We start from the raw sequence: 62,125 nt of genomic DNA, 5'->3' as shown, positions 1-62,125 counted from the left end.
CCAAAAAGGCCTTCGTTTTCGAGATACCCCAACCGGAGGTAGAACAAAACCCAATAATGTTTTTCCTCATCTCTAAGGTGTCCCATACATGAAAAGGATTCTTGGCCAAAGTGATTTTAATGCTAAGCCTAAAAATTTACACATTTCCATATGCACCTCCAAACAAAAAAAGCACCCAAAATGTGACTTCTCCGTATGGGAGTAGATATCCAAAAAATCATGCAGAAAATTACCAGAAGCTCTGAGAGCTTTGAGAATTGGTATGCTTGTGCCCAGGGGCTACCTGCACCAGATAGAAGTGGTTGAATTTGACCATCTTGATGTATGAAGGAGATATAGGCATTTAATCACACACCTAAAACAGGCGGAAAATGAAAAATAGTGATATTTATACCGAATGTCATCATTTACATTGTAATTGCTTTGTCAGGGAATGTCATATGCACACATATGATATCTTGATGGAAAGGTGAGATTGTTCTGAATCCAGCAATACCTCATATTTATATATTTTCTGAATATTAAAGATGGCATATCGTTCAATGTATGAGGTGCCCAGAATGAAAAAAATCGAAAAGGAGTTACAGGACCTATTTCAATACACTTTAGTGGTGACAGGAATGCTCACAATTGTATTACAGTATATTACTTCAAATAAACGTATTATTAGTGTGTGGTGCTATAGATTATGCTTGAATGAAGAATCAGATTAGGGTGAAAATATATTTATCACTAGTGTATATATCAGTGTTAATTTCGTCAACCAGGACGATGACGAAAATATTTCGTCAACGTCCCTTTTTCCCGTGACGATGACAAGACGATGACGCACAAAAATTGCCTCCAGAACATAAAAATATGACGAAAATAAAAATTGATTTTCGTTAAGGAGACTAAGACGAGATGACATTTACAAGCCATGGACGAATGGACATTAAAAATGTAATTGTTTAAAAAATAATTTGTAATTGTTATGAAGTGTTTCTTGAGCTTCATAGAAGATTGCGCTGTTGCCCTGTTCGTCTCTTCAAGCAGTGCCTGGCGCAGGCGCTGCTCAATCAGTAGTAGAATTCAGCGAGTAGGCTACTGTTCAGTTGAGTTTAGGCCCTAAAATGTTTCCCAGAAAGAGAAAAGATAGCCGACGTTGAGGCAAGTGTTAATTTTGAAACATGTTCAACAATCCTCCTTTTGTCCATAACGAAGACGTGTGTGTTTGTGCTGTCTTGATAGTGGTACCGTCACACCAACCTTCCTCTGATGCTGTTGTAAGATCCCCCCATATGGGCCCTGACAAAGGGGCACTGAATTCACAGCGCCGGTGGCTCACGGGCATGGTATTAACATTTGTTTGCGTTTCTTTTCCTTATTTCAACGCCTTTGTTTACAACCTTTCGCCTTTGTTTTACTGCTCTGAGTTTTCTGTTGACTTCAAAGATAAACATTGCATATCTAACATCTGGATCTCAAAAGCACTGTGTGACAGAGGGCCCCCTTCGGGGGGACCGCCCCAAAACCTCCGGTCACCTGTATGCATTGCGCACCTCCCGGCGTGAAAAGCGCGCACCCCCCGGTGTGCGTTCCCAGCGCATCTCGGCCAGCGGCCATTTGTCCCTGCATGCGCGCACCTCCCGTGCCCACGCAGAGACTGAAATTCCCGCCAGATCTAATATGCGTGGTTTAAATGCTTACTATGATGTGTTTGAAATTCTATGCATGTGTTTAGTATCAATCTGATGGAAATACTTCGGGTGGTGAACAGGTCTTGGTTTTGAAACTGCAATTAGTGAATTTATTAAAGATTTAGAATCATAGGATTTGGATAAGGTGTTGGTTACAACCCAACCTCGCGCCACTGTGCTAAGCCCAGCCCAGGTAAATTCCGGCACGTCATTGGTCCCTGGCTGGGGTCGTCCCACGAGATACCTAGGTATTAAACTTTGGTGTAATGATCAAATCTTTGAGTTTAAACCCCGCTAAAGGGCTCCCGTGGACCTAGTGTCCATGTAACCATTTCCTCTTAATTAGGTAGCATTGACTTTTTCAACATTGTACTTTGTCGTAGAATTAGATTTGTCTTGTAATAAAACTTTCATTGATCTATATTTTGTTGTAGATCCCGTTTATTCCTTCATAAGGTTATTGTACTGTCGAAACGTAGCAGCTCCAAGGACATTTCTCCATGTGGAGTGGGACGCTATACTTCGGGTCAGCCCGAGTGTCAATGGTGTCTACTTAGAATAAAAATATGTTATCGTAAACTGGAACTTAAGCGGGGTGATCAGATCTTTTTGGGTGTAGCTCTCGACATACACCTCTCGCCTCCTATTGCAGTCGAATAGGGGTAAAGTGTATGGGGCTTAGGATCTCATAAGTATGGTACCTTCCAGCAACTTTAACCTCTGATTTATTCTAGACGTCTCTCATATGGGATGGACATGCATAAAGAAACTAGTCGGCCGCATGCAAATCAGTTCTACAAGTAAATGGATATAAAACCCTTGACAGCTGGACTCAGACTTAACCGATATTGTTGGAATATTCATAATAAGAACAGTTTATATTAATTGAGTGCAATCACACAATTATCCTGGGACTAGGGAGGTCTACGACTGAGATCCCATCATAATACGGAAACTTGGTAAATTAGGATGCAAAATGAAATGTTTTCTACAGTCCGGAGCTTAAGGAGCAGAGCACGAGACTAGGATTCCGGTGTTGGGCCTATCTCTGGGTTTTCAGTGGTGACCGGCGTCGTGATTCCCTGGATGCGTAAAATATGGAGTCAGATAAAGCATGAGGTTTGGACTGCTTCTTATCTACGCCTGGATTTGGTAAGAAAAACTTTTCATTTTTCCACAACTCAAGATAAGGGACAAATCTAGCACACTACACATATATGACATCCTTTTGTTGTTTTCGAGTCGACATACTCGTGTAGATCAGCACCGTAGAACGCTGATAAGGGTTGAGAAAGTAGTGGGGAAACATCAGGGATACGACAGAGTTGATGTACAATTCATGGCTTCGGCCATGGATTATTTGAAAAATGTCTTTTGCCGCCTGAGCTAGGAGGCATCACTTCCAAGACAGTTACCCCATGGTCTTGGGATGGTTAAAGTGACGGCAGTAACGTGGCTCAATGTGAACAAAGGGTGGTGTTCCCACCGCTTTATTTCTACAAATCGTATTTGGCACTAACCGGAGAGGTCAGTGAAAGCCTTAAGCACCCTCTCAAAGTAAATGCAATGGTCCCTGGACTCGTAAACAGAGTCCAAACACACGGTCCACAAAGTTAGCTTCCGTAGCTAGCCCCACTACCAACTCCATAAGCATTCCATTGTAGAGCTAGCCATAACAGTGTTTTGGAGGCGAGTTTTCCGGTGACCATGCTAACGTTGTAAGCGCAAACGCTACTCCAGGATGGTCTCCCGAAATCCCACCAGAGTCCATACACAGTTTGTGCTATGCAGCGCCTACAACATGGAATGGTTATGCAGTAATGGTAGTAAAATCCTGAACGAATTCGAGATAACAAACGCATGCTGCAGCCGTAGTCGGCTCAGCTGTTGTGATAACCCGGATGTATAGTAGATTTCCATGGCAACGAGTCCCTCGCGAGAACGCGCACGCGCCACTTGCCCTGGCAAGATCAGCTGGCGAGATAAACAGGCATGAGAGATGAGAGAGAACCCACGTCGTAAGCGACATAGGGATTAAATTCGGATTCCCTCTCATGCATTTGATAGTCCAACTTTTGGATACTTTTATAGCACGTTTGCACTCGTCGCGTAAAACACATGGAAGTCACATACACTGAGCCTCCCACATTGAGCATAGTCTCTGCCGTCTCTCGACCCCCTAATTTGAAGCAATGCCAGAAACTTTTGTAGATGACTTGCACCGTACAGAAGGTTGAGGGTTAAATAATATGTTTTAGCTGTTGTGTGTGCTTATAAAGCCATAGACAGGCTGTTTGCAGGTTGGAACCATTTAGGCTCGCATACAAAGGCTGTCTTTCTCTGCATAGACTTACTAGAGCAGTAGACAAATGTTGTGCTTGCTCGTTGGTTGTGTGCACCGGACAGCTGTTTTGAGGCTAGAGCTGTTTATGTGTGAAACCGCAAAGGCTTTGCTATTAGTGTTATTTACCTGCAACTAAATCTGGTGGAGAGGAATATTTCCTCCGCAGCTACGATCCAACTCATTTAACGCCTTTTCTGGTGGCCTAAGGGCCTCTGACGTCATGAGCTGGGGCGGCGATTGCCTGGTCCGCCGCTAGGAACCAAAGCAACTCCAGCCGCGCCAAATTTAATACGCAGTTCCTGATCCGGAACTGTCTTGTGATAGTCAATTAATTATTGAAATGTGTCGAAGCCATTCCAATACGAAACAATACCTCGCATAGTGCGAGTATTGGTTAGACAAATTGTTCCAGCACATGGGGTATCGATTCAAAGTGAATCGGATCATGGGACATTTCACAGAATAAGTCATGGAAAAACATTTTTGTGTTACATTCGCCAAAGGTTCTCGAAACACATCACGCAGCACAAACACTAATGCCACGGGCTTCCGCCCATTTGAAGTAATGACAGGGCGAGTCATAAGACTCTCCATTGACCTGCATCTCTCCAAATGACTTGAGACCACTGACGGTGGCCACCTCAGCCCACAGCGCTGACAAATTGCCCAAAGCACTGTATGCACAGGCTAAGCTAAGGCAACAGCAATCTAATGTGAGAAGTGACACACACTTAATCCTACTGCTGAAAATTAATTTGTTGCGGGAGATATGAACAATGATGCGCGTGTTTGTGAGAGAAAATACCTTGTCCCACACTGGCACGGCCCATAAAGCTGTGAACAACAGTTGTCTGGCCGTGACCAGGGGAAACTGCGATGTTTTCACTTAAGTGCAATGCAAAAGGTTTAGGTGCTCATCTGATGAATAATCATATTATGTTTCTGTTACAGAAGCTGCGGCCATTCCATGGACGCCGGACAAAAAGAAGACTGTCGGGCCGACACACGTTAGGCCTGACCAAGGGGTGCAGCTCACCCATAACTACGGATGTTGGAGATGGGTTTGGAAATCCTTCAAGGGGCCAGTACACACTGATCTCATTTCATTACATACTAAACAAGATATAGCCTGGCCCTCCGGAGTAGCTCCGGGTCAAAATTGCCACACACAAACGTTGTAATGAAGGCTCCACCCATCCTCCCTTTAAACTCACCGTAGGCTGCACTCCATAGCCCACTAAAGAATTACAAAATGGCATCATGTGGTATCAGTTTAAAACTGCCCACCCGCTAACATTGGTGTTATGCACATACTCTATCACATAAAACATGATGAAAAGGATCCGGAAAAGTGCTACCGCACGTAGGACCTTGTACATAACCTCACACATATAGTCTACAACGACATTGCTTAACCTGTCTTTTCCCCTCACAGATGAGAACCGACGAAAGAAGTGTACTGTGGTGTCAATTGACTCCATAGTAACAATTTGTACACCACACCTCTGATTGCACATGTGAACCAAGAAATGTTTTAATTGACTACCTGTGTTATACATGACCAGCACAATGTCCCACACTTCATCCACACCCACACACAACTGATTAAGGGTAGCATGAACAAAACCTTGTGGCACAATGTCAATTTAGTTATGGCACACATTTCATACATCTCCAACATACTGACTGCATACACTACACACCATGACACGAATGGAGACACATACACATGGCTGCAGTCACGCATCGAAGACCCGATTACTGACTATGGATTTGGACTCGCGGCTCAAGTAAATTCTATGCGCAGCAAAAGAGATTTACTCTCACAAATATCTGGCCTCTTTGGTACAGTCAATTCGGCAGTGAACTCGTACAGAATCAGCGGACAGTCGCAGTACACAAGTTAGCTGGCAAGCCATGTGGCCACTGGATTCCAGCACCTCACTAACTCCAATAAACGAATCATTAAGGCTGTGCGGTCAGAGGCGCAGGCGCTACTGACCACTAGTCTAGCATTATTCAACCAAACCTACAAGCTCGAGCGTGACGCAGCCTATAGACATAGACATTTGCACAAGATTTGTTTACTGCTGCCCCCCAACAAGTTTTAGATGTGCGCGGCACAGAGTGCCTAAGCGTGAGCTGCAAGATCTTATAGTGATCTTGGATTTACATAGGTGGTTTGAATCTGACAAAATGAAAAATGTACAGTATTCTGAGCTATTGACCACTCTGATGTATTCAGGTATTAACGTGGGACCACCTTACAGGGTATATGACTATAGGTACAACTGAGACATTGTTCACCACTCGAATTGTTGCCATGACCAAATATGTCCTCTGTACTTGTAATACTCCTGATTCCAAGTTAATAACCTTTAGGTCACTCCATGGATACTTCAGCTCCGTCCAGGTGTCCAACACACAGGACTGAAGAGCTCCTCACCAGTCCCACCACTCATGCCGCAGAGGCGGCGTACTCACGGTGGGAGTGGATCTTCAGGGGCTGTGTACTCGCCAGCGACCTCATCCTCCTCTTCACGCTGGTCCAGTGCTGCTACTTCAAACACCTCATCCGCTCCTAGAAAAGGGAGTCTGAAGCAGCACTGACGGCCAGCAAATACCTCACGCCCGTTCTTCGTCAGTGACAGCCGGTGGGGGCATTCCTACCGGCCACGAAAGACACTGGACTTTTACCTTCGTGTTCCGAGGGGCCACTGTAAGATCCCCCCATATGGGCCCTGACAAAGGGGCACTGAATTCACAGCGCCGGTGGCTCACGGGCATGGTATTAACATTTGTTTGCGTTTCTTTTCCTTATTTCAACGCCTTTGTTTACAACCTTTCGCCTTTGTTTTACTGCTCTGAGTTTTCTGTTGACTTCAAAGATAAACATTGCATATCTAACATCTGGATCTCAAAAGCACTGTGTGACAGAGGGCCCCCTTCGGGGGGACCGCCCCAAAACCTCCGGTCACCTGTATGCATTGCGCACCTCCCGGCGTGAAAAGCGCGCACCCCCCGGTGTGCGTTCCCAGCGCATCTCGGCCAGCGGCCATTTGTCCCTGCATGCGCGCACCTCCCGTGCCCACGCAGAGACTGAAATTCCCGCCAGATCTAATATGCGTGGTTTAAATGCTTACTATGATGTGTTTGAAATTCTATGCATGTGTTTAGTATCAATCTGATGGAAATACTTCGGGTGGTGAACAGGTCTTGGTTTTGAAACTGCAATTAGTGAATTTATTAAAGATTTAGAATCATAGGATTTGGATAAGGTGTTGGTTACAACCCAACCCCGCGCCACTGTGCTAAGCCCAGCCCAGGTAAATTCCGGCACGTCATTGGTCCCTGGCTGGGGTCGTCCCACGAGGTACCTAGGTATTAAACTTTGGTGTAATGATCAAATCTTTGAGTTTAAACCCCGCTAAAGGGCTCCCGTGGACCTAGTGTCCATGTAACCATTTCCTCTTAATTAGGTAGCATTGACTTTTTCAACATTGTACTTTGTCGTAGAATTAGATTTGTCTTGTAATAAAACTTTCATTGATCTATATTTTGTTGTAGATCCCGTTTATTCCTTCATAAGGTTATTGTACTGTCGAAACGTAGCAGCTCCAAGGACATTTCTCCATGTGGAGTGGGACGCTATACTTCGGGTCAGCCCGAGTGTCAATGGTGTCTACTTAGAATAAAAATATGTTATCGTAAACTGGAACTTAAGCGGGGTGATCAGATCTTTTTGGGTGTAGCTCTCGACATACACCTCTCGCCTCCTATTGCAGTCGAATAGGGGTAAAGTGTATGGGGCTTAGGATCTCATAAGTATGGTACCTTCCAGCAACTTTAACCTCTGATTTATTCTAGACGTCTCTCATATGGGATGGACATGCATAAAGAAACTAGTCGGCCGCATGCAAATCAGTTCTACAAGTAAATGGATATAAAACCCTTGACAGCTGGACTCAGACTTAACCGATATTGTTGGAATATTCATAATAAGAACAGTTTATATTAATTGAGTGCAATCACACAATTATCCTGGGACTAGGGAGGTCTACGACTGAGATCCCATCATAATACGGAAACTTGGTAAATTAGGATGCAAAATGAAATGTTTTCTACAGTCCGGAGCTTAAGGAGCAGAGCACGAGACTAGGATTCCGGTGTTGGGCCTATCTCTGGGTTTTCACCTGTCATTTTAAACCTCCTCGCGCTTCCACTGTCTTCCTTTCCACTTACGCCTACCCCGACGTCCGTTGTCTGTTCTTTTGTAATGTTTGCTACATTGGTTGTTTAACCGTATGAAATGGGAGCTTGCGTAAATTCTACCAGGGAGACTCGAATTTCTCGGCTGTCAAACTTACTAGGCTAACCATCCAATCTCCCTTTTGACAGATCATACATGCGTCATCATTGCCCAGGATCGTCAACCAATCACAACGCGAGATTGGGGATTTCCCCGTTACGCATCACTCAGGCATCGTTCCCTCTCAGCCAATGGATCGCATTCACGTTTGTTTAAAAATCAGTCACTCATTCTGATCTCTGCTTTCCAGTTAAGCCGACTTTGAAGTGGCTGTCCGGCGTTTTCGTTATCAAACATTCTGTTTATTTTCTACCTGGTTATCCTCACCTTACCGCTGCTGGGATGGAATTTCCAACCGCTCAAACGCGTGGCACGCAATCGGTGCTTTCTTATAGCCTAATATTTTCCTCGCAAGGCTTCAATCAATTTGCTTGGCACGCCGCTCCCTGATTTCCCCTACGCTCGTGGATTTGCTTTTGAACTAGCCTGCCTGTGGATGGATTTCCCCGAACTGGTGTAATTCGTGAGTAACCTGGCGGCTTTCCCTTCACTTATCCTGCGGACCAAGGAACGTTTATCTCAGCGAATGACTATTTTTGCAGGGGAGTTGTCCAGGCAAGTCGCCTCTCATGCCTCATACTCGGCTTGTTGCAATGTCTCGGATATCAGTCTCGTCTGGCGCTGGTTGACTGATGGCCTACGTTTCGTTTGCTGTCATTTGGGATAATTCCATGAACTGATTGGAGTGACTTTTGGATCATTCGCTGGGGAAGGGCGGAATCGAAGTAACTGGGCCCGCGGTGCTCTCTCGTTGCGCCTCGCTCACTTAGCCCGGCATATCTGCTCAGCACATTGGTTTTTACGGAGGCGTTATGGGTACTGCGAGTCACCATTTAGCCTACTTGGTCGTCGTCGGCCTCTCTGCTGCGGATGGACTGGTGATTCGCTTGCCAACATTATAGAGCATTTCATGAACCGGTTGGTGTGGCTTTTTTGGAACGTCACTGGGGGTAGGCCTTCAGATTTAAATGGGCTCGCCCTCGCCCGCACGCATAACCCGACGTTAACCTTCTGTGTTTCATGCTGCCTGTCGCGACACCGGACGGAGGACATTGCAGAGCCATGTACTCGTAATCGTCAAACGTATTGTTACAAACGTACTTCCTATGTTCCGGAGCGATGTTGCAAGGACCTCAGCCTACGGGCCGTAGCACCGCCTACAGTTTTTCATTCATGTGGATTCCGGTCGTGCGTTCATCAGTTTGCACTCGCCTATTTTCAATGTTCCGCTCAGTAGCCTATGCCCACAACACAAGCTATTTTACGTTTTCGTTTGCATGGACTGGCCCATGTGGCGCAGGAGTGGCGGTCTCGTTGACTTTTTAGAGTTATGGCTTCGGTTCGTAGGCCTAGACTGCTGGCTCGCACATTAAGCTATGCGCGCTTGCCAATCATCACCTCATGTCATCGCACTGCCTGCAGTTTGTATTGATAGAAGTGTACCTTGCTTCCTCACTCCCGCTTCAAGCCATTCAGGGCTGGATTTAGTTAAAGGGACACTGTGATTTTAGTTGTTTATTTCCAGAATTCATGCTGCAACTTCACTAATGTTACTTTTTTCATGAATACTTGCCCCCACCATCAAATTCTAAGTATTTCTTATGACTGGAAAATTGCACTTTTCTTACATGAAAGGGGGGATCTTCTCCATGGCCCGCCATTTTTGAATTTCCCAAAATAGCATTTTTTATTTATTTATTTATTTATTTTTTTAGCTAAAAAAAAAAAAAAAACTTTACTTGGACCGTACTAGAAAATTGTTTATTACATGGTAAACTTTCATGTGAGACCAAATTTGGCAATAGGCAGCTCAGTTTCAATGAGCAGCGTATTTGCAGTCCCTTTTTTGACCATTTCCTGCACAGTGTACCTTTTAAAGCTCACGCGGGGCTTTCGGCCCGCGCCCGGTCGCCGAGCATCAAGGGACATAGTAGCCTGTCGCAATGCCTTGTCTATTTCGAGTTATTTTGATCACAATGGGCTACATGTACACCGTCCAAATATAAGTAAATAAATGAGTGATATCCGTGGAAATGTAAATCGATGATGACAGTTAATAATCATAATTAAATTATACATGAAACTCGGCCCATGGAGTCCTGTCAGGGTTCTGATCACACCCCATTGATAGCCGTCCATGGGCTAACCCTCTCACTCTGTACACCACTCGTGCCCTTAGGCTTCATTGGAATCGTCAGGTCGCTCGGACTGTGTGTCGGATTGTGTTTGTTTTCTCATATCTGGTGATGGTGGTCTCTGCTGCTTTCCCGTACACTTTCACATACACGTGCATCTGCTGCTCCACGTAGGGCATACGCTACGTAATGCACTGGGCATCGGCCCCAACGTCGGACTGGGCATCGGCCCCGACGATGGACTGGGCATCGGCCCCGACGATGGAGTGGGCTCTGGCCCCGACGAAGGACTAGGCTCTGGCCCCGACGAAGGACTGGGCTCTGGCCCCGACGAAGGACTGGGCTCTGGCCCCGACGAAGGACTGGGCTCTGGCCCCGACGACGGACTGGGCATCGGCCCCGACGTCACCCTGGGCCGGCGACTCCGCATCACCCTGGGCCGGCGACTCCGCATCACCCTGGGCCGGCGACTCCGCATCACCCTGGGCCGGCGACTCCGCATCACCCTGGGCCGGCGACTCTGCATCACCCTGGGCCGGCGACTCAACATCACCCTGGGCCGGCGACTCAACATCACCCTGGGCCGGCGCCTCAGGGCTCGTGCTTTAACGGCGCACCTCAGCATTGCCCTGGGCTGTCTCACCTCAACACCACGGCTCAAAATCACAACTCGGCATCACAATGGGCCATCGCCTCAGCATCGCACTGGGCTGTCGCCCCAACTTTAGCGCCAGTCACCTGCTTGTATCGGTATCCTCATCCATCCTGCATGACAAACTTATCACAGCTACCCACTGGTAGCGAGTAGGAGTTTATGTCTATTTTGATATGCCATTTTTGTTCCGGTGCCGTTATTCAGTGATGTTTCAGCTTTCTGCTCTGTCCCTCTCAGGTCTCGATAACCGGCTCTCCAACTCTCCTCTGTCGTAAGCTCGCACTTTCTGCATTCTCCTGATTAAGGTGCCCCCCTTTTTTATTGCTAGTCTAATCATGCAGTTACCGCAAGTTGTCTCTCTCAACCAACCAGGGCATCCGCCCCACTGCCTGTGTCAATGCCTGCTTTGCACAAGCATTCACCGCGCCACACCGCGTAGGTGTTTATCATAATTGACATGGGGTTATTATTTCCTTGGTCGAGATGTTTTCTTGGTGTTTTATTCATTGTTTGTTTCAGCTACAAGCTCTGCTATCTCCCTCTCTTAGGTCGTGATTACCAGTTGTCTGCCGATTCTCCTCTGTTTTAACCTGACCTTCCTGCTTATCCTGGCCGAGGTGCTTGTCTTTAATGTTAGCTACTCATGCTTTGTCTCAAGCTGTCTCTCTCATCACTCTGGGCAGACGCCCGCATAGTGCGGGCTTTCAAGGCAATGGGCTGCCGGTTGTCCGACGCATGTGCGTGTTGCATTCGGCTCATTCCTCGCTTTGTCATCTTGCTCAGTGTGCTGTTTCTGTTCTGTTAACTCTGTTTCCTTCTTCTCATTCCTCGCCCAAGAGGTATACAGCACGCTCGTTCAGAATCGGCGTGGCCACCACGGCCACTAAGCGGGGTCTGTCCCCTACTGCGATCAAGGCGCTGGGTCGTTGGTCGTCTGGCGCATGCGCTTCCTGCATTTGCCTCACTCCTCATCACGTAATTGAAGCATGCTATATCTGGTCTGTATCTTTATGTTTTCTATTCTCATTTCTGGTGACGGTGGTATTTTGCTGCACCGGCGGCATTCACTCTATCTCTTGGGGGGCTATCGCTCCGGTCACCCGGTCATGTCTGTATTCTATCCTTCTCTCATCTATCAGATTGATTTTATAGTGGTCCGTAAGCCTGTTATCTCCATATTTTGTAACATCGAACCAGCCTGGCTAGTTGCAGTGGTTGTTTATCCGTGATGTCAACTATCATACCATATTACATTATATTATAGCCTACATTCATTCATTCATCCATTCATTCATTTACTCATTCATCACCATGTTCTACTCTCTCCCTTAGGTCACGAATCCGGCTCCCTACCTACTGTACCTAAGTTTTCAGCGCTCTCCTGACCAAGGTGCATCTATCAATCAAATCATAACGCTCTACTGCCTCTCTGCTCTCAGAGCATCTGCACCATCGCCCCTTAACATAGCATCATCATCATCATCATCATCATCATCACAGGGCTCCAGCCTCTGCCGGGCCGCCGCCCATAGCTTAAGCCTCCACTTCTCCTGACCAAGGTCACGGTTCTGGCTCTCCACCTACTCCCGTCACAATCTAAGTTCACAGCGCTCTCCTGCCCAAGGTGCATCTCTCAAGCATAACCTACCGCCGTGCTGTCTCTGTTCTCAACGCATCCGCGCTGTGTCTTCTTGCATAGCCAAAGATACCGACATTATCATCATCACCATCATCACAGGCTTCATGCCTCGGCTAGACTGCCGCCCATAGCTTAAGCCTCAGAACATCCCTATCATTTATAATCTCATTTAATCTATCATCATTCGTCTTCCAACCTATCACCTATCACCTATCATTGTCATCATTATCATCATCATCATCATCATCATCATCATCATCATCATCATCATCATCACCTATCGTCCTTCATTTTCCGTCTATCAATCAATCATCTAACTAACTTTTCATGTCTTTCAGATGGTGTCTCCTTGTAAGCTGTAGGTGAGTTCACTTCTAATCTCTATTTTTGGGGCAGGCTACGCCCGCCTCCATCTCCGCTGGAGGATATGCCGTCCTACCCAGGAGTTCAACGCGAAGGCGGGAACCTTCGCCAAACAGATTCATGCATTTTGTATCAAGTGTAAATTGTTCGCCAAATGGATTCATGCATTTTTGTATCATGTCTATTGTTCAATAAATGTTAATAACGTTCATTTGCCTCTCGAGTCTTCATGGTAGAAATGGGAGCTTGCGTAAATTCTACCAGGGAGACTCGAATTTCTCGGCTGTCAAACTTACTAGGCTAACCATCCAATCTCCCTTTTGACAGATCATACATGCGTCATCATTGCCCAGGATCGTCAACCAATCACAACGCGAGATTGGGGATTTCCCCGTTACGCATCACTCAGGCATCGTTCCCTCTCAGCCAATGGATCGCATTCACGTTTGTTTAAAAATCAGTCACTCATTCTGATCTCTGCTTTCCAGTTAAGCCGACTTTGAAGCCACCACCACCCCTCCGTCCACCGTCACCAGTGGTTCCCGTCTGTTAGGGGGCAGGCTACGCCCGCCTCCATCTCCGCTGGCTGATATGCCGTCCTACCCTGGAGTTCAACGCGAAGACGGGAACCTTCGCCAAACAGATTCATGCATTTTATATGAAGTGTAAATTGTTCGCCAAACGGATTCATGCATTTTTGTACCATATCTATTGTTCAATAAATGTTAATAACGTTCATTTGCCTCTCGAGTCTTGGTAGTGGTAGAATAGGCAGTTCGCAAGCAAAACATGAAGATCGGATTTATGCATTTATTTAAATCAGACACACCGGGAGAAGTTTAAGGGATGAGCGCACTACAGGGGAAAAGTTGTTATAGTAGCCTAAGCGGCACGGCTACTGCAGTTTTGATAAGAATCAATGTGTGGACGATCGCTAAGGGTTTAAAGTGCAGAGATATGAAACTTGTTCCCATCAAGGGCAACGTTAAAAGACCCAAGGAAGTCGACATCCCTTCCATCTGATGCATCTTACAATATCGTCTCCTATATCCCAGATTCTAAAAACGCATTGCTTAAACTTGGGGATGCTTATCAACCCTCGACATCCCGACAAAAACAAAACAGCATTAGTGTTCAAACATTGTTTGTCAATGTCCTTTCTGTCGTCCAGTCTGCATAGAACAGCTGCCAACTTTTCCCCAGGACTTTGCAGGGCGTCCTACGAAGTGTGCGTAATCTATTTTGAAGTATCCTATTCCACGCATGACGCACGAGTCATTATCTATCTATGTCCCGCATTGCCAATTTTTTAAAAAATCTGCTAACTTGCATAGTATAAAATCAGGAATATTTTAGGCCTATCCGACTCGCGGGCATCGGGGAGCCACTATCAAATATCAGGGAGACTTCTTGGACTTCATTGGGATGTCTGGTCTTCCCACTGCCTGCAATCTGCAGGCTATGAGTCACGCGGTCAGGTGAAGAAGAGCGTGTAGCCTACGTGATCCAATGCACGATCTGATATCGCCAAGTAATTAACACTCCTGGACCGATGTGAAAACGTTCGTCCAGGATTAATGTTATAGCCAACCAATCAGGGGTCATTAGAGGTGGGATCATTAGAGGTGGTACGTCATCAACAGGGCGACTAGCATTTCCAAATATTCGCCTTATTCACCCGGAACGTTCTAAAGACGTTGAGGGGTACACTTCAGGGGTGCATTCGGCAACGCACCAGCTGTCATGGCGCCTCAGTGTTGTGTGCCCAAATGTGCGTCCTCAAAGAGAAAAAATCCTACCGTGGACAGACTTTCCACCGTTTCCCCAAAGAGCAGGCACTTCGCCGTGAATGGATAAATCACGTCAAAAGGGATCCTGGTCCATAATTCAAGGTAAGATGCGAAATTGTGTTCAATCATACGCATTAGCTAGCACAAATAAGCTAGCTCGCCAAACTTGTCATGACTCATGTAGCCTAATGAAGCGAATGCCTCGATGAAATAAAAAAAAATATGAATGTGTAATTACACAACGCTACATTCATATGATATTTCCAGATCGCTATTTCAAGATTATGCTTTTAATTGTATGGTAAGCGATCCGATGGCCACTGATTTTGTGCTACCAGAACCAGTAGCATAGGGCAGGCCTACTTGTGCTAAAATCAAGTTGTTTTGCTAACGAACTAAAATGCATACCCTGGTATTTATGGTTACAGATCAACGCTGAGACCAAGGTTTGCTCTGAGCACTTTGAGAAGCAGTGTTTTGTAAAGACCGCCCGTGGTATCACAGAGCTTATAAAGGATGCTGTGGCAACTTTGTTCGCCTGGACTTCAGAGAGGCCAAAGAGGAGAATCATCATTCGCAGACCGAGGTTACTTTGTTCAGTCAATATTCAACTGACATGTGTCTACCAACCCTCATAATAATAATAATAATAATAATAATAATAATAATAATAATAATAAAAATAATAATAGAGAATAGTTCACCATAGGAATAGCCTACATTTAAATTTAGACAAAAGACTGGAGAATTAATTTATGTGCTGGAGATATAACTTATTTGTTTGCATTGATCATGTCCTCCTGAGTCATGAGCCAAAGATTTCAAACTGTGATGTTATTACATTGCATTACATTTCACTTAGCTGACACTTTAATTTTATTCAAGCGACTTGGTTATTGTTTGTCAGGGTATTGGTTACAGTCCCTGGAGCAATGTGTCAATGAGCTGTGTTAGGTGCCTTTCTCAAGGATACTTCAGCCATGAAGATGTCAGTAGAGGTCAGGGGGATTCGAACCTGCAAATCCCAGATTTAAAGACCAACTCTCTAACCACTAGGCCACGGTTGCCCTGTGTATGTTGTGACTCTCCTGTCCTTTGTGTTTCTTTTTCAGTACGGATTCCATGGAGGTGGATGAAAACCAGCCTGATGTGAGAAGGGATGCCTTGAGGTAAGTTAATGAATTGTATTTAGTTGTGCCATAGTTTGTAATTCATTACTGCATTCAGTTTTATATCAGTTAGGAATTGACCGTTTGATTCACAACTAGTAGTGTTGTCTTGTTGTCCCTCCAGCACAGATGTACCTCCTCCACAGCCATACCATGATTATGCTGTTCCACCGCTGACACCAGAGGGACAACTTGAGGCGGCACGCAAGCACATCATAGAGCAAGACAAGTTAATAGCACAACTTAAAGGGACACTGTGTGAGATTTTTATTTGTTTATTTCCAGAATGCATGCTGCCCATTCACTAATGTTAACTTTTTCATGAATACTTACCACCAGCATCAAATTCTAAGTATTCATTATGACTAAAATTGCACTTTTCATACATTAAAAGGGGGATCTTCTCCATGGTCCGTCATTTTGAATTTCCAAAAATAGCCATTTTTAGCTGCAAAAATGTGTTTCAATGTGCAGCATAGTTGCAGTACCCTTTTTTGACCATTTCCTGCACAGTGTCCCTTTTAAAGATAAAGTGTTCAGTGTGTCAAGATTCCAGTGTGATGATAGCCAGATGTCATTTTACACTGGATTCCCGGACTATGCCACCTTTAAAGCTGTGTATATGGCTCTACAGCCCACAGCCACGAGCATGGTTAGATGGAGTCAGGCTAAAAGGCTCAAACAAACAGAAATACAGGTCACTAGACAGGCATTTAATGTCCCCAAACTTGCAACTATGGACCAGTTCTTTCTCTCTCTTTCGCCTCAGACAGGGTTTTGCTGAGCAGGACCTTGCGGTGCGCGTTGGTGTGTCACAGTCAACTGTGAGCAGAATCTGTGTCACCTGGACTAACTATCTATACATTTTAGGATCTCTCCCCATTTGACCTTCAAAAGCCACAGTAGATGACTGATGCCTACTTGTTTTCAAAACACTTACCCAGACACCAGAGTCATTCTAGACTGTACAGAAATATATGTGCAAATGCCTAGTTCGAAGGTACTTAACTCCGAAATCTATTCCCATTACAAGGGCAACCCAACTTTCAAAAGGCCTGATTGGTATTGCCCCGTCTGGTGAGGTGTCATTCGTTAGTGACCTGTACACAGGCTCCATATCCGACAAGGAGATTACAGAATTGTCCGGCATCCTGGCAATGCTTGAAGAAGGCGATTTAGTCATGGCAGACAAAGGGTTTCTGATTAAGGAAATGCTATCAAGATGAAATGTCTCCCTTGTGACTCCACCCTTTTTAGGCCCAAGTGGCACTTTCAATGCAGATGAAGTCACAGAAACACAAACAAGCGCAAGACTTCGTATTCGTGTTGAACGTGCGATAAGGAGAATAAAAGAGTTCCACATATATGATGGCGTCATACCCATGACACTAGTAGGCTCTGTTAACCAGATGTGGGCAGTGAGTGCAATGTTAACAAACGTCCAAGGCCCATTATTCTGAAATTATGAAAAATTCTGTCACAAGTGAAATAGGAAACATACATTGAATTGATGTTTATTTCTACAAATCTCTCATGCTTTAAGTGTGCATCATAGATCATCTTATTATACTAAATGTTATATTATTATATAATAATGTATTTTATTATGCATACACTTCTCTCTGAAATTGTAATAAACAAATCTGTGAAATCCAATCATTTGTTTTGTTTACTGACTGACTTTTTTCTACAGTGCAGGCAGGAAGGAGGAGAAAAAAAAAACTATTGAGTTTAGCGTTCATCTCTTGGTCATGGGAAAGCTCCACCTGTAATAGATCAGAAAACAAAACATTAGAAAAATGTTGTTTACAGCATATGGGTCAATGACATTTTTTTGTGTGGCAGAGGTCAGGTGATGTAATCACAGCTAGAACCATATTGTATTAATTATTTAAATTATTTGAATACTGAAATGTACCACCCTGATACTGATATGTTTGTTAGATCCATATTGAGGCTTACAGTCCTCTTGGCGCAAGTAACTTAAGTAATGCAACTGTAGTGTAATGCCATGCATTTTAAATATATTAACATTGTAGTGTACAGGATTATTTTGAAAAGACAGTAACATGTGATCAGTAATGCATTACTGTTTTTGAGTAACTTGCCCAACACTGGTAATGACTAGAGTAACTAACTAACACCAAAGTCACTATGACTTCAGTACAAACACAAATAAGGTGTGGAAGTAGCACGTCTGCACTAGGCTGCTCTAATCAGATTTTCTGTCATAATTGAGATGGCTAAACTGGTAGTATTAGCTGATGATGAATAAGCTTTAATTGCGCTATCAGGCTACACTACTCTAAAAGGCAGCCATCAGTCTGCTACTTCTCCACTCTACCCACCAAAGGGTATTTGGTCAAAACGGACTTAAAATTGATATAACAAACTTCTTGATTACTATCCTAGCTAGATTGGAATGCCCTGTAAAGCTAACTCTTGGGCACGTTGGTAGTTGCTAGCAAAATAGCTATGCAACTTAACAGATATGCAGCACTAGTCCAGGATGAATGTGATGCTGTATCAGTCCAGGACTAAAGATAAGCAACAACACTCCAGGATGAATGTGGCACTGTATCAGTCCTGGACAACAGATAAGTAACAGCAGTCCAGGATGAATGTGGCACTGTATCAGTCCTGGACTAAAGATAAGTAACAGCAGTCCAGGATGAATGTGGCACTGTATCAGTCCAGGACTGAAGATGGGTAACAACACTCCAGGATGAATGTGATGCTGTATCAGTCCTGGACTAAAGATAAGTAACAGCAGTCCAGGATGAATGTGGCACTGTATCAGTCCTGGACTAAAGATAAGTAACAGCAGTCCAGGATGAATGTGATGCTGTATCAGTCCTGGACTAAAGATAAGTAACAGCAGTCCAGGATGAATGTGGCACTGTATCAGTCCTGGGCTAAAGATAAGTAACAACAGTCCAGGATGAATGTGATGCTGTATCAGTCCTGGACAACAGATAAGTATTGTGCATTTTTTGACCACTGTGTGGTCAAAACAGGTACTGCAACTATGCTGTTCATTGAAACTGGATTACCTATTGCCAAATTTGATCTTTTCATGAAAGTTTACTAAGTAATGAGGTAGGCTAAAATGGCCCAAGTATAGTCATTTTTGCAGCTAAAAATGGCTATTTCTGGTATTTCAAAATGTCGGACCATGGAGAAGATCCCCTTTTTCATGTATGAAAAGTGCCATTTTCCCAGTCATAATGAATACTTAGAATTTGATGGTGGTGGTAAGTATTCATGAAAAAGGTAACATCAGTGAATGGGTGGCATGAATTCTGGAAATAAACAACTAAAAATTTCACACAGTGGACCTTTAACAACAGTCCAGGATGAATGTTCTGTAGAGTAGAGTATAACTTGAACGATCTTAGAGGGTAATTAAGGAATGTTGTATCGGCCTTGGATTAACAAGTAGTGGTAAGTGAGACTGATGATGAAACATGGTCCAGGACAAAAGTGATGAACTAAGCTTCTGCCCCTCTATTTAAACTTTGATAGCACAAATAAAGGTGTGGAAGTAGCACGTCTGCACTAGGCTGCTCTAATCAGATTTTCTGTCATAATTGAGATGGCTAAACTGGTAGTATTAGCTGCTGATGAATAAGCTTTAATTGCGCTATCAGGCTACACTACTCTAAAAGGCAGCCATCAGTCTGCTACTTCTCCACTCTACCCACCAAAGGCAACTACGTATTTGGTCAAAACGGACTTAAAATTGATATAACAAACTTCTTGATTACTATCCTAGCTAGATTGGAATGCCCTGTAAAGCTAACTCTTGGGCACGTTGGTAGTTGCTAGCAAAATAGCTATGCAGCTTAACAGATATGCAGCACTAGTCCAGGATGAATGTGATGCTGTATCAGTCCAGGACTAAAGATAAGCAACAACACTCCAGGAAGAATGTGATGCTATATCAGTCCAGGACTAAAGATAAGTAACAGCAGTCCAGGATGAATGTGATGCTGTATCAGTCCTGGGCTAAAGATAAGTAACAACAGTCCAGGATGAATGTGATGCTGTATCAGTCCTGGGCTAAAGATAAGTAACAACAGTCCAGGATGAATGTGATGCTGTATCAGTCCTGGGCTAAAGATAAGTAACAGCAGTCCAGGATGAATGTGGCACTGTATCAGTCCTGGGCTAAAGATAAGTAACAGCAGTCCAGGATGAATGTGATGCTGTATCAGTCCTGGACAACAAGACAACACTACTAGTTGTGAATCAAACGGTCAATTCCTAACTGATATAAAACTGAATGCAGTAATGAATTACAAACTATGGCACAACTAAATACAATTCATTAACTTACCTCAAGGCATCCCTTCTCACATCAGGCTGGTTTTCATCCACCTCCATGGAATCCGTACTGAAAAAGAAACACAAAGGACAGGAGAGTCACAACATACACAGGGCAACCGTGGCCTAGTGGTTAGAGAGTTGGTCTTTAAATCTGGGATTTGCAGGTTCGAATCCCCCTGACCTCTACTGACATCTTCATGGCTGAAGTATCCTTGAGAAAGGCACCTAACACAGCTCATTGACACATTGCTCCAGGGACTGTAACCAATACCCTGACAAACAATAACCAAGTCGCTTGAATAAAATTAAAGTGTCAGCTAAGTGAAATGTAATGCAATGTAATAACATCACAGTTTGAAATCTTTGGCTCATGACTCAGGAGGACATGATCAATGCAAACAAATAAGTTATATCTCCAGCACATAAATTCATTCTCCAGTCTTTTGTCTAAATTTAAATGTAGGCTATTCCTATGGTGAACTATTCTCTATTATTATTTTTATTATTATTATTATTATTATTATTATTATTATTATTATTATTATTATTATTATGAGGGTTGGTAGACACATGTCAGTTGAATATTGACTGAACAAAGTAACCTCGGTCTGCGAATGATGATTCTCCTCTTTGGCCTCTCTGAAGTCCAGGCGAACAAAGTTACCACAGCATCCTTTATAAGCTCTGTGATACCACGGGCGGTCTTTACAAAACACTGCTTCTCAAAGTGCTCAGAGCAAACCTTGGTCTCAGCGTTGATCTGTAACCATAAATACCAGGGTATGCATTTTAGTTCGTTAGCAAAACAACTTGATTTTAGCACAAGTAGGCCTGCCCTATGCTACTGGTTCTGGTAGCACAAAATCAGTGGCCATCGGATCGCTTACCATACAATTAAAAGCATAATCTTGAAATAGCGATCTGGAAATATCATATGAATGTAGCGTTGTGTAATTACACATTCATATTTTTTTTTATTTCATCGAGGCATTCGCTTCATTAGGCTACATGAGTCATGACAAGTTTGGCGAGCTAGCTTATTTGTGCTAGCTAATGCGTATGATTGAACATAATTTTGCATCTTACCTTGAATTATGGACCAGGATCCCTTTTGACGTGATTTATCCATTCACGGCGAAGTGCCTGCTCTTTGGGGAAACGGTGGAAAGTCTGTCCACGGTAGGATTTTTTCTCTTTGAGGACGCACATTTGGGCACACAACACTGAGGCGCCATGACAGCTGGTGCGTTGCCACCCCTGAAGTGTACCCCTCAACGTCTTTAGAACGTTCTGGGTGAATAAGCCGAATATTTGAATATTTGGAAATGCTAGTCGCCCTGTTGATGACGTACCACCTCTAATGATCCCACCTCTAATGACCCCTGATTGGTTGGCTATAACATTAATCCTGGACGAACGTTTTCACATCGGTCCAGGAGTGTTAATTACTTGGCGATATCAGATCGTGCGTGATCCAATGAGAGTGAGAGAGAGAGAGAGAGAGAGAGAGAGAGAGAGAGAGATAGAGAGAGAGAGAGAGAGAGAGTGAGATAGAGAGAGAGAGAGATGCACCTGGAAGTGTGTGTGTGTGTCTAATGCTCTTTAGCTCTATGCTGTTGAAATTACTTTCACAGGGCTGATTTGGGTTTTGGCGATTGCCTAGGTTATTAATTGTACACCAATGTTGACTAAAATGACTAAAATGACAAAAATTTGAAATGTTGACTAAAATGACTAAACTGACTAAAATTTGACTAAGACTAAAATTGATTTTCGTCATTTAGACTAAGACTAAGACTAAATTGTGAAAGCAATGACTAAATGTGACTAAAACTAAAATAGATTTTCGTCATTGTGACTAAGACTACGACTAAATCAAAAAAAGCTGACGAAATTAACACTGATGTGGAGTAACTTTGCTGTGCTTCATTACTTCGTGGGGCACTTTTACATCAATATATGGAAGCCACAACATTTATAGTCGCTTAGGGACTTTAAATTAAGCAAGACTTTCATGTGAAAATCAACAGGAAGTGCCGCCATGTTTTTCTCACTGGCAAAGAGCACGGGCTCTTGGCGCCATCGTGTGGTCAACGAGCATGCGTGGAACGACTGGATTTATTGTAATTCCGAATAAAAGGTTACATGACAGAGGAACGTGTTTAATCGGATTTAAAAGAGGAATAAACCACCCACTTTAATCGGACTTAAAGGGACACTGTGCAGGAAATGGTCAAAAAAGGTACTGCAACTATGCTGCTCATTGAAACTGGGCTGCCTATTGCCTATTTGATCTTAACATGAAAGTTAAGGCGAGACACTAAAGGTGAATAGGCTAAAAAAAATAACTTGCAGATATCACCATGAAACTTTTCCAGTGGATTACTCATACATATAGGAGAAAAAAATGTATTGGAAGTTTTCTGAAATCTTATATTTAAATATGGTAATTAGGCTATGTTTAATTAATTATGCGCTAATTTGCATATATATTCGAAAGTGTAAAACTTGACATGTGGAAGAGCTAGACTCAAAATTCTTTTTTCATTGTGTTATTACAGCTATTTAAAAGATTTTGTCACAGGGATTCATGGATATCTCATTTTGTTTCCCAGAAAATCTTGAAAAACTGCTATTAGCCCTGAAAATGTGATTTTTCGCCTCATTTTAAGAGGAAAAGTCCTATAAATCAGGCTTAGAATGATATAACAACAAAATCCTGTGACAGAATCTTCCATATACAGTCAGGAATAGGACTGGAAAGTTTGGTGTATGTCAGTCATACAGAAGTGGAGTTTTAGGCCTTTGAGTGTGAGGAAAACCTCATTTTGAGAAAATGGCCGTTAAAGATTTGTATGGCAAAAATCCATAGATTTCTGGTAAAAGCCACAACGTACATAAAAAAAATGGCATTAGGATGAATGTAGGATGAATATATGCATGTATTACACTAAAACTGATAACTCTATTGCATTTAAAACAGGTGAATATTTTTATTTTATCATTAATGGTATCCACATGGCATGTACCGTGCCATCATCAGTGCAATCCTGTACCCCCTATTTCTTCCAGCCATTCACTACACCAATTTTGGAGTGAAATCACCTATATCTAGGCCATATTTGTGCACTTGAAGCATACTATTTCACTTACCAACTGGTGAAGTGAATGGCTGGTCCTCCAATTTGCATATAGCCTACCAATATGTTAGAATAGGCCCTAACAGGCCTCAGAAACTGCCAGGTTAAAAATCACAAACTGTGGAGTAGGTCCATGGATGTTATAGCATCAGAGGTTTATGTTGACCTCTCTAAACATGTATTACTGGCCATAATATTTCCAAAAGATCACACAAAAGGGTCCTTAATATTGAGAATGAATAGGCTGAAATTGAATATAGCTCATCTACTTGACAGAACAGCTATAGGCCTATCGCTACAATAGCCACACAGTCTGGTATAGGCCTACTTATTTGTGACAGCAAGGAGTTATAAACCATGTTTATTTTTAATCATGATTAGGCCTATGGTTTTAGTAGGCCTATAGGGGCCTAGGCCCTAGGCCTAATTATTATTTAGTTTTTGGTTATGTTAAGGTTGGCTTAAGCTTCGGCCTATGGACAAACAGAATGTTTCCTGCTAGGCTACCCTTAAAGATAGGATTATTTTACTATACTTGTAATGGTGTAATGGTCTCTATTTGCTAGATGCCAGTGATTGGCAACAGCCCACATGATAGGCTACAACTAAATTGGGACACTTCTCTGTTTGTTCATCTCTGCCTGTGCACACCACTGGGCCAATGAATAAAGCTCTACTTTTGTTTGTTTCTTTGTTTTTACTTCACTTAAAATATATAGCAGGGTGTATTTTATTGCCCATGCTTCATTTTTTTCATATATCCACTGTAGGCTACTGACTTTGGGAAGTGAGCATGTTGCAGGATGACAAGCAGCCTCTCTGCTTTGCAATGCGTGGTGGTCAACTACCTCATCCAAAGATAGTCTTTTTACACAAGCCCCTTTCCATAATGTTGAAGGAAGTAATCTTTTCTGTGCCAATGGAGTCAATTATAGACTAATAATCAATATCCATTAACTTAAGAAATACTGGTCTATTGGAAGAAAAATATCAGAGTTAGTCGCCAGGCTGGTTTCACCTCGGAACAACCTCGGCATGTTTACCTGTGCACTTCACTCGAAAACAAGATACAAGAGTGGTTATTAGGCTATGTGAGTCAATTGTGAGCTACATCGCACAACACGTTAAATAAACAGTACAATGAGTACCAATTCGTTGATTATTCAATTCAAACGCGCACTGACAGAGATTTCGTTGTGGTGCAAGGAGAGGGTAACCTAACTGTAGGCAACGCATTGCAAACGCGAGCCCAACGAATGCCGACAGCGTACCGAATAATTCACTTTAAGGCGAGACACTAAAGGTGAATAGGCTAAAAAAAATAACTGGCAGATATCACCATGAAACTTTTCCAGTGGATTACTCATACATATAGGAGAAAAAAATGTATTGGAAGTTTTCTGAAATCTTATATTTAAATATGGTAATTAGGCTATGTTTAATTAATTATGCGCTAATTTGCATATATATTCAAAAGTGTAAAACTTGACATGTGGAAGAGCTAGACTCAAAATTCTTTTTTCATTGTGTTATTACAGCTATTTAAAAGATTTTGTCACAGGGATTCATGGATATCTCATTTTGTTTCCCAGAAAATCTTAAAAAACTGCTATTAGCCCTGAAAATGTGATTTTTCGCCTCATTTTAAGAGGAAAAGTCCTATAAATCAGGCTTAGAATGATATAACAACAAAATCCTGTGACAGAATCTTCCATATACAGTCAGGAATAGGACTGGAAAGTTTGGTGTATGTCAGTCATACAGAAGTGGAGTTTTAGGCCTTTGAGTGTGAGGAAAACCTCATTTTGAGAAAATGGCCGTTAAAGATTTGTATGGCAAAAATCCATAGATTTCTGGTAAAAGCCACAACGTACATAAAAAAAATGGCATTAGGATGAATGTAGGATGAATATATGCATGTATTACACTAAAACTGATAACTATTGCATTTAAAACAGGTGAATATTTTTATTTTATCATTAATGGTATCCACATGGCATGTACCGTGCCATCATCAGTGATCTGGCTTTCGAGGTTGCAATCCTGTACCCCCTATTTCTTCCAGCCATTCACTACACCAATTTTGGAGTGAAATCACCTATATCTAGGCCATATTTGTGCACTTGAAGCATACTGATTCACTTACCAACTGGTGAAGTGAATGGCTGGTCCTCCAATTTGCATATAGCCTACCAATATGTTAGAATAGGCCCTAACAGGCCTCAGAAACTGCCAGGTTAAAAATCACAAACTGTGGAGTAGGTCCATGGATGTTATAGCATCAGAGGTTCATGTTGACCTCTCTAAACATGTATTACTGGCCATAATATTTCCAAAAGATCACACAAAAGGGTCCTTAATATTGAGAATGAATAGGCTGAAATTGAATATAGCTCATCTACTTGACAGAACAGCTATAGGCCTATCGCTACAATAGCCGCACAGTCTGGTATAGGCCTACTTATTTGTGACAGCAAGGAGTTATAAACCATGTTTATTTTTAATCATGATTAGGCCTATGGTTTTAGTAGGCCTATAGGCCCTAGGCCTAATTATTATTTAGTTTTTGGTTATGTTAAGGTTGGCTTAAGCTTCGGCCTATGGACAAACAGAATGTTTCCTGCTAGGCTACCCTTAAAGATAGGATTATTTTACTATACTTGTAATGGTGTAATGGTCTCTATTTGCTAGATGCCAGTGATTGGCAACAGCCCACATGATAGGCTACAACTAAATTGGGACACTTCTCTGTTTGTTCATGAAAGGGCCTTCTCTGCCTGTGCACACCACTGGGCCAATGGATAAAGCTCTAGGCCCTACTTTTGTTTGTTTCTTTGTTTTTACTTCACTTAAAATATATAGCAGGGTGTATTTTATTGCCCATGCTTCATTTTTGTCATATATCCACTGTAGGCTACTGACTTTGGGAAGTGAGCATGTTGCAGGATGACAAGCAGCCTCTCTGCTTTGCAATGCGTGGTGGTCAACTACCTCATCCAAAGATAGTCTTTTTACACAAGCCCCTTTCCATAATGTTGAAGGAAGTAATCTTTTCTGTGCCAATGGAGTCAATTATAGACTAATAATCAATATCCATCAACTTAAGAAATACTGGTCTATTGGAAGAAAAATATCACAGAGTTAGTCGCCAGGCTGGTTTCACCTCGGAACAACCTCGACATGTTTAGGCCTACCTGTGCACTTCACTCGAAAACAAGATAGTGGTTATTAGGCTATGTGAGTCAATTGTGAGCTACATCGCACAACACGTTAAATAAACAGTACAATGAGTACCAATTCGTTGATTATTCAATTCAAACGCGCACTGACAGAGATTTCGTTGTGGTGCAAGGAGAGGGTAACCTAACTGTAGGCAACGCATTGCAAACGCGAGCCCAACGAATGCCGACAGCGTACCGAATAATTCACTTTAAAACATATATTGTCGTTTGCTTTATTGTTTCTCCGTGCTTTCTGTTACATGTAAGCACGGGCTCTTGTAATTTCAATTCGTCTTGAAGAAGTGGAGACACGAAGTGTTCTGTTGGATACTCCTCACTCCAAAATAATCCACTGCAGCCGAGAGTGACACGTGACTGATTAGAACCAATCTCCCATTCCGGCCAATCGGATTTCGTTTCAACCTTCTCTTCCTGTTTTTTTCGCCTTGTCTAAATCAATGATTGGTGGTTGACACAGCGGAAATATCCTTATTTGGAATACATGACTATATGCGGGAAGACTCAAGCTTTCCAACGAGACCTCGGAAGGCATATAAAACCCAACGGTTGCAAATAAACACTGTGCGTAACAAGAGGAAAAACACGACAAATCAACCTAAAAATCACAAGCGCAAGTCTACCAAATGTAATAAAATAACTATCTAATACTGTTTTTTAGACGTTTTCTTCACACCAGTGTGAAAGACAACAAGTTAAGGATGCAAACTAGCCCAAAATCTCAGATTTGACCAGGGCATGAAAAAACGATGATTTCACCTGCCGTGTCTCGCCTTAAAACATATATTGTCGTTTGCTTTATTGTTTCTCCGTGCTTTCTGTTACATGTAAGCACGGGCTCTTGTAATTTCAATTCGTCTTGAAGAAGTGAGACACAAAGTGCTCCGTTGGATAACTCCTCACTCCAAAATAATCCACTGCAGCCGAGAGTGACACGTGACTGATTAGAACCAATCACAGTGCCGAATCTCCCATTCCGGCCAATCGGATTTCGTTTCAACCTTCTCTTCCTGGTTTTTTCGCCTTGTCTAAATCAATGATTGGTGGTTGACACAGCGGAAATATCCTTATTTGGAATACATGACTATATGCGGGAAGACTCAAGCTTTCCAACGAGACCTCGGAAGGCATATAAAACCCAACGGTTGCAAATAAACACTGTGCGTAACAAGAGGAAAAACACGACAAATCAACCTAAAAATCACAAGCGCAAGTCTACCAAATGTAATAAAATAACTATCTAATACTGTTTTTTAGACATTTTCTTCACACCAGTGTGAAAGACAACAAGTTAAGGATGCAAACTAGCCCAAAATCTCAGATTTGACCAGGGCATGAAAAAACGATGATTTCACCTGCCGTGTCTCGCCTTAAATAATAATGAACAAATATTTTCTAGTATGGTCCAAGTGCAGTCATTTTTTGCAGTAAAAAATGGCTATTTTTTGAAATTCAAAATGGCGGACAATGGAGAAGATCCCCCTTTTCATGTATGAAAAGTGCAATCTTTTCATTCATTATGAATACATAGAATTTGATGGTGGTGGTAAGTATTCATGAAAAAGGTAACATGAGTGAATGGGCAGCATGAATGTGTGTGGTGTGTGTGTGTGTGTGTGGGGGGGGGGGGGTTGGGGGCAGCGGGATGGGTCGAGCGAGGAGAAAAGTGTAGCGCTCTACCACAGAAAACTTCATACAGTTTCAGGAGAGATTCCACAACTGACAATGACGTTTGACCAATCACCGCATTTGTTGCTGTCGGCACAGCCAATAACGTGAACGACCTCAATCTAAGTCCCGCCCTTCATACTTTTCTTTTGAAAGCGCCATTTAAAACAGGTGCCGCTTTGGTGGCAAATATCTTTCTTAGTTCTAGAACATCTCTGATTAGAAGAAAATGTCCAAACGATCTGTCAGATAGTCTACATGTTTCCCAGAGAGGTAGCTATTTGAGATCATGATTCTTGTTATGAGAACATCAGGACGCAAGCATTTCGATGAGAAGTGAGTGGATGTTGTTAGCCACAGTGGTTAAGCTGATTTTCCTAATAATTTGAAACCGCATTTGCCCTGCCCACGTGAAAAAGTATGTATGCTTGGGTAGGGCACGTTTTCCTGGCGCCTAATTTGACGGGTCTGTGCGCTACGAAATGGCGAAAGAATAGTAGACCTAGGCGCCAGGCACGGCGCCAGAAAATCAGCTTTGGGTGGGCCAGAACATTTTTGGGTGGCACTTCATTAGGCCTATAACATCACGTCCTCATAACAAAACGTCTGATTTTTACTCGAATATATATGCGCGTATATTCAGTGTTTCCTCATTGTAAAGATTCTCGGATGAAGTTACGGCCGCGGGGGTAGGGTAGCCCATTCATTAATTTCCTCCCTCACAGTCTCGTCGCATTGCCCCATCACCAAATGTTTTATTGCCCCCAAACCCCACATTTCTTTTGCAAACATGCATATATGAAGATGACGTGTTAATTATGTCACTGGAATTTCTTTAGGAGCTCGAAAATGTGGGTGAGACCAAGGGTGTAGGTTTGGCTCGAAAAGTGGTGGGGACATTTCAATGGCAAATTGTCCGGATATGCTGTTTTTGCATTATATTTGTGAAAGAGTGGTGGAGACAAGCTAGGTTTATCTGAAAAGTGGTATGGACATGTCCCCACTGCCCCCCCTAAAATTACGCCCATGGGTGAGACACACGGCACTTCTCCAGTGCTTGCGCCATATTATTATTAGGCCAATTATAATTCTTAAAATTCGCATTACGCCCATGGGTGAGACACACGGCACTTCTCCAGTGCTTGCGCCATATTATTATTAAGCCTATTATAAATTCTTAAAATTCACATTACCGCTTGACACTTCCAAAAACAATGCGGAAGAAACTTAAAAAATTGAATGATATCACAAATACAAAATAATGCATGGGGAGTAAAGCCCACGTCTGCTAAGAGAAGAGAGGTCAGGAGAAAGTTTGGAGCAGTGCTTTGTGAAGAGGGAGGTCTCGGAGCGCGGAGTGGCTCCCGTGCGAAGAAAGAAGAGAGGCGGGTGGTGCGCATGTTGCGAACAGGGCTATGCTGGGTCAGGGGCTGCCTGTGATAGCCTATCCCAAGCACCCGACTTATGTAGGCTATGCATGCAAGAGGATGTCATTTCAACAGCAACAATGCGGCGACCAGAGCCCACAATTACACGTTGAACCACTCAAACACAGCCTATGCACGCACACAACTGTTGCAGCACATCAGTTATATTCCATAACCAGACACAGTCCATGAAGGCTGCTACCAAGCGAACCTTGAAAAATCTGAACTCTGTTTCGACAATTAAGCCATGGACATATTGCTGTTGGTTTAGTCCTTTTATCCATGGTCACTAGGGCCGTCAACAGTAATCGATCCGGCAATGGATCGCGATCCAGGGCATGGACGATTCAGCATCGATTCAGCCACAAGCCGGATCGATTTGGCGTATTTAAAAAAAAAAAAAAAAAACACGCAACAAAACAAACAAATGAATAAGACACCAAAACTTCCGTGCACTGCGCAACGTCAACGTCCGTGCATGCGCAACATCATCCTATCCTAGCAGTCAACGTAAAGGGCAGTGCATCAGCCTTCCTACAAATGCAGCCAGCTGGTAGCTGGCAGCCAGCTGGCTTAAATCAAACAAGATGGCTGAGGTGGAGAACACGCGGGGCATCATTGATGCACCAAAGCTGTGGAAAGCCGAGATATGGAGATATTTCGGCTTTTACGAAGTGGATGGCAAAGTAGATAGGAGCTACGCTATATGTAGGAAATGCCGTGCGAAGATCAAACACGTTGGGAACACTTCCAACTTTACAAGGCATTTAGCTCGCTGGCATCCTGACTTGGCTAACGGCGACTCAAAACCAACAGCAAAGCCAGACACATCACAACCAACAATCAACCAGTCCATCCTATCACAGCTGCCACAAACATCGGAGAGGGCGAGGAAGATTACAAGAGCGGTGGCAGGTTTTCTCGCCAAAGACCTTAGACCGTATTCGGTAGTGGAGAACGCAGGGTTTCGGAACATGCTAAAGACCCTCGAGCCCCGCTACAAGCTGCCAGTGAGGACTACCTTTGCCGACTCTGCGGTCCCGAGCCTGTACAAAGAAGTCAAACAAGAGGTAAACAACTCGATGCTGCAAGCCACTCGTGTAGCGTTCACAAGTGACGCCTGGACATCAGTTGCAACAGATTCATATGTCACCATAACGGCCCATTACATCGGCGACGACTGGAAAATGGTGTCAAATGTGCTTCAAACCAGAGTGGTACATGAGAGCCACACCGGCGCTCATATGGCCAGGCTTCTCTTGGATGTGGTGGGGGAATGGCAGCTAGTTGACAAGGATGTGGTGCTTGTGACTGACAACGCTGCTAACATGGCCAGCGCTGCGGAGATAGGCAAGTTTCCGCATGTGAAATGTTTTGCCCACACGCTGAACCTGGCAGCGCAGCGGGCGCTTAGGCTGCCAACTGTCTCCAGGCTGCTTGGCAGAGTCCAGCGGATCTCCACATACTTCCACCGCAGCACAAAAGCTAAACATCTCTTCGAAGAACATCAGAGGGCAATTCTCAAGTTGCCGTGTCCGCTGAAGCTGATCACAGATGTATCCACAAGGTGGAATAGCGCGCACGATATGATGGAGAGGTTTTTGCAACTACAAGCTGCAGTGCATGCCACCCTGTTGTCGCCTAGTCTAAACGTTGACGAAAATGACATCGTCACTCTCAGCAGAGCAGACCTGGCTAACGTGGAGGAAGCAGTGAAGACATTAAGACCAATGAAGGATGCCACTGTCTGTATGTCCGAGGAGAGCACCCCAACAGTCAGCCTTGTTGCACCGGTGTATGCCCAACTCCTCCAGAGTATGTCGGACACCATTGGAAACCCACCTCTGATCCGTGATGTGAAGAAAGCAATCAAAACAGACCTCCTCAAGAGGTATAACAGCGAGCCAGAGAAGAGGATCCTTCACACGTCATCTGCCCTGGATCCTCGCTTTAAAGGTTTACCCAAAGAGGGTGGAGTAATAAAGGGGCTTCAAAACACGGCCACGCAATGCAAAAGTGTGTGCTCAAGTTGGGTCTCCTAAGGGGGCGTTGTCCCCTCCTTCTTCTTCTATTTTTGAGGTGTTTGCACAAGAAATGCGCTACCGCCATCTACAGTGCTAAGGGGACTCCATTTATTCTCAACCTGAGGACTCCGAAGGTCTCCTAACCGAAGGTCTCCTAAAGGGGCGTTCACCCTACAGAAAGTGGATACCAGAAATGAACTGAAATGACTTATCTCTGTCTAGAGTATCTCTGGTTTACCTTTCCTGACCGAGGAGGAGAAACTGGATGTCTACGCTGGAGTGACTTCCGAGGCTGCAGCTCTGGAGGTAATTTAATTTAAGTTACTTGTATAATGTATGGAATAACTTTAACTCAATTGTGTTCATGATAAAAAAAAAAACAGTGGGCTATGGTCGAATGTTTAGACTGAGATGTGAGCTGCAAAAAACAGCCTTTTATTTTTTATTTGTTTTTAAAATGGTACATCTCCTAAATAAGATGCTACCTTCTAGCCCATTTTGGCAATGTGTGTGCCAGCTGAATTTCTAAATAAACAAAGTTTGGCATGTGGGCTACTGCATTGTCTGAGAATGGCTACGTGTACATGATGTTTTTAAGTCCGATTTAATAAATGCGATTTAAATAGATCGGATTAAGAGTTATTTTGCGATGTGTATACATGGCACTTTCACTTAAATGCGATTAAACGTCTGGGGGAAATAAAGCATTGTGATTGGACTGAGGACGCACGTGCTGAGCGAGCCAAATAAGGCACGGGGGCGTGGTCCAATGCCACCGAGATGCAGGTCATCTTCCCCACGAAAATCGTTGCCTCAGGCGGACTGAAATCACAACATTTCCCCCTTTCTCCCTGGATCATTTACAATGCTACATTAGCTACCCTGTTAGCATAGAAAAACGAGTGGTCAAATGGTAATGTGGAGTAACTTTGTTGTGCTTCATTACTTCGTGGGGCACTTTTACATCAATATATGGAAGCCACAACATTTATAGTCCCTTAGGGACTTTAAATTAAGCAAAACTTTCATGTGAAAATCAACAGGAAGTGCCGCCATGTTTTTCTCACTGGCAAAGAGCACGGTCTCTTGGCGCCATCATGTGGTCAACGAGCATGCGTGAAACGACTGGATTTATTGTAATTCCGAATAAAAGGTTACATGACAGAGGAATGTGTTTAATCGGATTTAAAAGAGGATTAAACCACCCACTTTAATCGGACTTAAGTTTAAATCGGAATAAACTTAAATCCTGTTCGGTAAGTGTTTACATGATATTTTTAGAGTGGAATTAAGTTTTAATCAGATTTAAAGTGAGTTAAATCGGACTTAAGTGTCTCATGTAAACGCATAGAGTGATCTGCTAACTGTTGTTTTTGTCTTTTATGTATTTTGTTCGAACAGTCTGAAGGGAGGCACAGGAGAGATGCACATGCAAAGCCTGGAGGAGGAAGTTCAGCAGACAAGGAAGATTCGCCATCGATGGAAGAGGATGACGTGTTACACTCACAAGGCCCCCCTCATCCCAAAAAAAGGCTGCTTGTGAGTTTACTGGGAGGTGTTTTCGCTGATGTCAACCAACCGGCACTACAGGTCAAGTCTGCGGATGACACTGCGGATGAGGAAATGGAGATGTACCGCAGGTCCCCATCTGTCCCTCTCTGTGATGACCCCTTGGAATGGTGGCAGCGTCATGAGGGCTCATTTCCTCTCCTCTCGAGGTTGGCAAAGAGATACCTGTGCATTCCAGGGACAAGTGTGTCAGCCGAAAGAGTGTTCTCCACAGCTGGAGATGTGGTTACGGCCAAACGCAGTGTTCTTAAACCTGAACACGTCGACCAGCTTGTGTTTTTACATAAAAACTTGGACATGCCCAAATGCTGAGGCATGAATGCAATTTTGTTGTGTGCAGTGTACAGTGTTCACTTGTGTGCTGTGGAGTGCTGTGTCACAGTGACAATGGGAGTTGGACTTCACAGTCCCCTTACTATTACTGATTTGATTTTGAAGGTCTTCACTGGTTTTGTACTGTAGTAGGCTAAGCCTACATTTTCTTCAGTGTTTTGGTATTTTGATATTTGTTTTTGCCATAAAGATACTGTCTGTTGCACTTCAACATTGTCTTGACTATTTTGATGTTTTTTATTGCTGGGTGGTAGTTGCTTAAATACAGTGACAGGCTTGGCTATTTCTGATATTACTGAATCAGTACTGATGTTTACACAGGAGTTCACACAGGTAGGCCTAACCCGTGTGAAAGGCTGTTAAAAATCAAAATAACTTCTCTTATTTAAAGCACTTACTTAGTTGGGATTTCGATTAAATTAAATGAAATAAGATTGAATGGTGTGCAGTTTTTCCCAAATATGAAGGATAAAATAAATGTATTGTATTTATTTTTCATATTTGAAAAAAAAGCTTTTCTTATTATCTTATTCAATTTAACACAGGGCTGAAAGACACGACAGACAATACAATGTTAAAATATCTGAGCGCACTGCTTATGTTGACTCATGACTGGTGAAAAGTTTTAATTGCATTAGAGCTAATGTGACCTGTTGCGCAGCGTTGCCGCTAGGAGGGGGACGAGACTAACGAATGGCTGAAGTCAGGTCAGCTGCCTAGGTTTCTATGCATGGTAGCGACGTGAAGGCATGCGGCAGTGACATATTTGTTTGCATGGATTTACGTTGATTATATCAAACAAGCTTTGTTGAAATAAGACAACTTAAGGTAAGACAATAATGGGTTAAGCGCTAAGGTGGGTTAAGGAGCGCTAAGGAGACTTTTTTGTAGGCCTATTATGCGTTATTCACCCATGAATCCCTTTTAACGCATTGGTGCAGCAACCAACTTTGGCACATCACATTGAACTAACAAGCTCGTGAAATGCACGTCTGTGGTGGTTTGCCCTGCGCAGTGGCTATTCAGCAGATACATATTCTGGGCCAGTGTGTAGGCCTATATATCGTCTACTAAAAGTTTGACCATCCTTCATCACATTAATTGAATAGCCAATAACGCAGTGATACCCGGCCGTTTCCACATACTCCCCAAGTTTCACCCTTGGCAAAGGGGAACCATCTAGCCTACCGACGAGAAGGCTTTCAGTTTATGTGTTGTATGAATGTGTTTCGGACAAGGATGGGGCCGCGCATCTTGGTCGTGACAGTTCTCTTGGATATGGGGGAGGCGTAGAACGTGTTAGTAGCCTAATCTATGGGAGGAGGGCATTGAGGTCGGATAAGTTGACAAACGAATCATTGTTGGCTGCGGTTGTATTGTGTTGAGGCTACACTGTCGCCTCTTTCTTTTTCTTTAATTACACATTATAATAATATGATATATGTTTGAGCTCAGCCCTAGTGGGGTGCGAATGTTGTGAACAATAACAGACAATTAGGCTAAACGTTTATAACATCAAACATAGCCTATGAGTAGAGGACCTCGACATAACCCCCGTCACAAACTGTGCTCCGTCCCTGCGCATCACAATGCATCGTTGGATCGGATCGGCTCGGATCGAATCGGATCGGATCGTAATTGGATTGAATCGTGAGAGCATTGGCGATCCACACCACTAATGGCCACAGTAAAATGCAACCCATGAAGACAATATTAAAATATCAGCTTCACAACGGCAATAACATAGGCTAGTTAAGATGCTGTTTATAGCTAACCACAGTCAGATCAACAATTTAGCATGTCAAACGTGCACCTTATGTGATCACGACGAGGGTCAAACATATTGCCGACAGACGAGGACAGCCGTCCATGAATATAAAGCCAGTAGAAACTCATAATAGCCTACATAGGCTAGTCCTAGTTTGTAATCAAAGTAAATTGTTCCTTTACAACAAGTTGCCGCGGCGGGCATGAGGAATTAGCTGTCCTACCAGTCTCGACAGCTATCCATTCCATGATTTCTCCTTAGTTCAGATGCGCGGACTCCTTGATGTTTCAAGTTTGCAACTGCTTTTAAAGACATTGACTTCAGTGATTTTATTTTCTGTCATCAGTGACGCCAGGCCTATTCTATGTTTACCTGATTCTTACCATCTGATATGCTCTCCCATACCATCTGGGACCTGCCCCCAACCGACACCCTTCCAAATGACTCATTTTTTCTAAATCTCTTGCATGTGATTGGATAATGAATCTGTCCGTCATTTTGACTGACACATCATTTCAGCCAATCCTACTGACTCAACCCATGACGTAGGGCAGAGCGACACCAGGACCACTACGCATGCGCTAATAACTAACCATTCATAACAAACACTATGGCGGCGTCAACTAGCTCAAAGCGTAGTGAGGAGCGATCAGTGAATTATGTCGTATGTGCTGTGATAATCTTAGGATTAAAGGCAAACTTGTCAGCAGCTATCGCATATTCGAAGGGGTTCCCTATGGAAAGCGGATAGACCAGCGTCTTGCTGAAGTTGGTCTGAACTTGGTGAACATCCCAGAGAGGTCCTACCGCATCTGCATGAAATGTCTTCGGTTGGTGGATAGGCACGAAACTACTCTGGCCACAATAAGAGGGTGGCAAAAGGCAGAAGAGGAGCCGTGTGCTAGTTCTACATCAGCTGCGACTACATCTACATCAGCAGCTAGTTCGACATCAGTAGCAATTGTACGTAAACGTGACAGGGTCCGTACTCCATCCAAGTTGCCTGCCCAACGCCAACAGGCCCCCCGTCGTCAAAATTGCCACGGTCAGGATCTGAAGGCATCGTTAGACCACGACAGAGCGTTACCGAGGTAAGTCAAAATCTTGAATAAATTAATTGGTCATGCGAGCTTGTTTGTAAGCGCAACATGATCACTTGTCTTCCATATCAATAGGATATTGCATATTCCTTAATTTCTCCTCGTGATTAGTAAATGATACTCTATATACTCTGATTTACCATAGGACGTCTACTTTCTCTGCAACTTTAAGCTACTCTTGAGTCACATGTCCGTATAATAGCCATCTGTAAACTATGATAATGCAACAAGACACATATTGCACCTTCATAGCAATGGAGTTTTTAGTTGCCTTCATACTGAAAATGGGCGTCTGCTACATGCCAATGTGTTACCTCTATGCACTTCCATTCATCCCTGCCACTGCTGTGCACTTGTGCTCCTTCAAGGGTTTACAAAAATGTCTATGTATTTGACAGTAGTGTAGTATTTGTGCCATATTAGTGTTATTATGTGTGCAACACTATTAATACTCCCAGTTCTTTAATGGCACAACGGTTCAACTTTGCATTTATAGGAAGACAAAGGTCCAAAGCGTCGTGCCATTAAACAACAGGGAGCAGTGATGCGGACATTTATCCTTTAGACCTATTGTAGTTATGTTATGTTTTGTCCAGCACCTGTGCCACTGATGTGCACACATGCTCTGCTTTCTTGTTATTGTAGTGCAAACATCATAATACATGCAAGCAACAAATGTATTATGACAACATTTTGGCTGGCAACATAGTTTTGTGTTGTGTTACAGGTGGTTATTCATTATCCATCCAAGGTAAAGGGTGAGAGACTTGTGTGTCAAGACCACACAGCAGGCATTGTGGAAGCCATGGCGAAGCAGAACTGGAGCTGGGCCGCCAAACAGATAGCAAGACACAAATTACTCCAAGGACCTCTGACTGAAAACATCTTACGCATCATAGAGGAAGAGTGCAAGAAGTTGTGCAGTCCCTTGTCAGACGTCATACTGTCCAAGTCATCAGCAGAAGACTTGAAGGAATTTTCATTTGAAAAATTACAGGCAGATTTCCAGCGCGTGTCACCATTTTTGTTTTCAATTTTTCTATGTATTACCAAACAGTCTCCAAACCCAGCATGTGTCGCTGCAGCTATAGCGTTAAGAGGCCGAAAGCCCCGCTTGTCTGCCTTTTCACAGTATGTGAACTGTGTCCTACAGTATGGAGGAGTGAAAAAGGCAGCCTTTAAGCGACTCTCCAAATTATGCATCACAACTTCCTACAGTACTGCTCATAGGAAACAAATGGAACTGGCAAAGACATGTGGAGAGGATTTTCAACTACTGAAAGTAGCTAATGAAATATTCCTAAACGAAGCAGACACCAGGATGGCAGCTACCAGAAGTAGTACACCCGATGTTGCGGAGAGGCATCTGGATGAGGCAAGCTATCTCTGCATGTCAGGTAAGAAAGGGCTAATCTCACAATTGTCACTTTTTTTTTCATTTTAGCTGCTTGTGATCTTATTAACGATTTATAATATTAACAGAATTTGTCAAAATTTGAATGTTCACAATTCATTTTCGGTCTGTCTCTCTGTCAACACTCTAGTGTCCCATTTTGGTGAAGGATGGGTAACTGTATTTGATGTGTTTTTTCCCTGTGTTGTATTTTTTTATTCTCACAGAAAATGCAACGCAAAGCATCCCAAAGACAACCACTGTCACAGAGCAGACTGTTGCCACCACCACTACTCCACTACAGATGGAAGATCTTTTGGGGTCTGACGGTGCCACTCACTTTACCTTCAGCACAGTAACCGACCGACACTGAAGGTCTAGGCGTCCCAACTCTGCCAGCTGAAGCACCTTCACAGCCAAGTCCACCACCAAATTTATACTCAGTTATATTTGACAACCTGGACTTCTTCTGCCGCACGCACCATCAATCCATAAGCCGGTCAAACAAGTCACTTCACTGGATCCACCACATGGCTGTTGAAGACAGAGTCTCATCAACCCATCTGGACAGACACAAGCCAACTCGAGTGTTGAGCGACTACGACATGGGGAAATCCTTACCCTCTTATGACTCCCAGGCCAGGAAGCAGAATCCTGACTGAATTCCTCCAAGCCTTCAAGCCGCTAGCTTCAGTTGTGATTAATCACATCCCTCGTCGGTATTCTGCTGAAATGTCAGAGCCTTCCACCCACGTATGTATTAAAATCAAATCAGAGTTTTAACCTGTAGTTCACTTGGGGATTTGAATATGAATAGAACCTCAAAATTGAAATTGGTCTTAATCTGCTAATTCCACAAATATTACTAATAATTTAAATTCCTGTGTTCCATCCTCACAGCACCCCCTTGGACTTCTGTTCAAGGATGAGAACCAATCTGCAGAGTTGGCTGATGTTCTACACCACATCCAGAACGAGTAAGTTGGCTAAAGTGGGCAGAAAATGGTTATATGATCAGTTTGGGAAGGATATTGATTAATTAAGTGTTGGAAACCACTTGATGTGTCATATAGGTACGTTCCAAGGGGCCCTGATGGACCAGACAGCATTTTGGTTGGTGGTGACCGATTGACGGAGGGGAATAGCCGCGGCATACAGTGGGTCTATGCGGAAGGGGAAAACGCAGACCAACGACTGGAGGGCCTTGTGTTCAAATTTGAGGATTGGCATGCAATCAAAAACCTTTTTGAGGTGAGTGACCTAACTAGGGCAATACAGCAAATGTTTGAAGGACATCTGTACCCTTGCATAACATCATGCTTATTAAGAATTGTGAGCCCTCAACCAAATGAGCCGCCAACCCTCTCTGGTTCATTCCACTGCTTAGCCAGCCCTTCCCTCTTCCCTCTACTTCACCCCTCTCTCTTTGCTTCTCAGTGGCCAGCCCTTCCCCTGATAGCTGCTGGGCTACCTGTCCCCCCTCCCTCTACTTTGCCCCTCTCTGACCTGTACACTTGTGGAGTTTCCGGCCTGTCCCTAGGTTGTTAGTCAGTGGCTTCTCCCCCCAACTTCTACTAGCCCTTCACTCTGCTTGCACACATGGGATTTTCCGTTGTTCCCCCAAGTAGGGGCCCCAGCCTGCAGGACACACCCTCTGGCCGGCTCCCTGTTGTGCTTATAGGGTTGCTTAGTCACAGCTTAGACTACCCATCTAACAGGGTCACTGTCACTTTACTGTGGAACTCCTCTTGTTCTTGGGTGTCTCGTAATATCTGCATTCTCTTTCTATTCTGTGCATCCCTGACAGATAAAACCACGGTTTGCATTCACCCATTTGTTTGTCTTTCATTGCAGCTGAACCAGCCCTATTACAATCCTTTCACAGTGTTTGGTCCTACGACTCGGATATAACACATATCATTTTTCATGGCCTCTTTGACCCACATTGAAAAAACTTTTTAAAAACTCTTCCTTACGTACCTATGGTATTAGTTTTGGATTTTACTGCAATACTTGAAATCATACAGCATTTGCTGTGATCATATTTACCACTTTTCCATTAGCCCTCTGGGCGCCACAGGCGACTTTTGTCGACGAGATGCCGTATTGATTACAACGGCCGTTTTTTTTCAAATAGGATATCAAATGTAGTTCAACTTCCACTCCATTGGGTGGCAGACATGTAGTACTTCAGTTCTAAACACATTGGGACGCCTTATATGGTATTTTGTTTAAGAAAACTACAAAACTACAAACCTCGGACATTGCGGAAGTAACTTATCCCCTGTGAAACAACGGGAAAGACGGAAGCAGCCTTGTAGTGACATTACGTGGATAATTCTACTGAATAAACGACCAAATGCACTCAAATGGTAACTTGTCATGATTGTACAAATGTATTCATCATATATTTCGCCCCTAAATGAGGTAATATGCAAACAGGAGTGTATTTTCTGCCGCGTTATACTTCCCATGTTACTGTTGCCTGAGGGAAACTATCGACAGCCTATTCGTCGATCATGGGGACTGTAACAAGAAAACCCTTCATTCATTCACTTGTAAGTACACAATAGAAGTGTTCGTTTCTGCAGGAGACTTGTATATTGAGGAAGGGAAGGTTTTTTCCGATCGAGATGCGAGGTAATTTCATGCTGCTTTGTAGGCTATAGCCTACTGTCGCTATGCTGGCGACGTTCATTGCAACGACAGGGGAATGATGCAACGCGTCGTAATTTGCCTGTTGCAGAGTCAATATTCATCATCTGGAGGGTGACAGTGGTCAGGATGTTTGTAGAAGAGCTTGTATACTAAGTAGAAAAGTAAATGAAGACAAAAGAAGTGCGCATATTCCTGCCAACAGTGGGGGATGGAGTGAGAGGAGTAGCCTATGCGCCCGAGACACAGAGGTCTTGTGCGCATTCTACTCGGTGCAAAACGGAAGCATAGTTCACGCTACTCGACACTGTTCCTGCCGACTGCAGGTCTAAATAAATAGCAATGCTATTCTAATGATATAATAATAGTAATAATTATGTCCAATTGCGACCTGACTGAGTCTATTTGCAACAAAAAAGTGTGATACCAGCTGGGGTTTGGTGCATCAGAAAGACATGGGCGATATAGGCTAGGTAACCCCCCCCCACACACACACACACACACACACACACACACTTTCCTTATATCACCTATTTGTATATCAGTAAATGTAACACTGGGTTTGAATAGATATTTGCACAAGTTTTTAGACATGTAGCCCATACCCAGAGTCCTTCAGGGTGTACACTGACAGGCCTACTGTAGGCTACTGTAGGCCTGCTGTACTTGGTTCAAAGACACACAAATGGACAAAATGCACATAATACCCCTAGTGTGGATAGAATCTGTATGCTGGGCATTGCTGTGAAGGGTGTCCATGCACTAAAAAATAACTTGTCACCTTCATAGACCAGTCCCTACAGGCAAAACGGCAACCGTCCATTCACTTGTGTTTGTCACTATGCTACATTGTTGCACTATATTAGTTACAAATTACACTTTTAGTGTACAATTTATTGCTTTCTAGACCAAAATGTATTCACAGAACATAATAGTGAAGGTGTCTGGGGAAGTTTTATAAATTAAATTAGATAAATTATTAAAAATATTTAGAAAATATGCAAAAATATCCAATAACTCATTATAAATTCAAAATGGCCGACACCATATGACGTCATAATATGCAAATTAGATGGGATAATTTACTCCCAAAATAAACTTTGGGTCATCCTCAATATTTGTCTCATTAATTGTCAGGCTCTATCTATTACCCATGTTAAGCCACATCCTTTTGAATATAACATGTCAAAATCATCAGTTTTGGGCAAAAACCTGTGGCGCCGAGAGGGTTAGTTGCACCATGTGACGTACTGTTACCATTCCTCTCCAACTGACTTTGTTAGTAGTGTATTGTGATTGTGACATGAATTTCATTTCATTTTAGATCTATCATCGTGTCTTCTTCAAAGACGGTTCGGCAAAGGATCATGGGACTCTTCTTGCCAATATGGACAAGTTGAGGTGTGTACAGACTGTCAGGTTTAGCATTGTAGCATTATATTGTCTTTGGTATTCTTTCTTTACTCTGGTATGTAATATCAATAATGTGGGCGGTCATGCCCTAGTGTTTAAGGAGATGGGATTTATATGAAAGGGTTCCAGTTGATATCCCACCCTTCCAATCCCGTTTTTAACTCCATGGCCGAGCAAGGCACCTAATCCCACACTGCTCCAATTACCATGCACATAGAATAGCTGTACATAAAATGTAAATAAAACAATTGACATTTGTTTTGGACAAAACTGTCAGCTACTTGTAATGTGATTTTTTGATGTTATGTGTATAATGACTGCAATTTTAACAAAACTGCATTGCAACTCTATTCAGGTCTTTAACCGTGTTGAACCCCAGGCACCATGAATTAAGGCTTGGTTATTCATCACAACTCCGCTCTGCCCTATGAAGGGGGATGCTGGTTTTTGGTTATTCATCACAACTCCGCTCTGCCCTATGAAGGGGGATGCTGGTTTTTGGTTATTCATCACAACTCCGCTCTGCCCTATGAAGGGGGATGCTGGTTTTTGGTTGCTATCCAGCCACCATGAATTAAGGCTGTCAGTATGTTGTTTTTTTTACTTTTTGTTCTGTAGCTTAGGCGTGTGAGTGTGTGCGCAGGTGCGTGGATGCATGGGCTCTACTCAGACAGGTTGTGTGTCTGTGTCTGTCTGCCTGCGAGGTGTGCGTGTGTGTCCATGTGTGCGTGTTTTATGTCTCCCTAGGGTGTCTGTACGTGCATGCGCGCGCATGTTTTTTTTTTTTGCATGGCCCTGTGTGTGTGTGTGTGTGTGTGTGTGTGTGTGTGTGTGTGTGAGTGCGAGTGTGTGTGCGTGTGTGTTACAAAATATTACCATCATTATCAACAAGTCATATTTTCACAGATGCAGCAATGCGAAGCCGGGTCCACATGCTGCATTCAATGCCTACAAGGCCATTGTGAGGAAGGACACGACAGCTCTCTTCCTGGCGGCAGCTATGGAGCACCTTGGGCTACAGACAGTGTCAGGTACATCTAAATCAGGGGTCCCCAAACTAAGGCCTGGGGGCCGGATGCGGCCCGCCATGTCCCTTTGACTGGCCCTCCACCTCTCTGCACCTCACCATTTGAACTGGCCCAAAGAAGCAATCCTCTCAGAAAAAAATAGTAATAATAAAATATATTTTTTAAACATTGTATTTTGTTTATCAATAGGCGTTCCTACAGTTTAATTTTTTACAAAACTAGTGTCAATCACCAGAAGTTTCTTGTCTTGACAGCTTCTCATCTCACTGTAATATAAACAGGCCTAGGCCTACCATTTCTATTGTATCACTCATAAACTGTTAATCATCATATTTTTCTAACCTTTCCATATTATTTTTACATGGTTATTAGAAGTTAAAAGGATTACCTGTGGTATTTCAAATTCAAATTCAAAACAAAGACCTACTGAACAAATGTATAGCCCGAGTTAAAGCTGGTGCCATGAGAATGCACACATTTAGCATTTAGATTAATTTGAAAGATTACAGCTAACCATACTGCACCTGTTGCACTGTCTATCTTTTTTTAATGTGTCAGCAGATGTCCCAGATGGCCTTGTACCTGACCACATAATGACAAGCTCTGAAGAGCACAAGAGGAACATTCGGTTGTGGGCGAAGTGGTGGACAAACATCTGACTTTCCAGTACATTACAGATCTAGTGAGTGGTGTCACCGACCCAGCTGGTGAACATCACACACAACCCACACTGAATAAGGTCAGATTCCGGGCCACAGGGTGCAACAGAGAATACAAGTACCCAAAGGCCAGGGAGAATCACGAGAAGAAAGACCATGGTTTAACTGTGTCACCAGAATTGATTGCAGATGCTGACAGAGCAGAAATAGCAGACCACAAAAAAGAACACACTGAAGCCAGGCTGTGTTTTGGGTTCTTTTTGGCCACTATGCAGGATGCAGTCAAGGAGGGAGATGGAGAGAGGCTGATGCGACTCTAGGCAAGGCCTATGGGCATATGCAGTATGCCTACAGCACACTGCTCTTAACATTGCAGGTGAATTTCACCCTGTCGCCTCGCTTAGCCCACAGCCTGAAATGGAACCGGTTCTGGAATGGGAAAGGGGGATTAGGGAGGAACATCTCCTTAGATTTACACATGGAGCATTTGAACGGCTTTCTTAAGTCGTTTTTAAAACGCAGTGGTCCCAACCTCACCAAAAACACTGCAGAAAGGGTGAGCAAGTCCCTCGGGATAAATGATGCATAACGCAGACAGAGAACTGGAAGTGTCAAGGTCCACTGGTGTGCATCATGCTGTGAATGAAACTAAGGATGTCTTGGTTTTGGTGGAAGTTTTCAGAGAGGCTGAGTTGTTTAAGGACCACCCAGGGAGAGAGTTTTCATCATTCCCCCGATTTAGTCGGGACCTTTTGGCAAAACTTAACAGCCAGAATCTCAGGGGCTGGATAAATGCTAAATTGAGAGAGTGGCAAGACAATCCTATTTAAAGTGGGTGGATAAAGTGTATGTAAATAATGTATGTAAATAACTAATTTCACCAATGTAAATTTAATGCAAATGACTGTACAGTTTTATTTATTTTTTTTCCCTGTAAATGTATAACAAATCACTTAATGCATGTTTTATGAGACTTGGAATAAATTTACCAGTATGTTCAACAAACTGTCTACAATATTTCTTCCTTCATTAACATTAAAAAAAAACCTCATGGCAATTTTGTTTTTCAAATGTAAAATTTTATTCAAAGTTTTTCTACACACATGCATACAATTTACTTACTAATAATGGGTGCAGAAAGGCATTTATATACATATTTACAACAGCATAGACAAGCTTGCTGCCAAGGGATTTTAGTTTGTCTCCGAGCCACTACTACTCTGAGGTATTACACTGTCATACCACTCATCCTTGTCATCAAAATATCCAGGGAAATCCATGTCTGGCTCTGTAAAACTCTCGTCAGGCAGAGTAGGCTCTGTATATTCAAAATCACCAAAAACCTCACTCATGACAAGAAGGATTTCCTGTGCATGCCTCACTCTGAAAACAGGAAGGTTGTTGGTAATGTATGCAATATCAAAGATGTATGGACTATGCTCCACTGCTGCTTCAATAAGCTCTGGTCCAAACCCTGTGCAGAAAGTCCTGTTGGTAACAAGTGGCTTGTCTGGTGTTAAACTGCACATGTACTGCTGTAAGCAGGCACGGATCACACCCCTGTCGTCCTCAGACACCTCTCTAGACTTCAGTGGGTTAGCACACACCTCAGGCTCTACACATTCATGTTTGGGAACAGGCTCAACACACACACCAGATGAACATGTACAGGTAGAGTGGCAGTATGTGCAACACAGATGACCTGGCTCAATGTCTGTGGTCTGCTCTTCAAAGTTGCGATAGAGAGCTTTTCTGAAACATCCCTGGGTTCCTGCATGAATGACAGCTTTAACAGTCTTGTCAACCCTTGAGGAACCTTTGATGGCATACAAAACAGCATGGGAGTGTAATCCGTTTCTCCCAGCCCGGCCAGCCTGTTGCACTATTGTTTCCGCATCCTCTGGTGCCCCGTACATAATAACATGAGAGACATTGGGGAAATGAAGGCCCATTCCCAGTGCAGTGGTAGCCACAACGACCATGCAGCTGCCCTCACCAGTGAAGGATGCAAGTACTCTCTGTTTATATTGTGGCAGTGTCTTGCTGTGGAACATCCCTATGAGCATGTTTTCAGCCCTTCGTTCAGGGTCCCGGTTTACCCACGCGTCTTCCCCAAGTTCAGCTTTGAGACGGCAGAAGACTCTTCCTACTGCCATCAGGGATATGCAGTAAATGATGATGGGAGACATTGAAAGTCCTTTCTACCTGACCTCTGTCACCACCCAGTCCATGCAGTGCAGGTCATGACTGTCAATTCGCTTCAGCCCAAGCCTAATGTTCCCTCTGTTTGCGCTACTCGAACGGCACTCTCCATATGCAGCAGCTCTGTGACCCGTCTTCTGTTGGCAATGTCTGCAGATGCCGTCAAAGCCATGACAGGCGTGCCTGGAAGACATGACGCATAAAGTTAACAGGGTCAGTACACTAACCAAGGCCACCACAATGTTTGCCTCCTAATAACAATTGGTGTACATATTTGCAAGAGTTACTCACCTTCTTTGACAATGGAGCGTAGTTGTCCCAACTGAGAGAATGCCTGTCCGAAGGCAGGAAGGCCTTTAGCACCTTCACCCCTGGTGAAGAGAAAAGAGCTCTTAGTCTTTTTCAACACAATACAGCAAGCACTAAAATTGTGCATTATTTACAGTAAGTAAGGGCCATGACAGTGTGTGTTTGTGTGTGTGGACAACCCCCCACTGCAGTCAGTAGGCCTATGCATTGGGCACAGTTGGGGGAGGGGAGAATCCACACCTATGATAGGTGTTTACACGGACAATGTTTACAGCCGAGTTAACGGAGCTCTTCGTTAGTTTCATCATTTTTTACCCACTCTGTGTGAGCTTCAGAGGAATGAGGAAATGTAATGACCAAGACTATGACAACACCTCTCTTAGTCAAGATTACCAAGAGTAAACTACGGTAATCTAGAAGACCAGAATGTCAACTCACAGTCACAAACAAACGCAAAGCAAATGTCTGTACACTACAGTATGCATCGGGCACAGTTGGGGGAGGGGAGAACCAACACCACAATGTAATATTTACACGGACAATGTGTACAGCAGAGTTAACAGAGTTTTTTGAACATCACAGGGGGAAAACATGACGAAACTAACAGAGACATAATACAATGTTATGACCAAGACTGTGACGATACCTCTTCAAGTTAAGATTACAATGAGTAAACTACGGTAAACCTAGAAGGCCAGAATGTGAACTCACAACTAACGCAATGCACATGCCTGTGCTTCATAAATGAAAAAATGCATCAGGTGTATCAACAGTAGATGCTTAAACTTACCGTTTGTAGGTGACGTGAACCTCATCGACAACGATGCCCAGTAGGTTTTTCTGGTAGAGGTCTGAGGATAGCATGGTCAGCCATTTGTCCTTCAGCCACGACTCGGGGCTACCGAAGACCAGCTGGCAAAGTCCCTGAAGAATGTCGTTGTCGTTTCTTCCTCCCAGTTCCATTGCCGTTAGACCAAGTTTTCCAGCCTCTCTGATTTGTTCCTCCATTAACGCAACCAGGGGGGACACCACAATGACGATGGGATCCTGCACTTTCCCCATTGCTTTAGCGACCAGTGGAGCCAGCTGATAAATCAAACTTTTGCCAAATCCGGTCGGAAGAAGCGCAAACACATCCTCGCCGCCAACAAACGCCTTAAGCGCTGTCATTTGTTCGTCTTTCAATGACTGAACATTTGGAATACAAGACAATACCGTGGAAATAGCAGAATCCAGTTCAGCGCACGGAGTACTAGTACTACAGCGCGCTGCCATGTTTGTTGTGATATGATGACTACACTGCTGTCGCTAATGCTTTACATCACATCCGCCCATAACTCCGCCCATCCATTCAAAATCCCACCCGCGATTCATGATTGGCTGTACACATTTTCCAACTCCAGCGGTCTGGCATGGGAACGCCCCCGCGTGACGTAGCCGAACGCAGCCAGATGATGTGAATCAGGTTAATTCTATGTAGCCTACGTGGGGCAACTCGACTGGCATGTTCGAGTCAGAGCTGTAGCTCTCTAGCATTATGCTATAGAATCTGACATGACATTGTATCAATTTTTTCGGGGTGAGCGCGCTACGTAGCAGCAGAAAGTAGCCAACATAGCCATAGGCTGCGGGGACGGATTGATGGTTCATGTCAGGAGCATCAAAAGCAAAACAAAACAAAAAAAAATGTGTATTTCCTCTTCAGTTTCCCGGTTTTTTCGTACACTAATAGAATATATAACACATATTGAATATATTGTTTTCCTTCAGGAAAGGATTTTATAGGTTCTGAACAAAAAAATGGGCGGACCCAGGACCAAAATGGGTGGGCCCAGGTCCACCCTGGCCCACCCATAACGCCGTGCCAGCTAGGCGCTACGGGGAAGAAGCGCATACAGGCTACGCGAAGCGTCCAACATCATGCTTCGAATCATATGCTGCGACTTCTTATAGCACGCACGAGAGAGAGGGAGAAAGAGCGAAGCCTAACTTAGTCAATTGTTTGACACGGGACAAATTGTTATAGGAATCATGCCACGTTTTTTGTAATCCCTTGGTAGCCTTACATCTAAATGACATATTAAAAATCTACCTATTTATATTTAGTGGAACAAGGTCAAACTGTTTTTTTCACAGTCAAAGTTGGAGCTTTCCTATTATTTTTTTCATAGGGAAGCATACTAGGTGAATGGACTAAAATTTGAGTAGTTTGGATACAATTTCAGTTGTTTATCCAAACTGTGACAAAGATTTTTTTGTATTACAAGTTGTCTGAAATATGATTAACTGTTCAAACGAGATCACAACCAGGCAAGCGTTGAGGGGACATTGGATAGTGAGGAGGGGTTCTTATGCCATTGGGGGGCAGTCTACATTATGTAAGGGTTAACGTTCGGCGAGAAGGTCGCTACCGTGGAATAGCAGCACGACAGAGAGAATCTTTAGACCCCGACGCGTCCGTTATCGAAAATTATTATATGGTTGTGACGTCATCAGTCGAATGCGCCATTCATTTCAACGGGGCTCCCCAACGTTCGCACGTCTGTTATTTTTCGATAACGGACGGGTTGGTCTATAACAGACCGCTGTCAATGGCAACAAGACTTTTCACTGCTAAAGCGACTTTTCAACAAGACTCTAATCAGCTGCTGTGATAGACAACACCTGTTGTCCTGGCTACCTAGCTGTTGCCTAGCGGTGTTCCACAACGGCACTGTTTTGTTTTGCGCAGCAACAATCTTAACATTAAATAGGCCTAAAGAAATGTCCCCGCCCTGTGTGAGTCATTTAAGTATATCCATATAATAAGCGGGTTAACTTTCGGCGAGTCGGTCGCTTTGTGGAATAGCAGCACTTCAGAGAGAACAAGACCCCTCCGCTCCGCGTCGGGGTCTAAACATTCTCTCTGTCGTGCTGCTATTCCACGGTAGCGACCTTCTCGCCGAACGTTAACCCTTACATAATAGACGTGCGAACGTTGGGGAGCCCCGTTGAAATGAATGGAGCATTCGACCGATGACATCACACCATATAATAATTATATTTAAGGGGGGCATTGGCAGGGTTTTGATGAGGTCAATGGGGTGTTAGGAAGCGTATGATGAGGTCAAGGGGGAATTTATTTTTTTGAAAGGCTGAGAACCAAAACCCATTCTATCTATCTATCTATCTATCTATCTATCTGTCCGTCCNTCCGTCCGTCCNTCCGTCCGTCCCCCCCCCCCCCCCCCTCATCAGGCATGACAGCATGACAATCATGAAGTAACGAAGATGGTTGGCAGTTGTTCTTATGTTCAATGTCCCTGGGTCGCTACAGTATGCTTAGAATTCATCATTTAAAGATGTAAATTTTCTCCCATGGGAGACCATGCCCCCAGACCCCCCTAGTATGACTCTTACACAACACTGTCCCCCAAAAACGCCACTGCACACCACACCTGCGCCGCTCCGTGCCACCGCGCCACGCCGCACCTTTCTCACCATTTTCACCCCTGACCCGTTTTCATGCCTGGGTTTAGTTTGACAAAAGTGAAGGGGATGGATCCCATCCTTCCAGTCAAAGTGGGGGGATGCAACGTCGAGTCGAGTGAGGGTGGGGGGCGGTGAGTGGGATTGAACGATCCCTTCGATCCCCCCTTGCTATGAGCCTGCTCATTGTTTTCTCAGTGGAATGTAGAACTAGGATAGGCCATTTATTTTAGGAGCAAAATGCAAATTAATTGTTTTAACCCTCCTGTTATCCTCCGATTTAGGTTATGTCCGTGATCATTGGGGTCATTTTGAGCCCAGCCACTTAAATAACTACAAAATCAGTAGAAGCAAAAACTTTTGCAAGGGTTTATGCCTCAGATATTTACTGTTGCTCGTTTGGGAACATAAAAATGCCCTTAGATAAGTCCTAGCACCCCCACACACAGCCCACACACCGAAAAGAGTAATCCATGACTAGGTGAAAATGTGCAACAACTGCCCAAAAGTTGCCTTGAATGAGTTTTCACCCTCGTCTGCATCCCTAAATAAGAGCCCTAAATAAAGAAAAATGTTCTGTTCTAAATAACTTATGTCCATGTATTTTACATAATATAGACATCTTGGAACATGTATTAGCAAAATATGGATGTTCCATTTATGTTTAATACACTTAAAATAAGTTGGGGTCAAATTGACCCCAAGGAACACTTCACTTTTTTCACATTGACCCCATATATTTAGGAAATGTCATCAAAGATGAAGCAAAAGAATGATGTACGTCACATATTTTCAGACGTTAAACATTGAATGAGGTCAAATAGACCCCAAGGATAACAGTAGGGTTAGAGTCGAGTGGGGGTGGGATGCGGTGAGTGGGATCAAACGATCCCTTCGATCCCCCCTTGCTACGGGCCTGCTCATTGTTTTCTCAATGGGATGTAGAATGGTATTTATTTTAGTAGCAAAATGCAAATGAAATATTTTAAATCCTTCCTCGAGAACGTGAGCCCTTTTCATTATGTCATTGCCCAACTAATTTCTAAACGCAATAATGGGCCCTGCGTCAGTCATTTTGCCCTGCAGCGCTGTCGAAGTTGAAGTTTCTAGGTTGAATTCAGTTGAGCAAGATGTTCACAACTTATTTATTAGTGAATTGTCTATAACCAACAGCGTTTACCACCAGGCCATTAGACTTTTACATTTGCAGGACTGCTGAGGAACGTTACTGTCTTAAATGTTATCCATCTATCCTTTGGACATTTCTGTGTGTGTGTGTGTGTGTGTGTGTGTGTGCGTGTGCGTGTGTGTGCGCATTTGAGAGAGAGAGGGGGGGGGGGGTATTATGCACTTAATCTCTGCTGCACTTTAAGTGGGATGGGGGGCTGGGGGGGTCAAGCACTGGTGTCACTTTTACCTCTTATTGCACTTTACTTGAAAACCTGCTGCTACTAAGTATTGTACCCCAAACACAATTTCGTTGCCTTTTTGACAATGACAATACATTCTTGAATCTTGAATCTTGAACCCACAGCTAATCAACAAATATAGCAAACTAGCTAACATTAAACAGATCAAAGTCGGGTAGGACGCATATAGAAGCGAAAGGAGTGGAGTGGAAGCACGTCAGAGAAAGATGTTGGCTTCTGTATAGGTGGTGGGCCCAGTCTCATATCTTGTCAGTTCGTTGGTGTTAACAAGTGGCAACTTTATTTTTGCTTATATAACCCCCTGACAAGCCATTAATCAATATTTCGGCTGTTGCCATCCTCAAAACTTGCACATTGATTTATAAAAATGATAACAAAAACTAGCCGACCGAGTGACGTCACGTCAATGCAAAGTCAACGAGGCAGAATACAGCTAGCGCGTGCATGCTACCCGGAACCGTCAGATTTCATGGCAAAAAGTTACAAGTTGGGGGGTAAGTGGGCTCACTTGTTGTGTACATGCAAAAAAAATATATTTTTCTCAAACTTTCAGAAGTGCTCTTTTTCGCTGTTAGTGTTTGACTGTCTGACCATCATGGACCATCATAGCAACTAGAGATAAATGTCAAAAAGAGGACAGGTCTGTTCCCTCAAAGCTATGAGCTATAGAGCAATGAGGTGACAGGTTGGTAGATCAATTCGCCAAAAAACTACGTGTCAGTAAAGAAATACAAGCTGTGTTATTTTTTCCAGTAACAGGAAAATGGTCAGGAATGAAATGCCTACCTTGTTTCAATGATTAGGTGAATTATCTGCCCATGAAAAAAGCCCGATATGCGGATAAATATTCCCTTTTCAATTTTGAGGGGCGGAGACTTCCCATTGACTGTGCATTATGTGACGTCACCCCCAGTCTTTTTTATTTTCGTTATTTTTTAATATAAACGTGCAACTTTTCAGCGTGGCAACAGCCAGAATATTGCTTTACATATTGTCAGGAGGTCATATTAGAAAAATCAAGTTGCCACTCGAGAGTGAGAACGAAACTCATTTTCTAAAGGAGCTACGAAATCTAGCCCACCGTCTAGTGCTGTTTCATGACTGCACAAATGTGTCCGTCATGAACAAAATGGCTTGTTGATGATCCTGTCTCGTGTCTCCTCTCTTCTGACGAAATAAACACTTGTCTCAATGCCTGAACTTGGTATTGCACGACTACTACGTGTCCTTCTTTTATTAGTATTGTTATTTTTTAATCATTTTTCAGAGGAACGTTAGCCAAGGAGGTCACCAAAGCGGCCGCTTCAACTAGAAGCGCTGCGGGAAACACTGCTCATGGTCGCAGCCTTTTTGAAGTAGGCCTACACTCGCTGCTCATTCAGCTCAGCACATTTCTTTTCAAACAACTTTTGAGTTTATCGAAATTATCTTTATGCACTGTCTCAAAGTGCCTTTTCAGCTTTTTCGGTTTGAGACTCTCGGCAGACAGTAGCCTTCCTACACAGCAGACACTTCGGCTTTTCCTCGTTTTTTTCCATGACGCTTGTAAATTCATACAAGGAAACTTTTGTTTCATCTCCGCTGTCTTTTTTGATGTCTGTTCATCGGGTATGGTTTGTCTGTTCTTTGAGGTGTCAGGCGAATGAAGAAATCTTTCCATTTTGTTAGATATCAATAGATGTGATATTGCTCGGTAGTTGTATAGCCTACTAGGCAGGGAACGGAAACTTAGTCATGGAAGCCGACAGGATAAAGGGTCAGTTGTCTCGGGTGTAGGGGCCCAGAATTGGCTCCTTAACACATTCAATACCAGCCATTTTTAGCTGTAGACTCCCAGCCAATTTCATAATTTTTGTCATTATTTGAACAGACACTGAATATTTTGTTATCTAAAGCAGTAATAATATCATTTGTGACAGACATCATTTGGGGAAGCCGACAGGATAAAGGGTCAGTTGTCTTGGGTGTAGGGGCCCAGAATTGGCTCCTTAACACATTCAATACCAGCCATTTTTAGCTGTAGACTCCCAGCCAATTTCATAATTTTTGTCATTATTTGAACAGACACTGAATATTCTGTTATCTAAAGCAGTAATAATATCATTTGTGACAGACATCATTTGGGGAAGCCGACAGGATAAAGGGTCAGTTGTCTTGGGTGTAGGGGCCCAGAATTGGCTCCTTAACACATTCAATACCAGCCATTTTTAGCTGTAGACTCCCAGCCAATTTCATAATTTTTTTGTTATTATTTGAACAGCCACCAAATATTTTGTTATCTAAAGCAGTAATAATATCGTTTGTGACAGACATCATTTGTGGAAGCTGACAGGATAAAGGGTCAGTTGTCTCGGGTGTAGGGGCCCAGAATTGGCTCCTTGATATAGTATTGACTCGGGGGCGGGGCTCTTTTAGTTGATTTTGTTCCCGTGCCTGGCCAAGCTGTCAGCGGCCCTGTGTGTTGGCAGTGCAGGCTACCGTTCCATTCTGGTGCTAGACAAGCGCATTATCCTTGGCATCATCGGTTTTATAAAACGAATTTATATAAATCCCATCGATAAGTTACTTTATGGGTGTATGTGTATGTGGTGCTTTAGTCATAATAATATTTTTGTTTGCATTATAATTCATTTTTTTTTCCAATATTATTTTTTCCTTCCACTTGGATATTTCAGGTGAGCCCACGTGGGGTCGAGACCGCAGTGTTGAAAACTCCTGCCCTACCTCATCATTACATCCAGAGGGTGACACATAATAATAATAATAATAATAATAAATTTTATTTTGAGCGCCTTTCAAAATACCCAAGGACACTTTACAATCAGAAACAAATACATAACAATAGGGAAAATATAACAAAGCTTCAGTGAATTAACAATAGGAGAGTAATGAGAGTAATTAAAAATGCAAAAAATAAAATAAAGAAAATAAAGTACAATAAAAATGTTTTAAAATAGGCCTAACAAAAGGAAGTAGAATGCAAATTGGAAATAAAATAAAAATAAGGGGGAAAAAGATCAAATATGTAAAATAGAAAATAAACTGATAATTAAAATGAAGTGGGAGTGCCTGTCAGTGAAATTTAAAAGCAGAAGTGAAAAGGTGTGTCTTCAGCTGAGTTTTGAAAGTGGACAGTGTAGAACACTGTCGAAGTGAAAGTGGGAGAGCATTCCAGAGTTTGGGGCCAACAACACTAAATGCCCTGTCACCCATGGTGCGCAGGTGTGTGGAGGGAACTGTAAGGAGGAGTGAGTCAGTGGAGCGTAGTGTGCGGGTGGGATTGTATGGGGTGAGGAGACTTGTGATGTAGGAGGGTGCAAGGTTGTGCTGGGCCTTGTATACAAGGAGGAGAATTTTGAAATGGATACGTGAATGGATAGGAAGCCAGTGTAATTGATAGAGGATAGGGGTAATGTGATGCCAGGGTCTGGTGTGTGTAAGTAATCTAGCTGCTGAGTTTTGAATGTATTGAAGACGGTTAATCAATTTAGTAGGGAGACCAGTGAGTAGGGCATTGCAATAATCTAATTTGGAGGTTACGAAAGCGTGAATGAGGGTCTCAGCAGAGGTAGGGGTAAGAGAAGGGCGGAGTCTGTAGATGGTTTTGAGGTGGAAAAACTGAGTTTTGGTGAGGTGTTTAATATGGGATTCAAAGGAGAGAGAAGAGTCGATGATGACGCCCAGATTTTTTACTTCAGAGGAACTGGAGTTAAAATAGTCAGGGATAGAAAACTGAGAAAGGTTTATCTTTTTAAGTAATGATGGGGTGGCAATGATGATGGGTTCGGTTTTGTTTTGATTAAGTTTAAGAACATTTTGGGGTCATCCAGTTACTAATTTCGTTGAGGCAGGTTGTTAAGTTAGCGAGGGGGAGTGGATGGGAGGGTTTAGTGTGAATATAGATTTGGGTGTCATCTGCATAACCGTGAAAATTAGATAGACAGGTCATCAGGTAGAACAATAAGGCCTTTCTTCCTCCCAAAGTTTTCTGTGGCCACTGACTACAGACCAGAAGGCCTATTAGAAGTGATTAAAACATGGGGCCACCTCAGTTTTAGCCCAAAATTTAATATGGCCGCCATTTTCCAAAATGACTTGTTTTCATGCATTATTGCACTGTACTATACGGTGATATTCATGAAAGATTAACTATTTTCAGTACTATTCTGTCCTGTTCCCTTACATACGTATTTACAAAGGTTGACTGAACTAAAAAAAAGAAAATAAAGTTGGCCACCTTGCAATATCCAAAGGAAAGTGCTGAAAATGAATGATTGAAATCCACATAGAGAGCCTATGGTTGGGTAAATTAGGCTTATCATCCTCAGGCAGGGTTTTCACAGTGGATAACATACCAGAAGGCCTTGTAAAAGATTACAACTTGGGACCATCTAAAATCTGCTCAAAAATTCAATTCATGTTTTTCAAAATGGCAGATTTTCATCTTTTCATGGTTAGTGCTGTGGGTCATTGTGCAGTCATATGTGAGTAGCGTGAACAGCAGGGGGCTGAGCACATAGCCTTGTGGGGACCACCGTGTACACGGTCAGGGTGCTTGAGGTGTTGTTCTTGACACCTACTGCTTATGGTCTATGACTTATCTGTCAACTACCCACATAGAAACAGCACAACGACCTAATATACAATATTGCACATTGCCATAAACATACAGTGACGCCAGTTAGTATTGTCACCCTTGAAGCTTAAGCATATTATGGGACATAACTCCAGACAACAAATAATAAGGTCGACCACCACCGCTGGACTGGCCATAGGGCATACCGGGCAAATGCCCGGTGGCCTGACGTGATTTATTATTTTTTTATTCAGGCCAAATCCGTTTCCAACGTAGCAGGCCACCTCACTAGTCTTGCAGGCCACTAACTGTAATATAATCGCTGCTTAAGTCTAAAGAAGGAATTGTCTTACATTAAAACTACACAAGATGAGAGTGGATTCTCACTACCAGGCCCGCCGACAAGGGGGGACAAAAGGGCTTTTTGTCCCGGGCCCTGGGATAGGGGGGCCCAGAACTGGGCCCTCATTAACCCTCAAGCGACCGGCCTGTTTTTGCGACTAATCTGACCGAGCGGGGTCATTTATGACCCCAAGGAGTTTACATAGAAATACCACTATATAAATTAGTTTTTGGGGTTCATTCAAATGTATTTACATCTTACACATACTTGTCCCTCATCTAAAGCAAAAAAAATGTGAATTTGAACATTTTATTGTTTTGCTAAAAATTAGTCAAACTTACATACGTATATGCTAAATATGATGTATGCCCTCATTTGCATATGTAAACATCAAAATACAAAAAACATCCAATACATTTTTTTCTTCTCCCATCATCAGTAATCATCTGACAAAGTTTCATGGTGATAGCTATCATTTACATTTTTTAGCCTATTCACTTGTAGTAGTCTTACCATAATAATACAGTATATTTATGCTAATTATGGAAATTGCTCAAAGTGAAACTTTGGGAAACCAAGCTAAATTCTATCCATTAGGCCCATAGATTATATTTCTTCAATAAAAATGTAGGGTACTCAACATTTCTGGGTTCATGAAATCACAAGATCAGAGAATATGGTAATTTATATAGACAAAACCATGTCTCAAACATATAACCTTATGCACACTCAAAATTTCCCTGAAACTTTTTTTGGACATTGTAGCTGTGGAAAGGTGTCCTCCATATGCATTAGAGCAAAGAACTGATTCAACTGATGCTTCAGCCTTTGTATAGCCATATAATAAGGAAAATTCTAAAAACGCCATTGATTTCTACACTGATGACCTGTTTCCTCCCTCTTTGTTCATCAGGATGACTTCCATTTCATATTCACAGCATGTGTCTAGGACCACTCTGCCATGATATCAACAAATATGGACCAATAACAGAAGACATGCTACCTGGGTGCCCTCACAATATGCTTTGTTGGCTATCGCAGGGGTGCCCTATTTATTTATATAATATATTATATTTTAATACTATAAATGTTTATATTATGAATATTTCAGGTCTGCTGACCATGGCCTGCCCCAAGACACAAAATACAAAAACCAGAGTTTGAAAATTTCAACAACAATGGACATTATAATGTTGAGTATCTCATAGATCCTCTCGGGGTCATAAATGACCCCAGAGGTGTTTTGATTATAAATCCCATATAGATGGTCCAAATTTCACAAAAATCATTCACAACATGCACAACATATGTATTGACAAACTCCTAGAAGGACAAGGTTTTCCGATGAAAATTGCAGAAATGGTGTATGAAAATATGTGCCCGGGGTCATAAATGACCCCAGTCGGTCGCTTTAGGGTTAAGTTTGTGATTAATGGTTCTAATTAATTTCAAAATAAGATGGTTTTTGAGAGGGAGATTGCGCTATATTTACATTAAATAAATGGTGCCGATATTTTGCGTTTCCTGCCCTTAAAAAAGGATCAAGAACCCCCACCTCCCCACCAGTGCACAAATGGTTTGGTCGGTCATTACGAGAAAGAAAAAAACGGCTTCAATTTAACCCTATCCAGACTGGGGGGGGCTAAAAGTGCCCACACCAACTTTGGTGTCGTATAATTCCTTAACACCTTAAGCTATGACTACGAAACTTGGTGACTTTTCCTAAAATTTTGTTGGCTACAGTTTAGTACCAAAAGATTATGTTTATCATTTTTGCCGTTGCCATGGCAACGGTTTTCTGACAGGTATGTCTGACCGAAAATCACTGATCTAAGTCTCATTATTGTTCCTTTTTCATATTTTTTGCTATTTCCATTAGCATCAGACAACTTTGTGAGCATTAAAGTGGTCTGAAGCATATAATCATTAAAATTTAAGCGCATTACCTAAATTTGATGGAGAATACATTTTGGCGAGATTTTGGGCATTATAATCAGATGATGTCATAATGACGTCATAATACCAGATAATGACACAAAAATTATGTCATTCATATGTAGATCATCTCCCCAAAGTTTGGTGGTCATACCGTATTCCGTTCATGAGTTATGAGGGGGGGGGTCAAAAGAGCCCCCCCCAGGCCCAGGAATGCCAAAAAAGCCCAGTCTGAATAGGGTTAACGTGGTGGCTCGTGCCAATTTGCCAAGGTGTCTGAAGAAGCAGTCGGTCAAACCAGGAGGGCAGAAAATGAAGGATAGGAGAAAAATAGAGGAAGACACCAGAAGCCCCACGATTTCAGTAAGGGGGAAGGGGGGCCCATTGATATTTTTTTGTCCCGGGCCCAGCCAAACCTGTCAGCGGCCCTGCTCACTATATATACCCTTGACTAGTGACAGGCAGCTTTATTCTGGTGGGTACATGTATGTACATGTACTGTTCTATGTTAAGTCATTTTTCAAAAATTAAAAGTCCTACATTCATTTTTGACCCGTGATAGCAAAACTCAGCCATAAAATATCTGAAAACACTAGTTCTAATCAAGTATTGTTTTTCATCTCATAGCTAACTTGGTATGTATTCATATCCATGGAAATACTACTTTATTTATTCATCTTTTTGACTTTACAGGTCTTTTATCTTACATTATTAAAAATCGTTTTTTGATGACCAAAACTATCAAAACCTGTATTAATTCACTTTTCATACCTCCTAAAGTGATACAATTAGTGATTATGTTGTCCATGTATCACAGCTGATATGAGAGTACAACAGCCCCCAAATTCATTTTATTAGTTTTTCTCTAATATTAGAAAATATCATCAATAGTTGCATTTGTGGTGTTGAGGTCCAAACCAACCCAAAGAGATTATAACAGGATAAAGACCAAATGTCAACTAAATTAGTTTTTCAGTGCATAAAATGAATGTTGAAATATGTTGACTTGGTGTTTTTCAATATTAATAAGATTTTAGTGTGGTAAATATGCAAAATAACAAAACTGTCAGAGTCACAGCTATTCCGCCAATCTAATGCAAAGGTATATGAAATGAACACCTCAATGAACATGAAAATTCACACTATTCATTTGAATCCACTATGATATGAACATGAACCATTATCTCATTGCCATATCAACTTCATGGAAAGTGTAAGACCAGTTCTACATGTTTGGGTGCCATTATGGATTTTTGATACGTTTTTTTGGACAACATAATGTGCAAAAATGTATTTTGCACAAAAATGGACAGGAAGCTGTTTCCAGAATTTAGCAACATAATGACTAATGCCATTTCACTCTGTCTGGATTTTACCCTTGACACAACCAGTAGAGGAGAATCAGAAGACCTCAGACATTTATTCAGATGATACTGATCTAGCATAGGCCTATCTACAATACATTTAGGGCCTAGGCCATAGTGACTTAGAGACATAGATATTACCAGAAGAGTTGTAAACTCAATTCTAAATCTCACTGGTAGTGTATTGACCTAAGTACTGGAGTGATGTGATCTATTTTCTTTGTTTTGGTTAGAATTCTAGCCTCAGCATTTTGGATTATTATTAATTATAGCAACAACAACAACAATAATAACTTGGTTTTATATAGCGCCTTTCAATGAATCCAAGGTCGCTTTAGTTGCACCTGCATGGGTGCCTTTTTTGGGAAGACCTGTAAGTAGGCTAGATGGGTAATAAACACATGGATTAATTTCTCCATATCCTGTTTAGATAGAGAATCCTTAATCTTAGCTACAGTATGTTCCTAAAATGCCAAAGCTGATTCATGCTTTAGATGTGAGCATTGACATGGGCTTACTGTCCACCATCACACCAAGGTTTTTGACGCAAGACTAATTAGTTTTAAGTGATTTGTATTCTGTTCATCTGGTTATTCTAACTTTGCTAGCCTGCTTAAAAGTTTATTTTCAAGAAAATAATTCATCTCCATCCTATCCTAATTTCATGATTCTTGCATTATGCAATATACTGTGTATTGTACAGGTAGGCCTACTAAGTAGCTATTTGGTGTATGTAGGCCCCCAAGTAGGCCTACCTAATCAGGGAACTGGGAAGATGTCATAGGCTGAAGTTATTGCACCAAAACGTCACGTATAGTCATAAGCTTCATTGGTTTTTACTTCATGGTGGCCTGGCCTGGCCTTGGAAAATGCCCGGCCTGAAAAAATCTCCCAGTCCAGCCCTGGTTGACCATGATTTTTCGGTAACACTTTACAGAGGTACCTACAGTACCTACAATTACCTTTACAATGGAAACTACTAGCTAGGCTGTAACGTGATTACAATGACTGAAGCTAGGTGCTAGCTAGAGTTTGCCTTCATAAATCAGCAACAATGTCAGTCTGTCATGAAGATTTACCATGTGCATTTAACATGGTATTGTATTTCAGAAGCAGATTTAGCGATGGTGAATTGATAACATTAAAAAATAAACATGGTGAAACCGGTCTTGCAGTTGACCTCTCTGTTTGTTTGTTTGAGTTCACAGGACTTCCTCCGGATGGTGGCAGATTGACAACCTCACATCAGTGAACATGAATCTCATAACTGATCAGAAAAAAAAAAAAGTTTTGCACACAATGTGTTTGTCTGTGTACTTGTATCACTGAATTCGAGACGATTCGTCTAATGAATTGTTGAGAGGGGACCATTCGAACAAAACGTTGGACCATTCGTAGAAGGCATAGGGCGTTTCGTGCAGTACCTGAGGATTTTTCGTAGAAGACCTAAGGACGTTACGTTCAACCCATGCAGACCTTTCGTGTAACTGGGCAGACGTTTAGTTTAGTCTGCCTATTTTATTAGCCTATTATTTTTATATTTTATCAAACTTGTGTGCCTACCACCACAATGCAATGAAAACAAAAATCGAACCATGTAGAAAGTGCCTGCGTGCATCTCTGTTTTTTTTTTTTTTTAAATTCATTTTTCATTTTAGTTCAGGCTGCTTTTTTATCATTAGGCCTATTTTATAGCCTATTTTATAAATATACTATATCGTAACGGACTGCCTCTGCCTCCTCTGGAGTGAGATAGCAGCGTTACCCCCTGTGCACTACATGTGCTGTCTATAAAACGGGGTTAATTTCAACAAGCCGAGAGAGCAAGAGAGAGGGAACCATGAAGTGTGCGCCGAGAAGATCACCATTCGCAAGAATCGCTAAAGCCAGACATTGATGTGAGCTGTTCCAAATTGAGACCAAGCGCACAAGTCTGCAAACAAGGGTTTTGCAAAAGTGCACTACTAAAAATAAGACAAGATATTCGTTGTGATGATCTGAGTTATTTCTAATGTGTTGGTCACTGATTTGTATTCATTTTTGGAAAGGTAACGGCAGTCTTATTGCTGCCTGACTGGCGCCCATCTCATAACTTAAAACTACAGTCGGTTGCACCGCTACAATATCGACGAAATGTTTTAAAATGTAGGCTTACAACAGTAATTTAAAGGTAAGGGATAATGTATTGTCCACACGCAGTGGTGTAGTCTACGTAGAACGCAGGTATACGAAGTATACCCACTTCTAAATTTTAGGGGATTCAGTTGGCCTATACCCACTTAAAATTGATTGATCCATTATTTAGAATGGCATAAATATATACAGTATACCCACTTCAAAAAATGCGAGAATATACAGTATACCCACTTCAAAAAAGTAGACTACACCGCTGTCCACACGTGACTATAAGAAAATATTTTCCTACGGGGCGAATAACACCCCCGATGCCGAAGGCGGAGTGCTGTTATTCCGCTTCGAAGGAAATATATTTTCCGTAGTCACGTGTGGACAATACATTATCCCGCTTATGCCGCCTTTACCAACATTAGAAAGCATCCATAGTTAACCAGTAGTTTATAGTAACAGGTTTATTGCCATTTTATAGCGTGC

General features: G+C 42.7%; 2 protein-coding genes, 2 long non-coding RNA genes and 1 pseudogene across 5 annotated transcripts; 4 read left to right on the top strand and 1 right to left on the bottom strand.

The window, feature by feature from the left end:
• Nucleotides 1–1,863: 1,863 nt before the first annotated feature.
• On the top strand, nt 1,864–6,457 carry LOC134443317 (uncharacterized; annotated as a pseudogene).
• Nucleotides 6,458–14,706: 8,249 nt separating this feature from the next.
• On the top strand, nt 14,707–16,595 carry LOC134443324 (uncharacterized). 2 transcript variants are annotated; one of them, XR_010033648.1, is made up of 4 exons: nt 14,707–15,076; nt 15,403–15,560; nt 16,087–16,143; nt 16,268–16,595. It is a non-coding gene; the product is annotated as an uncharacterized LOC134443324 (long non-coding RNA). The 2 variants fall into 2 exon arrangements; XR_010033647.1 differs by lacking the exon at nt 14,707–15,076 and having other exon boundaries at nt 15,163–15,560.
• A 468-nt stretch (nt 16,596–17,063) lies between these two features.
• Nucleotides 17,064–21,480, bottom strand: LOC134443313 (uncharacterized). The gene is made up of 3 exons (XR_010033644.1): nt 21,075–21,480; nt 20,483–20,539; nt 17,064–17,909 (listed from the first exon to the last, which is right to left on the bottom strand). It is a non-coding gene; the product is annotated as an uncharacterized LOC134443313 (long non-coding RNA).
• A 9,053-nt stretch (nt 21,481–30,533) lies between these two features.
• On the top strand, nt 30,534–33,851 carry LOC134443316 (E3 SUMO-protein ligase ZBED1-like). Its single transcript, XM_063193167.1, has 3 exons — nt 30,534–31,922; nt 32,193–32,276; nt 33,372–33,851. Exons 1-3 carry the CDS (start codon nt 30,534–30,536, stop codon nt 33,849–33,851), a joined length of 1,953 nt encoding a protein of 650 aa, XP_063049237.1.
• A 4,210-nt stretch (nt 33,852–38,061) lies between these two features.
• Nucleotides 38,062–42,319, top strand: LOC134443315 (uncharacterized). The gene is made up of 6 exons (XM_063193166.1): nt 38,062–38,137; nt 38,361–38,454; nt 38,772–38,886; nt 39,034–39,110; nt 39,207–39,384; nt 42,113–42,319. Exons 1-6 carry the CDS (start codon nt 38,062–38,064, stop codon nt 42,317–42,319), a joined length of 747 nt encoding a protein of 248 aa, XP_063049236.1.
• Nucleotides 42,320–62,125: the final 19,806 nt, after the last annotated feature.

This window comes from Engraulis encrasicolus, unplaced genomic scaffold (assembly GCF_034702125.1).
Source record: "Engraulis encrasicolus isolate BLACKSEA-1 unplaced genomic scaffold, IST_EnEncr_1.0 scaffold_30_np1212, whole genome shotgun sequence".
NCBI lineage: Eukaryota > Metazoa > Chordata > Actinopteri > Clupeiformes > Engraulidae > Engraulis > Engraulis encrasicolus.
This window is presented reverse-complemented; position numbering and strand designations above follow the sequence as displayed.

Excerpts from the sequence above, each read along its gene's own strand:
- LOC134443315 (XM_063193166.1), top strand. The coding sequence starts at position 38,062 with ATGGCAGCTACCAGAAGTAGTACACCCGATGTTGCGGAGAGGCATCTG. Across the intron at positions 38,138-38,360 it reads AAGCTATCTCTGCATGTCAG|AAAATGCAACGCAAAGCATC; the intron begins GTAAGAAAGGGC and ends TTATTCTCACAG. Across the intron at positions 39,111-39,206 it reads CTACACCACATCCAGAACGA|GTACGTTCCAAGGGGCCCTG; the intron begins GTAAGTTGGCTA and ends TGTGTCATATAG.
- LOC134443316 (XM_063193167.1), top strand. The coding sequence starts at position 30,534 with ATGGCTGAGGTGGAGAACACGCGGGGCATCATTGATGCACCAAAGCTG. Across the intron at positions 31,923-32,192 it reads GTTTACCCAAAGAGGGTGGA|AGTATCTCTGGTTTACCTTT; the intron begins GTAATAAAGGGG and ends ATCTCTGTCTAG. Across the intron at positions 32,277-33,371 it reads CCGAGGCTGCAGCTCTGGAG|TCTGAAGGGAGGCACAGGAG; the intron begins GTAATTTAATTT and ends TTGTTCGAACAG.